We start from the raw sequence: 60,948 nt of genomic DNA, 5'->3' as shown, positions 1-60,948 counted from the left end.
AAGTCCAGTGTGACCGCAGCTTCACTATGCTAATTAAACCTTCACACTCTGATCTTATTGGTGGAATGTGCAAAAAATGAAGAATGGCCACCAGCTGCTCAAATTTAGCCATGAAACAATGAATTGGCTAGTGTTCCAGTTTCATTGTCCAACCCTTGTACTTTCACAATCCATATCAATTGTGATTTGTAACCAAAAATGTAATTTCCAACCACATGCTGTCTGTTCCACCACAGAGGGCAGTATGGTGGAAATTATACAGTCTATTGTGAAAAAATGAAAGATAGCTTCACCGATTAGCTTTGAACTGATACTAGCATTTCATGTATACCAAATACTCTTATTTACCTTAATTTTGTTTGTTTTTTAAAAATACTGTATATCTAAAGGTACAACATGTTTGGAAATGACTTATAATATACCTTATCAAGCAATATTTACCTTGATTTTTCTTTATGCGTTGTTTTTAATACCCTCCGTCTTGAACATGCGGTCTTTATAGAAACCACCTAAACAATCTTTCACACAAACTTTTTACAGTGTTGGAAGTAGTGGAAATGACACTGATATTGTGTGACAGCTATATTTTGTATAAAAATTCATATTGACAATAGTCTCACATTAATAACTATAAAATATTTAACTTATTTCACAACTGCTTAATTAAGATTCATTAATAGTTACCAGATAAATAATATGTCAAAATGTTATTTTCATTGTTGAAGTTTAAAACTCTGGGTGTGCGACAAAGCCCAAAACAGTGATTTTGACACCTAAAAGGAAATTCAATAATATGAAAAAAAACATAATAGTAAGGTAGTACAGTTTTAAAAGTAAGTTTTATTGTTAGTTTGACAAAAAAAGATGAATTTGAACAAAATTATATTTTTTTGGATATAAGATCAAAGGACATAAAAGTGCCCATAGTTAAAGAAATACATAACATGATGTGTTGGAAATATTTTTAGCTCACTGCTTAATTAAACAACCTCAGGACCTAAAAATACAAACCCTGGCAATTAAAATCATTAAAATGCTAAATGTTAGGCTAATTCATATGCATTTTTTTCAGTTACTCCTATTCGACAAGCTTTTTTATTTCAATACCACCCTCCCCCATCACTCATTCGGTTGCATTCATTCATTCATTCATTCATTTTCTTTTCGGCTTAGTCCCTTTATTAATCCGGGGTCGCCACAGCGGAATGAACCGCCAACTTATCCAGCACATGTTTTACGCAGCGAATGCCCTTCCAGCCGCAGCCCATCTCTGGGAAATCATTCGGTTGCAACATGTGCTTATGTGCTTTTACTTGAAACAGTGGTTTGATTTGAGAAATGTGTTCATTAAACCAAGACTAGGAAACACATTTACTTTTGTAGTTTGATTTGTTGTGTGCAGACAATCTTAAGGGATTACAGTTTAGAATAGATCTTAAAACCAGAAGTTAAAAAAAGGTTTTTGTCATATTAGGCTATCTCAAAATACATCTGATGCCATAATTCTTTTTAGTGCAAGACGACAGTAATGTTAACTTTTCTATGTGCCAATAATTGGCAACTTATTAGAATGCGATTTAGAAGCATTTGGGTTTTAATATTATTTTGTTGTGTATTTAATTGGCAATTGAATAAACAAAAAGATATTATTACAATTCAAATGTTTATAAATCGCATTCTATAGACTAATAAGTTATAGGCCGAAAGTTTGCTCCGTGGTTTTTAAAGAAGTTGGACCTTTCCCAAATCCTGATAGGAGAGCAAACGATAACGCCCTCCTACCAGCCAATCAGATTCCATGTCAACACATGGCATATTTCCAAATAAGCGATCGAACCCCGTTCATTTAAATGACACAGGTATTTCTGTGCACAGCTTTGAAAAAGGACGGCCGGTGCTCATATCAGCAAGGTAATTGTGTTCTTTAGTCGCTGATCAGCTGTAAAAGGCAGCTGTAGTTTTAGTCAGCAATACTTAGGCAGAAAATTATGTTTTGTACAGTATATTGTGTAAATAGACTTTTAAAGTAAAAATTTTAATTGCTGCTTTGAAAAAATGCTCAGATTTTCAAACGATTGATTAGTTGATTAGTGTAAGCATAACCATTAAGCTACATTTATGCACAGCTACGATTTCTTTTTGGTCTTTCTTTTTTTAAGTAGGCTAAGCGAAATTCTATGTAACCTTTTTTGTATCACTAGCTGACTAAATCACAATAAACATAAACGTCCACTAGGTTTGTAATGTGCAGATGCATGTGGTTGCCCCGTGCTTGTTGTGCAGTTTTGGATTTATTAAGTGTTTATAGGAGTACAGTTTTATACGGAAAGTGAGTATATGTGGGATCACTGCTTGGATGATATAAAGTGAAATTTTTGCATTAAAGATTTTGCGTTTCCTAAAGCACATGGACCCAGTAAGAGCACATGGATCCACTTCCTCATACATAACAGGAGTACGTCCTAAGGTCGCCAGATATTCGTTTCAAAGACAACCCATTTCCAATGGATTTGGGAGACATTTGAGTACATGTAACATAACATGGGCTTGCTTTACAATGCAAATACACAGAAACGTGAGTTTTATGTTTGAAAGCCTCGTGAATGTCATTTAACTGCCACGTTTTTTTTGGGAATATATATATAGTCTATTTTTCCATGCTGTTCCAACCTTTTCTGATTAAGGGTTGTAATACATGAGTAATGCATAGGGCCAGACAGAATCTGCTGACATTGTTTGCTTTTTATGCTGAGAATTTTGTAAACAGTTTGCGGATTCATGCGGGATTATTTTGGGAGTATCATAACTAAAAACTTAATATATTAAATAAAAAATAATAGCTTTTTTACATTTTATGTTTACAATGCAAATCCATCTAGATCCACTTATTTGGTAAACAAAGCAAGTCTCCCAAATAATAATCGATAAAAAAACAGAAAATATTACTTTACAAACTGCATTGTAAATAAATCAAAGAAACACTTTCATATTAGTCAATATTATTACTGAAATTACTTTAAAAACTGAATAAATATAAATTTACACACATTTACACAAGTAAAGAAATAGACTCAATGATGCGTGCACAGATTCCATGTGACCCTAGTAAGGAGTTAAATTCAGCTCAGTGATTAGCACTGTCGCCTCACAGCAAGAAGGTTGCTGGTTCGAGTCCTGGCTGGACCAAGTGGCATTTCTGTGTGGAGTTTGCGTGTTCTCCCCGTGTTAGTGTGGGTTTCCTCCGTGTGCTCTGGTTTCCCCACAATCCAAAGATGTGGTAAAAGTGAATTGGGTAAACTAAAATGGCCATTGTGTGTGTGTGTGTGTGTGTGTGTGTGTGTGTGTGTGTGTGTGTGTGTGTGTGTGTGTGTGTGCGTGTGTGTGCGTGTGTGTGTGTGTGTGTGTGTGTGAGTGAATGCGAGTGTGTATGGGTATTTCCCAGTACAGGGCTGTGACTGGAAGGGCATCCATTGCGTAAAACACATGCTGTAATTGTTGGCGGTTCATTCCGCTGTGGTGACCCCTGATAATCAGGGACTAAGCCAAAGCAAAATTAATAAATAAATGAGTTAAATTCACCAGGAAAGATAAAAATGCATATTGAATGCAAATATATTTTCCTTCCATTCATGTCAGAGGTTTCCTAAACTTAAATATTTTCTTAATAGCAACAACAACATCAAAATGAAACATCTAAACTATGTTGGTCGCAGACCTTATTTTCATTAACATTTCATGTCACTTAAAAATACTTCTTTTTTTTTCCATGAAGAGAACCGGTTCACATATTCTCTGGATTGCATACTTGTTGTGGGTTTTGTCTTGGTCATTGTAGCTTATGACATAAGTATTATGTCAACAATTCTGAAAGTATGCCAGATTCAATGTCTCTCGAGTTTGGCCTTTTAACTTAATGGGTAATTGTGTAGTAAATGTAACTACTTTTAAGTAAGATTTTATAGAATTTCTCCATTATGTGTCTTAAATGTAACATTTTATTTCAGTCATGTTCCTTCAACATATGGAGATGTCAAGGTGGTCAAAATCTACAGTACAATATGTTAAATATTTTGTGAACATTACTTTGGATTTAAACTCTTTACAGGGAACTATTGAGGAATCATGTCTTCAGTCCCCTCCAACATAGAGAATGACACCTCTCCCTGCCCTTTTTTGGGCAAAAACCTCAGTGGCACATATAATGTAGATAAGAAGTTGGGTGCAGATGATGGAGACAGACCCCCACAGCTGAATAAAGAAATTGCCACTGCTGACCCTAAATGGATTCGTCCTGACCTGCCAAGCAGATGTACTTGGAAACCAGGAATGTCTCATGAAAATTCCCCTCACACATACTATCCCAGGTAATGATGCATAATTATTACTGTAGTACCACTGTAGTAAAATGGTGAATACATTAGTACATCAATACCACTGGTATAATGTAACGATGTAAAGTAATAATGCCTATTAATATTATATGCAGTATCTGCATTTTACTTGAGCATTTAATTTGACTTGAGCATTACATACTTGAGCATAATCTGGCAACTTTTACTTTTACTTGACTACATTTCTTCAATAAATTCTATACTTTTATTCTTAATACATTTCCCTGAATGACATTCGTTACTTTCTACAAAATGAAAATAACACATCATAAGGGTTTTAGTGTCTCATTTAAAATATGGCCTTTTATTTCACACCCCCCCTATATATATATATATATATATATATATATATATATATATATATATATATATATATATATATATATATATATATGTAAAGAATCACACGACAATGTTGACTTGGTGAAAAGGAAAATTCCTGGAGGCAACTTCAATAACACCCCCCACATATGGTGGTGTTTCATTTTTAATTTGTCGATTTTACTGCAGTTTGGCACTTATACTTTTATTCAGAAACATTTTATGCTTGCCCTCCGAGACAAACAAGAAATTGGATTGATACCGCATACTGAATGGGAGAAAAAAAAACTCTGTATTTCTCGGCAGATGCAGAGAATAGTGTCAAACATAGTGAAAAAATAGTGTGTGCATAGACTATCTTGTCACAAAATGCACAGAAAATCATACGCAGCGAAAATCCTACACCATGGTAATAGCTTGATTAAGGTGTTTTCATGTTTACATTTGGAGAGCAGCATTTACAGTGGATCTTTCAGTCCATAATACTGTAGTGATATTACTGTAAACATAGTAACTAAATCATTTTGACTAATGTATGTCTTTAAAAAACTGAAAGAGTACTGCTGACGATATTAACCAATTTTGCTATCTGAATAAACATAAACAAAGTACAGTGATCACACACTTAGCAAATCCGTAGAGACAGGACAATCAACATGCACTGGAACAGCGTCATTTTTTAAAAGAAGACGAGTGTCAAATCCAGATCTCACCATTTCCAGATGCGAAAAGCTCTTGGGTAAAAAAAAGTTCCTTACAGACATATTTTTGTTGCTTGTTAGCAAACCACTGTAATCCGTAAATGTGGGTCCACATGCGATCGGTGCTCTCATCACATGAAAATGGAAACAAACCCTTCATTGCAGCACACAGTGAAGGTTTATAAACGAAACACTGTCGACCCTTGTCTCCCAACAATTCTTCTTCTTTCACTTGTTTAAATTACGGTTGGCAAAACAACGTGACGTCTCTCTAAACACTGTAACAGGTAAAAAGAGTCTTCAAAGCTAGTGTTTTTAGCAATGTGGCACATATTTATGACTGTCAACATCTCAAAAAATGTGTTTCAGGGTTTCGAAAATACTTTCTGTACCCACTGTATACTGTATATAATGAATTTATTGACTTGTACCAACATACTTATTAAAAGCTCATTCAGGAAAGTCAAAACAGATGATCAAACCTTAAGCGACGTCCAGCTCTTCACCTCATACATGGCTATTCAGTCTGGTATGCTGTACTGTGTCGCGGAGCGACAGAAAAAGTCCCTGCTAGTGGTACTGAAGTTCAAGACAGCCACAGTTCTGGAGCTTGCTCACACCCATCTAATTTCTGGACACCTGGAGACCGCCAACACGATACAGGATCTGGGATAGGTTCCACTGGTTGGGGCTAGACAAAAGTAAAGAGGTACTGCCAGGCATGCCCTTTTTGTCAATGAACTACGCTCATTCCATTACCCATCATAGAAGTGCCATTTGATTATATATGCATAGACCTGGTCGGGCTGCTGTCTAAGTACGTCCAAGCTATGAACACATCCTTATTTGTGTATTGGTATTTCTTATGTGGATTCACCCTCCAGGCTAGGGCTGTTGCTCTCTCTCCATCATCGTGGGACAGGCTGGCCTCCACCAGCTCCACTACCTCCACCAGAGAAGCCAGGTCTTTAGTGTTCTTAATGTAGGTGGAAACCCAGAGCTGTGTGTGTAGAGTGTGCAGAAGACACTTTATGAAAACCTTCTTAATGACCTGCTTTGCTGTGGAGCTTCCACTGAGGAGCCACAAATGGGTGAGGAATGAGAGCTGGGCGACTTGAATGCATACTGTACAGGGGCCATTTCATCATATGGCCAGGAATTAAAAGATGATGCGGGCCCACGCTGTTTTTGCCTACTTTTGGAAATAACCCAACTCTTGTTTAGCGATCACTTGAAAAGTATGCAAATAGGCGTCAATGTCATCCAGGAGTTTTGTCTGATGTTGATGAGTGATTGCTCACGGTTCTGAGATTGGGACGTTTTCTGTGAGCTGGAGGATCTTCTTCTCCATCATCTCCTGGTGCACTGCAAGCTGTTCTGAGAACATTTGCTGCCAGGTCTAAATATCCATCAGTTTACGAATGACTTCCATGACGTCAGCTGAGGGGGAATCCCTGATTCCGGGCAAAAGTAGATGAAGTGTGAACGAGAGAGCGAGCAGCCCGCCTGTGAGAAACAAAACCGATGGTAATAATGGTGTTTCTCACAGGCTTGTGTTGAATAAGCCACATTCTCTACTAGCTGTGGTGAGAAAAAAGGAATACAACACAGCTGTCAGTTTCTCCTCTTAAAGCTGCGGTCACACTTGACTTTTCCTCCCATAGACTTCCATTCATACGCAAGCGAATGCGTCAGACTGGAAACGCAAGGTCATGAGTCAAGTTTCGCATGTTGCTGCAGTGCAAAGTTCAAGCTTGGTGAACTCTGACCTGCGAAATCGCTTCACTTGACTGCGTGAGACCATCGAGGATCAAAACATGACATCTCTGGACAGAAATTTAAAACATGGAGCAATCGCTCGCTTTTTTAATAATGTCTAATCATCTTGTTTAATCCCGCCCCTTTTCGCAGCGCCACACGACAGAATTTCGCACACACAAAGCCCAGTGTGACCGTAGCTTTAAGCTGCGGTCACAAGCTGCGGTCACACTGGGCTTTTCCTCCCATAGACTTCCATTCATACGCATGCGAATGCGTCAGACCGGAAACGCAGGGCCATGCGTTAAGTTTCGCAGTTCGCTGCGGTGCAAAGTTCAAGCTTCACAAAGTCTCAAGCAGTCAAATGATGCGATTTCGCAGGTCAGAGTTCACCAAGCTTGAAAGCTCGAACTGCGAAACTTAACGCATGAAGCTACGGTCACACTGGGCTTTGTGTGTGCGAAATTCTGTCATACGGCGCTGCGAAAAGGGACGGGATTAAACAAGATAATTAGACATTTAAAAAAGCCAGCGATTGTTCCATCACTTGACTGTGTGAGACCAATCGAGGATCAAAACAGGACCTCTCTGGACAGAAATTTAAAACATAGAGCAATCGCTCACGTTTTTTAATGTCTAATCATCTTGTTTAATCCTGCCCCTTTTCGCAGCGCCGTACGACAGAATTTCACACACACAAAGCCCAGTGTGATCGCTGCTAAATTTGGGGTGTAACCAGGTCTTGACATTAACACCCACCAACACGCCAAATGTAGTTTTGTCGTTTTTTTTAAAAGGGTTCAACAATAAGGATGGCCCAGTGTGAGAGATGCTTAGGACAGTAGACAGGATTGTCAGTGACCTGATTGGGCTAGTGCTGGCTCATCATTAACAATTACACTTTTAGTTTATGACCGCTTAACACTATGCATTCAAATGCAAATTTAGAATCGAGAAACCGCACGACTGACAAAAATACCTGTTCACATGAGCAAAAGAAAGCAGGTGAATACCAAATGAAAGGATGATCATGCGCATGGTGAGACAGTCTATCCTCACTTCTGACACCACTGACAAGGGCTATAGTGTTGCATGCACAAGTGAGCGATGTGTGCAAGTGTTTAAAACACTGCAAGTGTTTCCTTTTATGAAGCAACCATGCCTGGAAACATAATTGTTGTGTTTGATTCTCTTTGAAATAGACTGGACAAAAAGTGATGCTTGTGCACCCACAGTCCTGCTGCTTTCAAGAGCTCAAGATTTTTACGGAATTTTTTTTTTAAGAAGCAGCGGTTGCCACTTTTGCTTTAACCATTCATCATTAATGGGCCTAATGTTAACCGTGTGCATGTGATCGTCCTTTTATTATCACACACAATATGTTTTTTACCAGCTTTCTTTTGCTTACAGTAATTTTGTTAATATGGTTTAATTATTATCCTTTATAATAACATTGCTTTAATAGGAGATTAACTCTCTATTTATGTATAGTTAACTGGTGATCTGGGACCTTTAGACTGGACAGACTACTGTGCATAGTTTCATACAGTACATTACATAAATGAGAATAATTGTTTTAAATGTCAAATGTATTTTTTAAAAACATTTTTGTTAAAAAAAGTCTATGTATACAGCTATATTTAATTTGTTTTGACACAATATTTAAATGTTGCTGCTAAGAAATAGTTTGGTGTGTCCAGACAAAACTTTAGTACAAACTTAGTGTTGAGTTCTGAAAAGCCATTTGAAATAAAAACTGATTGCAATGTGACATACTGTATGAAAGCATTTGCTCATGCTCACTGAGCAATGTTAAATTCGATTCAGGTTTACTTGTATTGGGCTTTTTACAATAATTATTGTTTCAAAGCAGCCTTACAAAGGGTGCACGTTATTATATTATAATAGAAAAGGTTACAATCAAATATAAGTTATATACAGACATAGTTAACTTGCAATTTTATTGCATATAGGTAATGTCTATTTGTATATGTTTAAGAAGCGTATTTGTGTATTAAGTATAAGGTCATACACAACAAACAAAAAAGTAAAATGAATGAAGAGGCATGTGGACATAACACCAAATTGAAATTACGTATAGTTTTAGCATGCCGAAGTCAAATTTATAAAACATATTTTCCCAACATCAAAATTTTGACAATGTTAAGTGAAACTGGTCAGTGGCTTATAACTTTGGAAAACCACTAGCCACAGTGGCTGGTGATCAAAAAAGTTAATGTCATCCTTTGGTATAACGATAAATAGATGCCACGATCCCGTTCAATCAACATTATTAGGCCCACGGTATGGCTCGGTTCTGTTTGCTTAGGGGGCTATCTGTGTCTGTCTGCTATTTGATTAATAGTGGCAAAAATATCTGTTGTCTCTAAGAAATCAGCTTTCATATTGAGTATTTAACAACAGGAAAGATGAACTCCTGCTCTCTGAAAGATAAGTGGATTTTATTTGCTGGGTCTACTATGGCTGAAAAGAATCACTGAGTTACTATGGCTATATCTTTCATGAAGCTCAGCTCATATAAACAGATTTTTGTTTCATTTCTGTCAATAAATATTTGCTCTCTATGCTGTATCGGTGTTCTGTGTATCAAGGTATCATAGTAATACAGTACTATGTGTTCTGATGATACCACATTTGATACAGCACTGTAGAATAGGTTTATTATTATCATTTAGTCACAGTCTAATTGTGTATATTTTAACTGCTTTTAGCCAAATGTCATTATTTGCTGTCACAAAATAAGTCTGATGTGGGGATTTTTCTTAAGTCTTTCTTTCCTGCTTCCTTGTCTACTTTCTTCACTTTCTAGCAGGACAAAAGCTCAGTGCATTCTGCCCAACATATTAGGCAAGATTGGAGACACACCGCTTGTCCACATAAACAAGATCTCTAAGATATTTGGACTAAAGTGTGAACTTTGTAAGTGATTGATTCCTGTTTCTACCTTTTGAACAGTAATACTGTAGATATACACTAGTCATCAAAGTTCTAACTAATGAACAACACCCATTCTTGTCTTATGACAATGTTAAAAAATTCCACTTTAACTGGCCTTATAGTTACATAATTCTTTAAGCATAAGTCATTTAAATAAGTGACATCAAGATGCATGTAAGAACAGTTACATCATCTGCTATTTTTATATGTCTGCAGTGGCCAAGTGTGAGTTCTTTAATGCTGGTGGTAGTGTGAAGGACCGTATTAGTCTGCGTATGGTGGAGGATGCAGAAAGGGAAGGCATTCTCAATCCCGGAGACACCATTATAGAGCCCACCTCTGGAAATACAGGTAACACACAGTATATAGGAATATAGTGGGGCAAAATGTATTTGATTGTAAATGATACATCTATAATTGTAATGGTAGATTTATTTTAACGGCGAGAGACAGAATGGCAACAAAAAATCTAGGAAAATATACATTTAAAAAAGTTATGAACTAATTTCCATTTTAATGATGGAAATAAATTTGACCCAATCGCAAAACACAACTTCAATTTGTGTTAAAAACACAATTCTTAGTTTGCAGTAACAGAGGTCAGGCATTTCTTGTAGTTTCACATCTCAGGTTTCATGTAAGTTATGACTCAAACTTTCAGCTGACTTTACAAATTTTTTATGCGATTAAGGTCTGGAGATGGCTTGGCTGCAGCAGAACCTTAATGTGCTTCTTCTTGAGGCACTTCTTTATTGCCCCTGGCCATGTTTGGGTCATTGTAATGCAGAAAAATCCATCCCGATCCATTTTTAATGGTTCTGAGCCAAGATCTGAAAGCACATGGCCCTGTCCATTATCCCTTTGATGCAGTGCAGTTGTCCTGTCCCCTTAGCAGAAAAACACCCACAAATTTAAATGTTTCCACCTCCATGTTTGACATTTGGAAGAATCAGTCTTTTAGGTCTACAATCTTGTTCTTGACATCCTTGGACACCTCTTTGGTCTTGGCCATGGTGGGGAGTTTGAAATTTGATTGATTTATTGCTTTTGTGAACAGGTGAAAACTGAGATTATGTATGTATGTGTATATATGTGTATATATGTGTGTGAAAAATATCTAGTGAAATATTATTTACTGTCATTATGGCAAAGATAAAATAAATCTGTAATTAGAAATGAGTTATTAAAACTATTATGTTTAGAAATTTGTTGAAAAAAAAATCTGCTCTCCGATAAACAGAAATAAAACAAAAAAATAAACAGGGGGGCTAATAATTCTGACTTTAACTGTATATGTATATATATATATATATATATATATATATATATATATATATATATATATATATATATATATATATATATGTATATATATATATATATATATATATATATATATATATATAGAGAGAGAGAGAGAGAGAGAGAAAGAGAGAGAGAGAGAGAGAGAGAGAGATACTTTTGTCATCTAAATTTCATCATTCCAAATATAAATTAATTTTGAATGTTATTTCAATCATGGTGTCCATTTGTCGTGTAGTTTTTTTATTTATTTTTTCTTACATACGCTCTAAATATTCAGATCTAAAGGAGTTTGGTTGTGTTCACTTTGTGCAGGTATTGGTCTTGCACTGGCTGCAGCAGTGAAGGGTTATCGCTGTATAATTGTTATGCCTGAGAAAATGAGCATGGAAAAGGTAAAATGAATTTGATGAAGTTATACAATGAGTCTTTTCATAGGTTGATGTGTTGAGAGCTTTGGGAGCAGAGATTGTCCGAACACCGACCAGTGCTCGGTTTGACTCCCCAGAGTCCCATGTGGGAGTGGCTTGGCGCTTGAAAAATGAGATCCCTAATTCTCATATTCTGGACCAATATCGCAATCCCAGCAACCCCCTGGCTCATTATGACACAACAGCAGAGGAAATTCTGGAGCAATGTGATGGTAGTTGTTTTATTCTTTTATTGTTTCTCTGTCGTTGTTCTTGTCTTTTTATGCTTTTAAACTTTGCAGCACAAATGCAGCTCACTCTTGCTGTGTTTGTCTTCTTGTCTTAAATGATTTACTCACATGTGTCCAGGAAAAGTTGATATGCTGGTGGCAGGAGCTGGCACAGGTGGCACCATTACTGGCATCGCTCGGAAACTGAAGGAAAAATGCCCAAATATTAAGGTATACCCAGATGTTTGTGAATGTATGTTTGTAAAGCCTAAGGGTGGGTAAAAGTGTATGTATATATATATATATATATATATATATATATATATATATATATATATATATATATGTATATATATATATATATATATATATATATATATATATATATATATATATATATATATATATATATATATATATATATACATTAGGGCTGTCAAAACTAGCGCGTTAACACACGCGATTAATTTGAAATATTTAACGTGTAAAAAAAAAAATTACACAGTTGCAGTTTTTTTATTTCCTGTTGTGGCCAATGTGTGTTTAACGTGCAAAAAAAAATACGGATAAGACTAAGGGTGCGCTTTTACAAAGAAAGTTTCAGTATAAAACCATTAATGTAGCATCACCAGGCTATCTAGCGTTTCCTCCAGAGTTTCATGCAATTTTCAGTGTTTTATTATTAATCTTTAGACTTTAACTGCAGTTAAGCAGTTCACTTTCATTGAGCAACATATTGTTCATGCCTCGTGACAATTATTGGATGAAAATATGAAGTAAGGACTGCTGGAGAAGTGCTGTTTTAATGGAATTTGATACCGCATGGCGAACGGAAAGAAAAACCTCCGCATTTCGGGACTCGGGTGGTCCTTTAAGGTAATAAAAAAAAAGTAAAAAAAATCGCTGCTTACATGATAGACTCTTAATCAGTATTGTCTTAATCATAAAAGCGGAGTATGTAAATGTAAATGTACTCAGTGAAAGTGCAAGATGATGTCGCAAGCTGTCAAAGACTCTCTGCCTTTAAGTTGATTCCATGCGCCCTCAAATGTATCATTAAGTTTGACGTGTTTCCCCCCTACATGCAACTTTTGTAAAGTGTCTGCTTCATGTTGCTGTGTCGGAATCCTTGCTTGTAAAATACAGCCATACTTTAGAACGCTTAGTTTAAGCAAATTTGATGAACGCGATCGTGCGTGTTGTTGAATCTGAAGGGATCCCTTGCTCACCAGGTGCGCTTTACTGTGCACATTGTCTATCTGTCTGTCTGTCTGTCTGTCTGTCTGTCTGTGTGTGCGTGCGTGCGTGCGCGCGTGTGTGTGTGTGTGTGCGTTTCCTAGCAACAAGAGCAAACTCCTGACATCACTGACTGTCCAAAGTCTCTTTAAGGCATTCTGTATGTATTCTATAGTCTTTGCGGTGTCCGTATCCCTCAAAGCTGTTTAGAATTAAATGTTTAGAGATGGTGTGACCAAAGTCCCTGTAAGAAGTCTATAGTCTTTGGTACGTGCCTTTGATGTACCCCTTGGACACATTGTCCCCTGATAATGTCAATAGACTGGACTGTCTTTGCAACTGGCTAAATATTAAGGAGGACTAAGCTAAATTGTTTCTACTTTATAATTAATGTTCTCAACTCCCAATACAACTTTACAATGAGAACTATTGTTTGTATTCAATACTTTATTATTATAATAATTTTCCATATTTGCAATGGCTGTATTTTGGATTTTTTTGTAGTCCACTTAGAATCCAACATGGATTGTTATTGGCACTGTTTGTTATTGGCACTGATTGATTTTTTTAATCATTTGACAGCCCTAATATATATTTATACATAGTTACACACACACATATTTTTGATAGTCAAACCAACAAACCATCGTTATACAAGTACTTGCCTAATTACCCTAACCTGCCTAGTTAACCTAATTAACCTAGTGAAGCCTTTAAATGTCACTTTAAGCTGTATAGAAAGTGTCTTGAAAAATATCTAGTAAAATATTATTTCCTGTCATCATGGTAAAGATAAAATAAGTCAATTATTAGAAATGAGTTATTAAAACTTTTATCTTTAGAAATGTGTTAAAAAAAATCTACTCTCTGTTAAACAGAGATTGGGGAAAAATAAACAGGGGGGCTAATAATTCTGACATATATATATATGTGTGTGTGTGTGTGTGTGTGTGTGTGTGTGCGTGCGTGTGTGCGTGTGTGTGTGTGTGTGTGTATGTATATTAAATTCTGACTTAGTTACTTTTATTCAACCGGCAATTTTTGTTTTGTTTTTTTACCAGAAATGACACAGGCTTCTCCCAAAAGATGCTAAAATGATGCACACCATTATTGTGGAAAAAATATTTCTCAGCTTTTATTTATTTTTAGTAAAAAGTGGCATGTCCAAAATTATTCATTCCATTTGAAAGTTGTTACAGTCTCTGGGAAAATCCAAAGTTCTACAACATTACAAATAGTCCAATCTGTTCTAAAGCACCCTGATTCATTTGGAACAGCTATTTTAATCAACTCAACAGGTGAAAAACAAAACCTCTGCTTTTGGCTAAGACAAAGGAGCTCAGTGAGGACATGCGGTTGCTCATTGTGGCTGCTCACAAGTCAGGAAAGACCATAAGACCATATAAACATAACCCTAACATATGAAACATGGCTACTTCCTGCTTCGCTACTGTTCGGTAGTCTTTGCCTACTGCTCCACTCTCTGCTCACTTGCTTTTATATCTTAAACCCTAATTTTAACTTCAGTCTATCAGCACAGTGCTCAAACGACACAGCTTGAAGATCAGCATCGATTCTAAAAACTTTCTGGAATATAGCTTTACTAACAAGAGGGGAATTATCATCTAAACAATCCTCCATCAGCTGCTCACATTCCTGAGACGGGAAAACACGGCTGTGAAAATGCCTCTGGATCGGATTAATTCAGATTCTCACTGCTGTACAAACTGCCACAAACTTCAACAAAAGATTGCAGTTCTTGAAACAAAGTTACTTGCGATCCGACCAGAGCTGCAGCTTCATTGTGGACGCTCACAGCATATAGCCAGTGAGTCCCATAAATCTATTCCTACCACTGTTTTGAGCACAGAAAAACAAAATAAAACTGTTGAAAATGAGCATTGGCATAAACAAGGTGCGAAACCAAAAGGTACTCGCAGGGTCAGATCATACGCTGCCGCATTAGCGTCTTCTACCCCAAATACAGCTCGGACTCAAATACAGCTTGAGAACAGATATGAAGTATTGAGTAATATGGGTGAAAAATTCCCAAATGCAGTCAGACAGAGATCGCATGACTCAGCAGCTAACTCTGCATGGAACAGAGGCTTAAGGCCGACTAGACAGCGGTATTCTGCTCCTATTGCACCTGAGATAAGAACACTATTTGTAGGAGATTTAATAATCAGGAATTTTAGGAGCAAATCTACAATGACATACTCCTTCCCTCATGCAAGAGTTTCTGATGTAAACAAAGAACAGTCAGAACTTCTCATAAGAGATTTCTGTGAGCTCTTGGAAACAGTTGAAAGATTGAAAATTCAGCCGTTTATCAGTGGACCAATCCCTGCAAGAGGGACAAATATGTTTTCACGGCTTCTTGGTCTAAATGTATGGCTGCAGAAAATATGTATCAGGAAAGGACTGAATTTTATTGACAACTTCAATCTTTCTGGAACCAAAGACAACTGTTGACATCAGACGGCCTTCACCCAAACAAACTTGGTGCAAAGGTGCTAAAGGACAATATCTTTTTCTCCCTCTATCATTCATCAGCTGTGTGTGCCACTGACCTCAATCCAAATGGCACATACACACCTTGCAAATGTCCGGATGACCACAGGACCTCAAATCAGCTCCCGAGTGGACTTGGGGCTGATGCATCACCCAAGGACAGTGATAATGCCACACAGCCAAAACACCCACTGTTGATTGAGACACTGTCACTAGCCCTCTGCTCAACACAGACAGACTGTCAGAACAGAACAGCATCAAGTCTCATCACTCAAAAATGATCCTCAGGAAAACAGCCAGGAAAACATATTTCAGCAGCCAGAATCTCCAGAGCCACAGCCTCTGTCAGCAGACACGTTCTCATTGTCACCTTTTTCGCCTCTCTTGGGTTTCTCAAAAAAGAAGGAGGAACTGGTGTATGCTGGAACTAAACTTTCACACTCCATTGCCGCAAGCCCCCAGTTACCAACCAAAAAGCGGCCTGCTCCACAACCACCTCTGAGCCCACCTGGAAGAGCCCTCCGACCCCACCGCCAGGGCCCAAACAACAACGCACCATCTTCAGCTGTTGAACACAACAGCTCTCCATGATGTGTCTCGGGTGCCTGCTTAGATAACAGTGCCTTTATCAGATGTTTACAGAACAAGCAGGAACCCAGTGAGTTTCAATAGTCATGTCAAAGCAGTTAGTAAATCAGCATACTATCATCTCAAAAACATTGCAAGAATTAGATGCTTTGTTTCCAGTGTAGAATTAGATAAACTTGTTCATGCTTTTATCAGCAGCAGGGTGGATTACTGTAACGGCCTCCTTACTGGCCTTCCCAAAAAGACAGGCAGACAGTTACAGCTCATCCAGAACGCTGCGGCCAGAATTCTGACCAGAACCAGGAAATCAGAGCACATCACACCTGTCCTCAGGTCTTTACACTGGCTCCCAGTTACATTAAGAATAGATTTTAAAGTATTATTACTGGTCTATAAATCACTAAATGGCCTAGGACCTCAATACATTACAGATATGCTCACTGAATACAAACCTAACAGATCACTCAGATCTTTAGGATCAAATAAACTAGAAATTCCAAGAGTTCAGTCAAAGCAGGGTGATTCGGCTTTCAGCTACTACGCCCCTCACTGCTGGAATCAGCTTTCAGAAATGATCAGATGTGCTCCAACATTAGGCACATTCAAATCAAGACTGAAAACCCATCTGTTTAGCTGTGCCTTTACTGAATAAGCACTGTGCTACGTCCGACAGATTGCACTATTATGTTTTTCTCTTCTTTTTCATTCTTTTATAACACATTTTATCTGTTTTTATGCTTATTTATTTTATTTTTTTAACCATTTTTATTATTTGTTTTTATTTTTCTTATACTTGTTTCTTTTATTCCTGTTTGTGTAAAGCACTTTGAATTTCCACTGTGTATGAAATGTGCTATATAAATAAACTTGCCTTGCCTTGCCTAAATGTTTCCAAGTTTCAGAGGCTTCAGTGCAAAGTATTAATAAAACCTGTGCTGGCCAGTAGGATAGTGAGAGAGGTAAAAAGAGAATTCAAGGATCATCACTAAGGCCATCCTGATGAATCTGGGCTCTGCTGGTGGCAACATCCCAAATCAGACAGTCCAATAGACTCTGTCCACTGCTGGATTCCACGGATGCAGACCAAGGGGGAAATCACTTATCCAGACAATCTACACAAAAAAAACTTATGGTTTTCTGTTTTGTGTCAGATCAAACAACAATTGAATTGTTTTGATTTTAATTAAACAGAATTTAACCTAATCACAGTAAATGGCTGCATGAAAAAGGAGCAATGCATCAAAACATCAGACAGTCTGTACAGAAATTTGGCCTTGGGCACCAGTGGATATTTCAGCACGACAATGACACAAAGCAAAAGTAGTGAAGAAATGGTTAGCAGATGAAAACATTTTGCACTGGCCCAGTGAGAGTTCTGACTTAAATCCAATTAAGAATTATTGGAGGGTGCTAAAGATCAGGGTGATGACAAGGAGACCAGAAAAAGTTTGAGCTCGTTGCTATGGATTAATGGTCAAAAATACCAGGGGAGACATGCAAAATCTGGTCAGCAATTATAGGAAGCGTTTGATTGCTGTAATGGCCAATAAAGGCGTTTCTGTTGATTACTGAGAAGGGTATGAATAATTTTGGTCATGCCACTTTTTGTTCAAATATAAATAAATGCTGAGAAATATTTTTTTTCACAATGATGCCTTGTCAACATCGTCTTATTATCTTTTGGGAGTAGTCCGTGTCATTTCCTGTCTCCCAAAAAACTTGCTGGTTGAATAAAACGAACTAAGTCAGAATTCTCATGGCATAATTATATTTAGCATAATTATATTTATACTCAGCCTAAAAATGTAGCCATTAGCTCTATGAACTGTACAATAGTTTGCAATTACCCCATGCTCCTTTAAATTTGATGAAACGAAAATGTTGACAGATTCCGGATCATCTGACCACAGCAGTGCAGAGGGAGAGAACAAGGTGTCTGTTTATCAATCTTGTTATAATATCTGCATATTTGCAGTTCTTTGTTATAGATAGTTTACAAAATCTGTAAAGCGTTCACAGTGTTCATCCCTCATCACACAACAGCTGTTTTCTCCAGCAAAAAAGTATCCCTTAATGATGTTTCACTATTATAACTTTAAATATAAAATGAATTACAGTGTTTGTAGTATTTACTCATTTTAACTGCTTATCAGAGTGATTGACTCAGATAGTAGCATATTGTGTCATCTCGCATTAAATTTAAAATGTTCATATTTAATAATGAACCAGGCTATGAAATGTGTATTAGCCTAAAGGTATTTATTTATTTATATTTGCATTTTTAATTAGAAAAGTTAATAAATAGAAACAAACAATGTACTTGGGTGTAGAAAAAGATTTCAATTTGAACAAAGAAATGCAAACAGTAAAAGTTATCCAGCTAGATATTTTCAAAAGTTCTGAACAGTTTCCAGGTTTTTTGTTTGCCATGTCATTCTGACAGTTTGTGGCTGTGATGTCTGAGGCTGAGACTGTTCATAACAGCATCAATTAAAAAAACTATCAATAACTAACCATTGAATAATACATAAGCATCCTAATTAGTGAATTTTATAAGAGCATGTTGCTATTTTGTCATTTTACCACTTACAAGTTTGTGATTGGGCCTAAGTAATGTGAATGGGCCTGAAGTGACAGGGTAAATCTCAACACTCTGAAGTCTGTCTGTGTTTTGCCAGATTGTCGCTGTGGACCCTGAGGGCTCAATCCTTGCTGAGCCCGATGAACTGAACCGAACAGATAAAAACCAGTATGAGGTGGAGGGCATTGGATATGACTTCATACCCACTGTTCTCGATAGATCTGTGAGTGCACTTTTTCTTGTTTTTACACTAAAATATTCTTTGCAGATTTTTTTTCACTGCTAACACAGACAGCCATTTATGTAAACATCATGATTGTTTGATTAATATTACTGCATTTTTTTCATTATACTCCCTTTTCATTTTATCTGTTCTGTAAAATCTGACCCATGAAAATAAGGGCCATGTTGTATGTTTACAACAGTTGCACTTTGTTGCTATTCCGTCCATTACCAGTAGATGCAAGTAGAATTCAAGTTTTTTCTTACACCATCCTATTTTTGAGAGCCAGTCATATACAAATCATTTATACTACACTGAAACCACTGTCTTTTTTTTCAGTTGGTTGACAAATGGTACAAATCCAAGGACGAGGAATCATTTGCCATGGCCCGAATGCTTATAAGAGATGAAGGGCTATTATGCGGTAAGCACATTGCCTTTGATTACAATTTTTCTCGATTACTAAAAAACTATAACAGTGTTTTGAACTAAAATTTTAAAACTACATGCCATTTTTGAAAAAAGCGCACCCATTTCTCTAAACTTTAACCATTGCTCCCTGCATTCACACATGAGTTATATTTGGTGAACTGCAACTGCAAACTGTCTGTTATGTTTGGTGAACTGTCCACACACAAATCCAAACATTACAAAGCACTAGCATTAAATAATGTTAACTCAAGTCAGCACAGCTTGAGCTCAGTTAGCGCACAATTAACCAAGTGTAAACACAAGGAGTCAAAATTTATCACACACCAATCAGAAACTTCGATGGATAGATAAAAGGGTCAAAGTCAACTCCTTCAGGTTTGAAACAGTGGATTCAAAGTGACTTGAGGGAGGAGGTCAAGAACACCAGAGTGATGGAGGAAGAGAAGAAGATAAAGGGGTCAAGGACACCAGAGTGGAGGAGGAGGTGGAGGATGATGATCATCTTCATTTTCGAGGGATAAATGCCATCAGCCTCAATTGATCACATCTTCCAAAAGAAATTCTGGATAAAACAGGCCTACAACTCTGACAGAGTGAAAACCAACGTGTGGAATATGTTCAGGTATGAGTTTGATATTGGATGAAGCATTGTATGAAGCTTGTGCCCTCCTGAACTGTGGTATTGAAAGGTTCCTGCCATGAAAATAGCCTTGGTTGCTGACATGGCATTAAATAAAAAAATACATTATATTACATCCTGAACTGTGGTTCAGAGTAGTGATTACTCTACTGTGTTTTATGTGTTTTGCAGAGAATCTTTGAGATTAAAGTAAAGCCTGACCCCATGAAATTTTCTATGTAAATGAGGCAGGTTTTAACCTGACCAAAAGGATGAGGATGGGAGGAACTTGATTGGACATCGGGCTGTTGTAAATGTTCTGTCAGCATGAAGGGAATCTTACTATGTGCGCAGCCATCAGCCAACGAGGTCTACTCCACTGTTATGCCAATCTAAGACCCTATAGCAGTATGCCACTCTTTGCTTGACTTGATGGTCTAAGAGAATCAATGTCAGCTTGGTGATAACATCAGTTTCCATCGCACTGCTCTGGTTTGTGACTGATTTACCAATAACCCAAGGTTTTTCTTAACATATTTCTGCCTGCATAATCTCCCTTTCTAAACACGATAGAGGAGTTTTGACCATCATTACGGTGGAAAGTGTATGACAGAGAACCTTATGTCCGTGTTCACCTCCTCCAGGCCATGTGTATAAAATCTCTGTTGAACTCTTATTTTGAATTACTGTGTGACGTCACATGTGGGTGGAGGCACGGACGTGCCCAGACATGTTCAGTCCTCAGAATAGTCCAGTGGTGCAATGAGACAGACGTAGTTTGTTTATGTGTGTGCGTTCTTGAGAATGTAAGTTCATATTACTATTGATTGTTGTCTAAAAGTGTATATGTATACTTTCTGACTTGTGCTGCTTTGTTCTATCTCAGTGTTTGGAGATGCCTTAGCTAAACAAGTTTGCTTCATAGAACTGTGTAAATAGACTGTTAAATTCAATGTTTACCGCATATACTTATATTAATAATGCTAATAGAAATTATAAGAGGTTTATACAATTATAATTAGTATTCAAGATATGGAAAATAGTTTGTGATGTATAGCATGTTGTATTGATAGATTATATGTAACAATATCACATGGCTGCTATTTGTTATTACTGGTGCAAGAGCTCCGCCTAGTGGCCATTAGCGGAATTACCTTTGTATTATAATTTACCATTCAGTAATGTTTGTTTGTCATTCAAGGACATTTGTTTAAGAACGTTGTTTAATCTATTATTATTGCTTTATTTCAGAAACCACACACACAAATACACACATGCAACCCAAATACGCAAATCTAAATGCACACCTAAATGTGTAAACTGCTTGAAGATGGGATTGAATAAATCAATGTGCCAAACATACTGTCGTCAATGTTGCCTGCTCACCTCTGACCGGGTTTAAGGAATAGATGTTGACCACCCAGTGTACATACGCACATACATCTAACAAAGTGGTCCTTCGAGCCGGATTCAACATCTATCTATCCTTATGGCAGCATCAAGAGATTTCAAAAGGATTTGCAGCATATGCATGTTAGTGAGCTTATGTCTGATCCAGATGTGGAATATGGAACTTCTACCCCTTATAGACCTGGTACAGAGACTACAAGGGCTACGTAGAGTGGAAGAGTGTGTTTGGAATGTATAAGAGCAACTCAGAGAATTACAAAGCACATTGAAAATGTCTATTCAGCAGAGCAAAGGTTCACCATGTATGCATCAGGAATTAAGCTATGTTTCTGCAACAGGTGCTGGACATCACAGGTCAGTCCCTCACCCAAGTAGTCAGCAGCAGTCCATCCAGCAACGTAGTGTCAGTTTGCCTCTTCTCTGTGCAGGTCATCCAAGCTCAGAAAACATTGAAACACCAAGGTACTATTCTCCAGTTACACCAGCACGCTTACCCACCACAAACTTGCCTCAGCCACATAGACTGCCTCAAGTACAGATAACACCAGGGTTACTACCCCAGGCATTACAGCCATTGTCTCGTACAGCCTCTCTTCCGATTGAGCATCATGTACAGCAGCGTGAGCCACAACCAGGGTCTGCTCCAGCAGGTGAAATGCATCATACATATGTTTACCAACAGCCTAGTGAATTTCATCAGACATATCCGCCACAAGTACAGTCCCTTGTACATCATAGCATAACTTCGATGACACCACCTACACCCAATGTGTACCGAGCTGCACCTAGCTATCCAGCAGTTCATGTACCTTCTATGACTACTGTGCCAAGTAATGCTGTAAATACTAATTATGTGGAATCTCAGTCATTGAGTCTAGCACCACCTGTGATGCCTCGTTTCTCTGAGCCTCCTCCACTGCGATCTGTACACTATTCAGATCAATACACTGGGAGATATCTGCCTAACAGACCCCCAGAATTCATAGCTCAGCAACCGTCATATGCAGCACCATTCTCTTCTAATGTACAGCCAGCAGTTCAAGTTCCAAGTATGATGGAAATGGCTATCGCTTCCTCATATGGAATACCTAACCTAAGCTTATCAATTTCACCTCTGGAAAGGAAAGTGATTTTGCGCTACTTAAAAGGGACTTAATAGTGTACTTGGCCCCCACCTTCATCTGACCGAGGACTTCAAGTGTTACTTGATCATCTCAAATTGCCAGCTGCCTTCCAAATAGCTAAACGATATATGTATGATCCCATGCCTTATAGTCGAGCTATGCAGGCATTACAGCAGCGATATGGTCAGCCCCGACAACTGGTACAGGGAGAAATTGGTAATATCCTCCGTACACCTTCCCTGAGACCAGGCGACGCTCAAGGTTTTGAGGATTTTGCTTTATCTGTTAGCACTCTTGTTGGCCTCCTAATACACTGGAGGGGTCATCCAGAGTCGAGCTTCTCTGCGGTTCACACGTTGATAGATTACTCACCAAGCTACCACACTCTTATAGAGATAGCTTTGTCGAGTACTGTATGTCCAGAGGCATTCTCCAAATGGGTCTGACAGAACTTACACTTTTCCTCAGTTTGCAGAGTGGCTGGAGAACAAATCACAAGCACTGCAGATATCGAGGCGAGCAGCTGAGCTGTATAGTACAGATAGACCCCATATTGATACCAGAGAGCAGAAACCCGCAAAGCCACCAAAGGTGCATTCCACAATCTACTATGGCATAGATCACGCTACCGCAGGTCCCTCCACCTCCTCTACCTCATCGTTCCAGACAAACAAAGAACAGACCAAGGTTAAGAAACGTGACAGTTTTAAGCCATATTGCCCCTTCTGCAAATGTCAGGAGCATTACCTCAATTCCTGCTCTGAATTTGTCAAATTAAATGTTGCCCAAAGAATTGCATGGATAAAGGACAATAACAGATGTTGGAAGTGTGGTAGAGGGCATGAGCCTGCAAGTGTACTTTAAAAAAAACCCTGTTCCAGTTGTGGTGAGCAGCACTTACCAATTCTACATGATACTGCATCCAGCATTAACAAGAGCGTTCTTACCGTCAATACAGTACCCCGCACAATCTACCTTGATCAGATTACTCATTCTGGCAGAGTCATGTTGAAAGTGGTTCAGGTCAGATTACATAACAAAGGGAGAGTTCTGGACACATATGCTATTCTGGACGATGGATCAGAAAGGACCATCATTCTGCCCACAGCCGTACATTACCTTAATCTGGAAGAGACAGATGAATCACTTGCTCTTAGAACAATCAGACAAGAAGTTATCGAAATCCAGGGGGCATCAGTCTCTTTTGAAATGTCTACTTCTGCAAAACCAAGCATGCGCTACAAGATACACTCTGCCTTTACAGCACAAGATCTGAACATTGCCAAGCAGTCATGCCCTGTGGATGCTCTAAAGCACAAGTTTGCCCACTTAAGAGACATTCCTATTATACCTTTCAAAGAGGTACAGCCAATGCTGCTTATCGGCTCTGATTACCCACACCTTATAGCACCGATAGCTCCAGTGCTCATGGGTCCTTTGGGTGGTCCCATTGCAGTTAGTACAAGTTTGGGCTGGGCCATACAGGGTCCTACAACATTTCTTGACCAGCCATTGGAGACTACATGTCTGAACATCTCAATCATCCATCCTCCCCCACAAGACCTATTTCATCATGTTGAAAGGTTATGGCAGGTAGACATACTTCCCTTTCAGCCTGTGAAAGACATGACACGATCCAAGCAGGACAGAGATGCTATTACAATGCTGGAAACCAAAACCAAAACAGTGGAAATAGATGGAGTTTCTCGCTATGCAACCCCTCTTTTGCGCAAAGGAAATGCAAAGATCTTGCAAGTAGGTCCAGAATCAGTCATGGCTCTTCTAAGAGCCACTGAGCGCCGTTTGAAACAAAACCCAGAGCTAGCACAAGTCTACAACAAAGAAATTAACAAACTTGAACAGGCAGGATATGCAGTAAAACTCACTACAGAAGAAGCTAAAGTTACAGATGAATCATGGTATATTCCCCACCACCTTGTACACCACAACAGTAAAGCCTGTGTTGTATTTAACTGTTCTTATCAATTCCATCAAGATTCTCTGAATGACCAGTTACTCCCAGGACCTATGCTGAGCCCATCATTGCTCGGAGTTCTCCTCAGATTCCGTCAGTATCCTGTAGCTATCACTGGGGACATTCGGTCAATGTTTCATCAAGTGCGCCTGCTTCCAGAAGATCACAAGTTCGCTTCTTATGGAGAAATATGGAAAAGGAAAGGAGTCCTGACATTTATGAGTGGCGCGTTCTTCCATTTGGCACCACATGTAGCCCATGCTGTGCCATCTACGCCCTTCAGCGTCATGTCACAGACCATCGTGAGGGGAATGAAGAGGTAGTAGACTCCGTGTTAAACTCATTTTATGTGGATAACTGTCTGCAATCCTTCCTCTCTACCAACGAGGCCAAACAGCTCATAGATAAAATGAGGGCATTACTAGCAGCTGGAGGGTTCGAAATAAGACAATGGGCCAGTAACTACTCAGAAGTAATTTCTCATTTAGCAACTGAGGCTCGATCAGAGAGCTGTGATCTATGGTTGACTGCGAACAAGACAGACATACAAGAGTCTACACTTGGGCTCTCTTGGCAATGCACCTCTGACAAGCTTAGCTTTCGAAATCGCACGCTATGCGAGGGGGAGCCCACCATTGCGCAACATTATAGAGTGCTAGCCTCTCAGTATGACCCGCTTGGTTATATTCTGCCCTACACCACTAGAGCTAAATCCTTGTCCAAGCTCTGTGGATAACCAAATGTGGCTGGGATGAGTGCATCGGAGGAGATATGCAGGACAAATGGCAGCAGTGGACTAATGAACTGCAGTACCTCTCTAGGATAACCATTCCAAGATGCTATTTTCCCATCTGTCCAGAACCAAACAAAACCAAATTGGAGTTACACATATTCTGTGATGCTTCAGAGCGAGCTTATGGTTCAGTGGCATATTTGCGTCTTGATGAGGAAGACGGCAGGACCTATACTTCATTTGTGATGGCCAGATCCCGTGTTGCACCCAAAAAGCAAATATCAATGCCCCGACTGGAACTGTGTGGCGCCCTCACAGGAGCCCAACTAGCTAAACTCCTAATCACTGAGCTTACTCTACCCATCCACAACTCTATTCTTTGGACAGATTCCACCACAGTGCTTTCATGGATAAAATCGGAATCCTGTCATTACAAGGTGTTCGTTGGCACACGGATAACAGAAATACCGGAGTTAACCAGTCCCAGTAACTGGAGATATGTAGACTCTGAACTAAATCCTGCTGATGACATTACAAGAGGCAAACCCCTCTATGAGCTCTCTCAAGCATGCCAATGGAATCAAGGCCCTGATTTCCTTCAGCAGTCACCAAAACACTGGCCAGTACAACCCACCCCACAGTCAGTCGAAGAGAATGAATTAAGAAAGTCATTCTTTTGTGCTCACGTAACTGTACCTCAGTCTTCTCTACCAAATCCTGAGCAACACTCAACATGGGCAGAGTTAGTCCAAGACACCTACAAGTCTGTGCATGGAACAGAAGCACCCCCAATGTCAGCTGCACAACATATTGATACTGAACTGATACTTTTGAGACAAGCCCAGCAGGACAGCTTTCCTGATGAAATCCATGCACTTCAGAATAGCAAGGTAATACATACTAACAGTCGATTAAGTACTCTGTCACCTGAATACGATCAACCCTGGGAATAATTAGGGTTGGAGGTCGCCTTCGTAAGGCTAAGGAACTTGATGGTGATACCCTACATCCTATCGTCTTGGCACCTGATCATCCGATCACTAAACTCCTTATACAAGACTACGACAACCGTCTACTTCATCCTGGTCCTGAACGTGTCTTTGCAGAACTGAGGAGAAGTTACTGGATTATCAGAGGCAGACAAGCCATAAAGAAATATCAACACCAGTGCAGAGAATGCCAGACCTGGCGGAGTAAGCCAGTCAACCCAAAAATGGCTGATCTCCCTGCTGCTCGTCTTCGCTTATATCAACCTCCTTTCTGGTCAACTGGAGTTGATTGCTTTGGACCATTTACAATAAGATAGGCAGAAGACATGAGAAACGATGGGGGATCATTTTCAAATGTCTCACCACCAGGTGTATCCACCTAGACCTTTTTGCACAGTATGGACTCTGGACTCCTTTCTCATGGCTTTACGTCGTTTTATTGCACGACGCGGAAAACCCTTTGAATTAATATCTGATCAGGGTACAAATTTTAGAGGTGGAAGCCGAGAACTCCAAGAAGCATTCTCCGCACTTGAGCCAGCTATCAAAGAAAAACTGAATGCACAGAGCATTTCATTCCAGTTCAACCCTCCACATGCCCCTCATTTCGGAGGAGCCTGGGAGCGTGACATTCGCTCTATTAAATCCTGTCTGCGGGTGGTACTGAAAGATCAGATTGTGACTGAAGAAGTATTAACCACTGTTCTTATAGAGGTGGAGGGAATACTGAATTCGAAACCACTTGGCTATGTATCATCAGAAATATCTGACCTGGACCCAGTTACTCCAAACCTTCTGCTGATGGGGGCGGCGGGACGCCTCTCTCCCTCAAGTGGTTATGGCAAAGGAGAATTGCTGGCCCAAGAGGAAATGGCGACATAGCCAAAATGATAGCTAACCAGTTCTGGAAACAATTCATTCGGAATTACTTGCCGAATTTACAACCACGTACCAAATGGCGGCATTCTAAACCAGATCCATCAGTGGGACAAGTCGTCATGGTCATGGACCCTCAATTGCCACGAGCATTCTGGCCAATAGGCAGAATAAAACAAGTTGTACCCAGCAGTGATGGAACTGTTCGAGTAGTAGACGTAACTATTGATAACCGAGTCTACCGTCGCCCTGTTTCTAAACTATTAGTCTTACCAGAGATCCCTACTGATACCAGTGATAAGTAAAGTAAGAGAACAGTGATGTTTATTTGATTTCTAATCTCCTATGTAGATTAGGGGGCGGCTGTATAAAATCCCTGTTGAACTCTTATTTTGAATTACTGTGTGACGTCACATGTGGGTGGAGGCACGGACGTGCCCAGACATGTTCAGTCCTCAGAATAGTCCAGTGGTGCAATGAGACAGACGTAGTTTGTTATGTGTGTGCGTTCTGAGAATGTAAGTTCATATTACTATTGATTGTTGTCTAAAAGTGTATATGTATACTTTCTGACTTGTGCTGCTTTGTTCTATCTCAGTGTTTGGAGATGCCTTAGCTAAACAAGTTTGCTTCATAGAACTGTGTAAATAGACTGTTAAATTCAATGTTTACCGCATATACTTATATTAATAATGCTAATAGAAATTATAGGATGTTTATACAATTATAATTAGTATTCAAGATATGGAAAATAGTTTGTGATGTATAGCATGTTGTATTGATAGATTATATGTAACAATATCACATGGCTGCTATTTGTATTACTGCTGGCAAGAGCTCCGCCTAGTGGCCATTAGCGGAATTACCTTTGTATTATAATTTACCATTCAGTAATGTTTGTTTGTCATTCAAGGACATTTGTTTAAGAACTTTGTTTAATCTATTATTATTGCTTTATTTCAGAAACCACACACACAAATACACACATGCAACCCAAATACGCAAATCTAAATGCACACCTAAATGTGTAAACTGCTTGAAGATGGGATTGAATAAATCAATGTGCCAAACATACTGTCGTCAATGTTGCCTGCTCACCTCTGACCGGTTTAAGGAATAGATGTTGACCACCCAGTGTACATCGCACATACATCTAACACCATGGAAGAAGCCTGCCTAAAGATATAAGTAGATGCATGCAGGGGTGGATCGGGCATGCAAGAGGATTTTACCCCACTGACTGGCTAGGGCCAATATAGCCTGGATGAGATTCTCTGGCCTGACCCAGACCAAAGACAGGATGCTGAGGTGGAATAGTTTTGTGTGTGTGTTGCGCTGTAACATACACAAATAAAAATATGCCAGTGTATACATTGGTTGCATCTTTTGAGAAAAGATTTTTGAGGGGAAGAACTACAAGCAACATAACTTGCCAATTTTGATAATATTGTTTTTAATGTATTGCACCAGTGTGTAGGACTAAGTTGTAGTGTGTTTGTTTTAAGGGCCTTGTGTGTGATGTCTGGGGAAAAAGGTTCGAAGAGTTTTGAGTGTAGAGCTTCAGTTTGACCTAAAATAGGATGTTTGGGAAATTGGATGAGATGTTGTGGATTTGTTTTGAGAATACGAGGCATAGTTCAAGAAATGTATTTAAGCAACCCAGAAAAACTGTAATTATGCATTTACATATATGTTAACAAATTGTGTCATAATATTTATGAGAAGTAATATCATTATTGTAGTTTGTACTTGTAAGTATACACTGTATTGTTTGCGTTTCTGTCTCCTCTGTCAGGTGGTAGTTCAGGCACTGCCATGGCAGCTGCAGTAAAATTTGCCAAAGAACTGAAGGAAGGACAGCGATGTGTTGTGATTTTGCCAGACTCAATTCGCAACTACATGTAAGTATTATAATAATAATGATAATTCCTTACAATTATTTAGTGCTTTTCTGGAAACTCAAAACACTTTACACTTTTTTGGTGAGAATCTCATCCACCACCAGTGTGCAGCATCCACCTGGATGACGCAATGGCACCCATATTGTGCAAGACTGCACACCACACATTAGCTGATTGGTGGAGAAGAGAAAGAGTATTGGAGCCAATTTTGATATGTGGATGGTTAGGAGGCCATTATGGACAGAGGCCAGTGGGAAAATTTGGCCAGGATGTTAATCATTTTGTTGAAAATTCCCTCTTAAGGTCTAAGTTCTTGAGTGATAAGTGGATGTTCCAGAAGGGCTTTCTGAGGGTGGAAGACATCATGGTGAATAAACCCTGGTAAAAAGATTTTTTTGTCACTTAAGCATTAGATGTCATTACATCTTTATTGCCTTTGTTTTCTAGTGTTTGTGCGTGTATATATGTGTTTTGAAATGAACAGGTATTTAAAATAATAGATGTATAACATTTACTTTTAACTTTCCCTAACCTGCTATTTATGTAAGACTGTTTTGTCTTGAACACATTTAAATTGTTCATTTTTTTTTTTTTTATTATAAAACTGAAACTAACAGGTTTATTTTGGTGAAATGCAACTTTTTAAGGGGAAAATATATTAATATACTGTATAGTTGTTGAGATATTTTGCATTGGACACTGTGTGACAGCTGGTCCCACTCATCTCTATATTAAACATATTTCTATTTATGACTGTTATGCAGTCTGCTATTTAGAACCAGTACAGCCCCTCATTTAATTTGCTTTGTTATTTGTTCCTTTAATTTATTCCAGGTGGTGGAATCTCAAATTACAAAGTTTAAACCTCTCTGCTCCACTTACTGTGCTGCCTACAGTCACATGCCAAAAAACTATCAAAATCTTGAAAGATAAGGGCTTTGACCAGGCGCCTGTCGCAAATGAAGCTGGGTGAGTGGATCTGATGGACATAATTATAACTAAATAAAATCTAATATACAGTGCATAAGTATTCATAGTACTTTACTTTTTCCACATTTTTATGTTACAGCCTGTTACAAAATGGATTAAATTCATTTATTTCCTCAAAATTCTACACACAATACCCAATAATGACAATGTGAAAAAAGATTTTTTGAAATTGTTGCAAATTTATTAAAATAAAAACCTGAAAAATCTAATGTACATAAGTATTCACAGCCTTGCTTAATACTTTGTTGATGCACCTTTGGCAGCAATTACAGCCTCAAGTCTTTTGAATATGATGCCACAAGCTTGGCACGCCCTGTCTTTGGGAAATGTTTTGCCCATTCCTCTTTGCAGTACCTCTCAAGCTCTATCAGGTTGGATGGGAAGCGATGGTGTACAGCCATTTTCAGATCTCCTCAGAGATGTTCAATAGGATTTAGATCTGGGCTCTGGCTGGGGCCACTAGGACATTCACCGAGTTGTTGTGAGTCACTCATTAATATTTTGGCGATGTGCTTTGGGTCATTGTCCTGCTGGAAGATGAACCATCACCCTAGTATGAGATCAAGAGCACTCTGAAGCAGGTTTTCATGCAAATTTGCAGATGACACCACAGTGATTGGTCTAATCAGCAATAATGATGAGACTGCCTACAGGGAGGAGATACAGCATCTGGCCACTTGGTGCACCGACAATAATCTGCTCCTTAACACCAGCAAGACCAAGGAGCTCATTGTGGACTTCAGGAAGGGACGAACAGGCTCGCATGATCCCATCCACATTAATGGGATGGCCGTTGAGCCTGTCTCATCCTTCAAGTTCCTGGGGACCCACATCTCAAAGGACCTTTCCTGGACCACTAACACCTTCAGCCTGGTCAAGAAGGCTCATCAGCGCCTATTCTTCTTGAGGCAACTTAAGAAAACCAGCTTTCATCAGCCGTCCTGGTGAACTTCTACCGCTGCACAATAGAAAGCATCCTGACCAACTGCGTCACAGTCTGGTATGGAAGCTGCTCTGTTGCTGAGCGTAAGGCACTGCAGCGGGTGGTGAAAACTGCCCAACGCATCACAGGGACTACACTGCCAGCCATTGAGGACATCCAGAAGAAACACTGTCTGCGCCGAGCACGCAGTATTCTTAAGGACACCTCTCACCCTGCTCACAGACTGTTTTCTCTCCTGCCTTCCGGCAGGCGCTTCAGGCTCCCCCGGACAAAAACCAGCAGACTGAGGAACAGCTTTTTCCCCAGAGCTGTCTCCCCTTTTGAACTCTGCCCCTCACTGACTCTTTTGCCCCCCCAATACACCCCCCACACTCCTCTAACTTATACTCCTCACAATCACTGCACTATTTAACATTTGCACATTTAAAGTTTGCACATATTTCATTGCACTGATTCATTTACTTGAACTGGACATACCCACAGCACATGGACATTTGTAATTTGTAATTATGTTTATCTATCTGCCACTCCTGATTATTAATAGCATCATGTACATATATTCATTTATGCAAATTTTCAGGATGTCTCTGTACATTGCTGTATCGTGTCTTCCATTTCCATGCTGTGGTACCACCATGCTTGCAGTACCTGGTTTTCTCCAAGCGTGCACCTGGCATTCACTCCAAAGAGTTCAATGTTAGTCTATCAGACCAGAGAATTTTGCTTTCTTATGGTCTGAGAGTCCTTCAGATGCCTTTTGGCAAATTCCAGGCGGAGAGTGATTCCGACTGGCCACTCTACCATGCAGGACAGGCCAGATTGGTAGATTGCCTCACAGATGGTTCTTTTCTCTCCACAGAAGAACGCTGGAGCTCAGACAGAGTGACCATCGGGTTAGTGATCACCTCCCTAACTAAGGCCCTTCTTCCCCGATCACCCAGCTTAGATGGCCAGCTCTAGGTAGGGTCCTAGTGGTTCCAAACATCTTCCACTTACAGGTGATGGAGGCCACTGTGCTCATTGGCACTTTCAGAGCAGCAGAAATTTTTATTTAACCCTCCCCAGCCTTGTGCCTTGAGACAATCCTGTCTCAGAGGTCTACAGACAATTCCTTTGTCTTCATGCTTGGTTTGTGCTTTGGCATGCACTGTCAACCCTGGGACCTTATATAGACAGGTGTATGCCTTTTTAAATCATGTCCAGTCAACTGAATTTACCACAGGTGAACTCCAATTAAGCTGCTGAAACATCTCAAGAATGATCGGTGGAAACAGAATGTACCTGAGCTGAATTTAGAGCTTCACAGCAAAGGCTGTGAATACTTACTGTATGTACATGTGGTTTTTCAGGTTTTTTAATTTTTATATATGTGCAACAATTAAAAAAAATATTTTTCACATTGTCATTATGGGGTATTGTGTGTAGAATTTTGAGAAAATAAATGAATTTAATCAGTTTTGGAATAAGGCTGTAACATAAAAAAATGTGGAAAAAGTGAAGTGCTATAATAATAATGATTTATTAGAAACATATTAAATATAAATATATATAAAAAATATATTCCACCACATTCAAGTTAAGAATAGAACGCAATTATGTTTGGCTTCCTTACTGCAGGTTGATTCTGGGTATGGTGACTCTGGGAAACATGCTTGCTTCTGTTCTAGCAGGAAAAGTTAAGCCCTCTGACCCCGTCAGCAAAGTGCTCTATAAACAGTTTAAGCAGGTGGGTTTAGTGCAGGTGTTATAGAAAGAAAAAAATTCAACTTACTTATCTCATCTGACTTTACATCCTCCATGTTGCCTGTTTTAGATTCGTCTGACTGACAATATGGGAAAGTTGTCTCGGATATTGGAAACTGATCACTTCGCTCTGGTGGTTCATGAGCAAATTCAATGTAAGTGTTAGTTTTTCATGGCCAGACATACTGAATAGTGTTGAGTAATGATTTTTCATTGGTTGAATAAAGTGCATGAACTATTTATACCATTTAAAACTCAAACCTAAATTGTAGGAAATCTGATTTACCTCCATAAACTTTTGACTTTACATTAAATTAGTTTTATTAATTAAATGTAAGAGTTTTTTTAAACACTTAAGACTTTAATCTTAATATGTGCAGTTTTTGAAATATGGTTAAAATGTAATTCTAAATATGCTTACAGACAATTAATGTAAACGTAAGTGCAAGCATTTTTTGTTAATGTTAAATGAATGCTTAAGTGCACACACACACACACACACACACACACACACACACACACACACACACAGTAGTCAACAATTACACCCATTTCTGTCTTAGAACAATTTTGTAAAACTTTTTTGATCCATTTTAAATGTTAAGAACTGTGTGCGTGTACATGCATGTGTGTATAACATTACAATTAATTGTTTAAAGTTTCTGTATCTGTTTTAACAAAAATTAAAAAATACATCACATGCATCATGGCTTAATAGTATAAACACTACAGTATATACCCTAAACATTTTTTAAATTAATAAAAAAATGTAGTCTTGAAATAACATACAGTTAGGTCCATAAATATTGGGACATCGGCACAGTTCTAATATTTTTGGCTTTGCTCACCAACACAATGGATTTGAAATAAAACGAACAAGATGTGCTTTAACTGCAGATTGTCATCTATAATTTGAGGGTATTTACATCCAAATCAGTTTTTTTTTTAAAAAAGCCTTCCTTTTCACACACAAAAAAGTAGTCTGTTTCTCACCAAATACAACCTAAATCTCCATCAAACAACAAGCTCTGAAGGAAATTTACTCACTTGCTTTTCCATCCGTACAGAGGAAGAACTATTCTCATCTCTGCCCATCCCACAACGTACCCTCTGGACCCCATCTCCTCACAAATCTTGCAGGACATTTGCCTCGCTAGTGTATTGTGTGTTAGGGCTGGCACTGACACATTCTCAACCACTTTTAAGCAGGTCAGGGTAACCCTATTGCTCAACACTTCAATGGTTGAAAATTACAGACCGGTCCCTCCCATTGCTTTTATCGCTTAAACACCGGAAAGGATCTGAACCTTGGACCTGTCTGCTCCTTTTGATATTTTAAGCATCAGACAGTAGACATAGATTTTACTGTCCACCTTCCATGATATTGCAGCCCAAACCTTCACTGATCCACCCATGCTTCACTCCTGGTGTGCAACAGTCTGAGTGGTATACTTCTTTGGGGTTTCTCCACACGGTAACTCTCCTGGATGTGGAAAAGAAGTGAAATGGACTCATCAGAGAACAATACATGTTCCGCATTGTCCAGTCAAAGATTTTCACTGCTGGCACCTTTAAAACTGATGTTTGTCATTAGCACGATTGACCAAAGGTTAGGCTACAGCAGCCTGGCCTTGTATAATGTCCCTGTGGAGCACACAACAAACAGTTTTGGTGGAAAAATGAGAGTTGAGCTGCACATTTAATTCTGCAGGGAGTTGCGCAGCCGTGATTTTATGTTTTTTGGATACAATCCAGGTTAGCACCCAGATATCATTTTCACACAGTTTTCTTGGTTCATCCTTCTTGGTGGTATGGTGACATTGTGGATATTGTGGCTCTTGACTTGATAAGTCTTGATACTTGCTGTCTTGATCACCAATGCTCCAGAGAGACACGCACCAACAATTTGTTTTCTTTTGAACTCTTATATGTCACCCACAATGTTGTGAGCATTGCAATATTTTAAGCAAAACTGCTATTACTAATTATACCTTCACACTGTGCTCTTACTGGTGAAATCAATGCTCAGGGCACCAGGCTGCTCAAATTTGGCCAGTGTTTGTTTCATTGTCCAACCCCTGTATGTGTGTGTATGTCTGTGTATATAAATAAGACTCGATATGATTCACTTTTTTCACATTTTATTTGTTACAGCCTTTTCCAAAATGAATGGAATTAATTTCTTTCCTCAAAATTTTACACACAATACCCCATAATGACAATGTGAATTTTTTTTTTAAATTGTTGCAAATTTATTAAAAATAAACCTGAAAAATCACATGTACTGAAGTATTTATAGCCTTTGCCCTGAGCTCAGGTACATTCTGTTTCTACTATTTATTCTTGAGATGTTTCAGCAGCTTAATTGGAGTTCATCTGTGGTAAATTCAGTTGATTGGACATGATTTAAAAAGGCATACACCTGTCTATATAAGGTCCCAGGGTTGACAGTGCGTGTCAAAGCACAAACTAAGCATGAAGACAAAGGAATTGTCTGTAGACCTCTGAGACAAGATTTGTTTTTAAGTAGCAGGAACTGGAAGACTAGTCAGAATAGAGGGAAAGATGAATGCAGCAATGTACAGGGACATCCTGAATGAAAACTTGCTTCAGAGTGCTCTTGACCTCAGACTTGGGTGAAGGTTCATCTTCCAGCAGGATAATGACCAAAAGCACACCACTAAAATATCAATGAAGTGGATTCACAACAACTCTGTAAATGTCCTTGATTGGCCCAGTCAGAGCCCAGACCTAAATCTTATTGAACATCTCTGGAAAGATCTGAAAATGGCTGTACATCGTCGCTTCCCATCCAGCCTGATAGCGCTTAAGAGATACTGTAAAGAGGAATGGGCAAATATTCCCAAAAACAGGTGTGCCAAGCTAGAATTTTGAGGAAATAAATTATTCTATTTTGAATAAATGTAAATATAAGTTGTAACATTTTTTCAAAGCACCTTTTACAGTTTTAAACATGAAAGTAATAATTAATGAATTTTACAAATGTGACATATTGGAAAACTATCGTTAAGCAACTGTTGCAAGACAACAGTGTTTGTGTCAAGACATTTGCTTGAATTGCTTTTAATAATGAATGATTTTTTGTTTTTATTCAGATCTTACAGATGGCTCCTCCGCTCAAAAGCAAATGGTGTTTGGAGTGGTGACTGCCATTGATCTTCTCAACTTTGTGACTGCTCGCGAGAAAAGAGAGAGAACTATGTCAGAGACAACCGATGAATACTGAATGCTTTAGAACATCCTGCTTTTATCTGAATGTGATGCACTACCAAGATTCAGTGTTGGAGAAATAGATGTCATAAATTAATTACACTTAAATTTCAGCATTAGTTTTGCGTGCTGCCGCTTTTTACAACTGTATTTCTTGCTTATCTCTTTTCATATTAAATGATTATTCAAAAGGTTACAAAACATATGTAAACAAATCTAAAGTTACCTTGAAAATTATCAGAACACTTCACTCTCACTTAAATTCAGCTTAGTCACGTATGGTCAAGAGGCACGTATAGGCATATTTAAATCAAGACTTAAAACACATCGGTTTAGCTGTGCCTTTACTGAATGAGCACTGTGCAACCTCTGACAGATTGCACTATTATGTCTATTATCACCTGTTTTAATCGTTTTTAATTATTTGAATCATTTTTATTTTCTTGTTTCCTTTATTCATGTTTATGTAAAGCACTTTGAATTACCATTGTGTATGAAATGTGCTATATAAATAAACTTGCCTTGCCTTGACTAATCCCTGATTTAGCTAAAGTTGCCCCAGCGAATTAAACACCAACCACTCTGGCACATGGTTTATTATTAAAAATCCCTTCTAGCCCAAGCATCAAAATAGTAATTTTACTGTTCATAGTTTTTGCATATTTGTTTTGCTCATTATGACTGGCATTACTGTGCTTAGGTTTTCCTGCATAATTCTGACACGGTGCTGCCATAAGTCTTAAGTTGCACAATTTGCATTAATTAGCAAAGAAGAAAGAGGAAATTTTTGTTTTGTTTTTATTTGACTTTTTTAATGTGATTTTAAAGTGTCACTACATGTCTTCTGCAAACAATCAATCAATTAACGGCACCCTGGATTAATCATCACATTGTAAGTTCAATTTAGTTCATCTTTATTATTAATCAACTGGCAAGTTTTATTTATTCGTCAAATCCAATTATTTTTTTGCATTGGCTGCTATAATTTTGGATGCTGTTTCAGTTTTTTTAACAACTGCCTTTGCACCAAATACTTTAAAGTAGTGCTTGTGTACAATAACAAATAAAAAAATGTTTTATTATCTTTGTTGTATGTTTTGTTTTTATTTACAGGGATTACTCTAGCCTTCTTATCTCTCTATTAATAAAAAATGTTTTTAAATTGATATATAACAAAGAAATTAGTAGATACTGTTTGCTTAAAAGATGTTTTGATTAACCTTTTTGATCTAGAGGATCTATTCGAGAACACAAAGTGAATGTTTAGATTTTCAAAATGTATTATTTCTGAAGCATGTAGCAATGCAGGTGTTTTCATCCTCCCTTTTGTCTTGATATAAAGTGTATTTTTATCTCAAGCTCCTGTGTTAGTGCTATTCATGATGCTGTTCACTGAGAGAAAGCTTCAAACAAAAGCTGCTGACTGAGCTGAAACATGGCCAAAGATTAAACCATCTATCCGGTGGCCTGCCTGGTCACCCATCCTAACTCCACTGGCCGGTGCACCCCTCCCATGGCTGAGGTCTGTTTGCCAAGTCTGTTGAGTCTGTGGTGTGGAAAACGGACTTGCTGGTGGTTTACAGTTAAGCCTCACCAGCGTGCCAAGTAAAAGCCCCTAGGGATTATCCTAATGCTGCCCCACAAACCAGAGGGGAAGTCATCACATCTAGGATCGGAATTATGAGTTCAGAGCTGCATTGGTCCAACTGATAACTCCAGATGAGTTAAATGTTACACACATAAGACCTTACACCTTTGCAAAGCCATTTCACTTAACGTGTATGCGTATCAGTGCACTTACAAAACACAATACATTGACTTATTACAAGTTTAAGTGGATCTATAGAGTTTATGTAGTTTGCATTAGTTCAATATTTATTTGCCCTTCCCAAACTTGTATTAAACTTCTTTATCCATCACCTACCTCTGTTTTCTCTTGACTTTCAGCATCCCTCCCCCACCCATATTCCATACTTTTAAACCCAATTCCTACATAAATCAGAGGGAGGGTGGGGTTAGCATGTTGGAACGGGGTTATGTGCTGTGCTTGGACCTCAATCTCCCTCTCTTATATTGTCATATTCTATTCAGTCAAATATCTGTGTGTGTGAACTCGTGAAACTCAAAGTTTACAAATGCACATCGTTGAGGATAAAGTCAACAAAGAAAACATGATTGGATGTGGACATTCAGCTTTATTTTATCTTTATTTCTATAGCGCTTTTACAATGTAGATTGTCAAAGCAGCTTCACATAGAAGATTATAGTAAATTAAAACAGTGTTATCCAGTTTCCAGAGTTTAAGTTCAGTTTAGTTCAGTTCTGGACTTTCACTGCGGAAAGTCCAAACACTGAAGAGCAAATACACAATGTGCAATATTATTCAACCCCCACAAGATTTCCAATAAAGTGCTTAAAAGTCTCTGTCACCTCTACTGGAATGGTGGCCCTCACTTGAAAAAACTTCAGATTTCTATGTTGTTCATATTGTCATTTATTTCATGAATTAAGCATTAGTGGATTTTGATATATTCTTTGTGGTAAATGTCCTACAACAGCAAAGCGTTCATATTACACGTCTTTCCCACCTCCATATTTGACTTTTAATATTTTTTTTCTCCCATTCCCCAAGGGGTATAATGATCCATGGGTCCACAAAGCTGCAGCACGAACAAATCAATCCATAATACATTTTCTTTTTTCAAAAATATTTTGCGTATTATAGTCAGCATTTAATGTCAGTGTCCATGAAGTCCATGCTTGAATAGAGATTTTATTCACTCATTCATTCATTTTCTCTTCGGCTTAGTCACTTTATTAATCAGGGGTTGCCACAGCGGAATGAATTGCCAACTTATCCAGGATATGTTTTATACAGCAGGTGCCCTTCCAGCTGCAACCCATCACTATGAGACACCCATACACTCTCATTCACACACATACTCTACAGACAATGTAGCTTACCCAAATCACCTCAGCGCATGTTTTTGACTAGTGGGAGAAACCGGAGCACCAGGAGGAAACCCACGCCAACACTGGGAGAACATGCAAACTCCACACAGAAATGTCAACTGACCCAGCAGAGGCTCGAACCAGCGACCTTCTTCCTGTAAGGTGACAGCACTACCCATTGTGCCACCCTAGAGTTTTTGTAGCCATTGAAATATTTTTCTACTTTCATCAGTTCATCTTGTAAGCATTAAATTGAGGGGTTTTCTCTCCGTTGCTTTGATCAACTATTTTATTTCCTTTGGTGATGCTGTCCAACATCCTTAAAGTTTTTTTTCTGGTTAAACACATTTCAGTCTATTGGCAGCCATGTAAAGGAACATTTATTGTCTTACTGTTGCCATAGACTAAAAAAAAAAATTAAGAAATAAACTTGGCGACACGGTGGCACATTGGGTAGTAGTGCCAGAAGGTCACTGGTTCGAGCCTCAGCTGGGTCAGTTGGCATTTCTGTGTGGAGTTTGCATGTTCTCCCCGTGTTGCCGTGGGTTTCCTCCAGCTGCTCCGGTTTCCCCTTCAGTCGAAAGACTTGTACTATTGTACAAATTGTAAATTGTCTGTAGTGTATGTGTGTGAATGAGAGTGTTTGGGTGTTTCCCAGTAATGGGTTGTGGCCGGAAGGGCATCCGCTACGTAAAACATATGCTTGATAAGCAGTGGCGAACCCTGATAAATAAAGGGACTAAGCCAAAAAGAAAACGAATGAATGAATAAATAAACTTTTTAATAGCTTTTGTGATGCTAATTTTGATTTGGCCAGATCCCCTACTTAGCTTAAACACATGCAGGGAATGCATTTATTTAGTGTAGTGAGCTAATTAATATAATGACTTCAAAACAGCAATATTGAATATCGATTCAATAAGTATGGCAAAGCTATATTACAATAAATCTTATTACTCCTAAATTGCCCTTACATTGTTATTTTTAATATGGCAATAAACGATCTTTAGAAAGATCTTCAGAAAAACTTAATTTACTTGGTAAATTGTTTCAGCCCATGCATATGCAGTTATTCAAAATGTAATTGCTATTTTACAGTATTACATGTTTATAATAGTTTGATCCAGTAAACTCAGATTTATGTTTTTCAACATAAAATTGGGAAATGCACAGAATGTACATATACAATACATTCCCTGCATAAATGCTCTCTTTTCTATTCATAGTGTGCATGCAGTGCAGGATGTTATGTGTTTATTTTCTGTAGTGCAAACCTTTAGAATAAGTTTTCAAATAATTTTATAGTCTAAGCTTTTCAGGCAAGAAAAATTTATCTTCTGATGATCTGTTATAATAAAACATTTCAGCCCAAGAATCTGGTGAACCAAGTGGCCACAACACACTAAATACTGACGTTCTACAGCCATGCAGCTTCATCTGGTCTGGTTTGTTTTGGCAGGCACTTATTTTCCGGTGATAGTCGGCCACAAGAGTACTGCCGGAGCCATTCAGTGCTAGACTGTCATTCTCAGGTCAGAGTGCACCCCACTGATTCTGCTGACAACACTGTTCCCACCATGAGATAATGCCATTCCAGAGAGATCCACTTGTAAGCCCCTCTTTCTGCAGCACAGGTATATAACCAGGGGTCTGCTTCCACTAAGGTCGGCACACACCATTTGGGGATCTTTGTACTGTACCAGCCTCTATTAGCTTCCTACTCTCGTTCAGTCCACATCTTTTGCTCATCAGGTGCAATAAGTTACAGTAAGGAGTTATCAAGTCTGACATTATGGATATTGCCATCCAACACCCCTGGTTCAGACGCACACTGGGTTACCCCACCCGCCTCTTTGATCAGTTCTTTGGAGAAGGCCTGTTCGACTATGACCTATTCCCCTTCACCACTTCAACTGTCAGCCCTTACTATCGACACTCACTCTTCCGCAACTTCCTGGACTCCTCCAACTCAGGTGTCTCTGAGGTATTGAATTGCTTTATTGCTAATTAAGAGAATATTTCGACTAACTTAAATGTTGATGTTGAAAACCACTATGGGGGAGCGGGGTGTGTGTGTAAGTGTGTGTGTGTGTGTGTGCGGAGGTCAGAGAGAATTCATTTACTGAAAAAATATACAGTTTAAGGATCCTTAAAGTTTTTCCTTCAGAAATGAAATTGAAATTAATAAAAAAAAAAATGGAGGACAAGACAAAACAGACTCAGGCTAAGTTGTACAAGTTAGCAAAGTTGATGCATTCAGTGCTGTAAAAAATATTTAGAAATTCATTACAATCTAATGCCAAACATTTAATCAATCTAATGCCAATCTGAACCAAATCACCAGCAAGATGTCATTTTGGATTTACCTCTATTTGCTTGATCTATATGCTCTAAAATGAGCTGTGTTTAAAAGTTGATGTGTAAATAGTACACTCTTTCTTTTTATTTATTTATTTATCCAACAGTTTCATTTTTGTGTCGCTATTTCTCCAGGTGAGGTCTGACAGAGAAAAATTTACAGTTTACCTGGATGTGAAACATTTCTCTCCTGATGAGCTAAGTGTCAAGGTGACAGATGACTATGTGGAGATCCAGGGCAAGCATGGAGAAAGACAGGTGAGCTCACAGATCATTACTGCATGACAGTTAACGAATTCAGGGCGTCAAAGTGGCATAGTATGTTGCACAATCGCCTCACAGCAAGAAGGTTGCTGATTTGAGCCCTAGCTGGGTCAGTTGGCATTTCTGTGTGGAGTGTGCATTTTCTCCCTGTGTTGGCGTGGGTTTCCTCCTGGTGCTCTGGTTTCCCCCACAGTCCAAAGACATGTGCTATAGGTGAATTGGGTAAGCTAAATTGGCCGTAGTGTATGAGTGTGAATGCAGGAGTGTATGGGTGTTTCCCAGTGATGGGTTGTGGCTGGAAGGGCATAAAACATATGCTGGATAAGTTGGTGGTTCATTCCGCTGTGGTGACCCCTGATTAATAAAGGGATTAAGCTGAAAAGAAAATGAATGAACGAATGAATGAATGAGTTAACGAATTCACCTCCACTAAGAAAGATTAGCAATGAGAAACTAACAATGAATTTTATTAGCCATACAATTGTTTTGTAAAGCATGTTAACTATATAGTTTTATGTGCTTTTGTATGTGTGTGTGTGTGCAAAAGTCTGATATAATTCATTAGAAGCAAAAATCCATGTAATAAATTATATAGACTGTCAGTGGATCAGTCTGAACACTCTAAAAATTGCAATCTGCATCACATACTGTATAAAACAACAAAATACATATATAAAACAACATTGTGGAAATAATTTAGGCAAATTAGTTCTTTTTGGTCACACTTTATTTTGATGGTCCGTAGACTGTTAGGTTGACAGTTGACATGTACTTGCAAAGTTTCTTATAGTCAGTTAAATATCTGTTGAAGGAGCAGTATCAACAGATAATAAGCAGACAGTCTACTGATACTCAAGTGGACCATCAAAGTAAAAGTGTTACTGTTTTGTTTTGTTTTTTTTTATCTCTTTTATCTTATTTATTATACTCTATATTTTATACTTTGACAGAAAAATCTGAAGGTCATCCCAACTGACAGCTTAAACTGTCAAGTGGGTTGCCCTTAATGACAGTCATTTTGTTTTTTAGTCATGTGCTTATTGTAATAAAACATTTAGATCAGTTGGACAGCAAAGTTCTAAACTGAAAGCCTCTTAATGGTTTTGATATCGCAATCACGCACATGTTTACTGATGTGAAAATGTCCTGTCATGACATCTCTGCATCAGCATTCAGTTTTTTTTTTCTTTGTTTATTATTACCATTATTATTATTTTGTTTAGATTTTTAGTTTGATGAAGATCAGGCTGGAATATCAGTAAAGGCTAAATGAAATATTGCAGATGCAGAAAGATACAGTAACAAAAGCGATGTGAGTTAATCATGCTGTTGTTTATGTGGCTGAAAACATTTACAGTTTAAAAGTCACCTATCCATTATAATTTAAATTCAGAATCTTACATGATATATATTTTTTTGTTAATTTGATAAGCTTGTTGTATTTTGTAAAATTGCTTTGTTCATATTTGACTGTTCAGGCAAAGATGTAAAAACAAACATTTTTACAACTATCTGTCTGTCAAAATGGTGCAGAACACACAAACTCTAATATCCATCTCACACTAGGTCACCTGAACCGTGCATAAGTGTATTTGACCCCTCAGTTCTGGTTTGTTTGACTAGTGTGAGTGCTCTGTGTGATAATAGCACTGAAAGAATATATTGTGACAGTATTTTGAATTACTGATTATGAAATTACTTAAAATAATAAAACAGAGTGAATAAATCGGTAACACTTTACAATAACAGTACATGAATATAGATTTATTATTATGTAAACTAAACATTACTTTACTATGAACTAATGATGAGTTAAGCATGCGCTAATCATGAACTAACATCACTTACAACATGAGTCACAAGAGTTCATGAGTAAATAACGGCCACCTTAAATGACTTCTTAGTACATGTTGTTAATTAATGTATTCATTAACATTCAAGTTTAAGCTAAATTTTAAATTAAATTTGTTCTTGTATAATTATGTCATGTCTTTACTTGGAGGGGCCCATAACCATTAATTATCCTTAACTCCTCATGAACTCCTGTGTTTAAACTGTTAATGTTGACAGAACACTTTTCTTTTGTTATTCAGTGTAAGCATGCTCATCATTAGTCCATAATAAAGTAATGTTTAGTTGACATATTAACACATTATTATTCATGTACTGTTATTGTAAAGTGTTACCAATAAATTAATGTACTTCTAAGTTCAAAGTTCTAATTTCTAAATATAAAAAAGAAATAAAAATATAGCATTTTTGGTTCCTCTAGTAGCCTGAGCCCATATGCCTAGCACCCCTGATTCTAATGCAGCTGAGTTTTCTTTTGAATTGAAGCAAACTATTATGCAAATAAAACAAATAAATCACATTCTAAGGAACCTGAATGATCTGAAATATATATGAAACAAGTAGTGTGACTTTTTATGGAGAAAAAAAAAATCCTTTTTGATTATTTCATCTTTAATGAGATCATTATTTAAATTATCCAGAACAAATTAACGACAAAATGTACAACATAATAATATATAATAACACTATCACCTCACGTCTATGTCCTTTTTTCTCTCACTTTAGTTTTACTCTTCTCATTTTTTATTTATACAGTATGCCAAATCTCTACAGCCACTTTTTTATGGGTCTGGGCTAAGCATGCTGTTTTAGACTTATCTAATCAGGATCAAACCTATATAAATCTAAAATTAAACTGAACTAATTTGTGAGGTTCAGACCAATTTAGGCTTTCTTTAAAGCTACAGATTTGACAGAAAAAAATTAAATTAAGGCTACTTCTCAAGTTATTTTTACAATACTGTTTTATTTACACTTTAATACCTCATTATATTCATTTAGTAGAGTTAATCCAGAACATAATCTATTTAAGTAAAAAAACTTTACAGATAAATACCAGGTGCCTCTTGATGTCAAGTTCTTAAAGTTTCCTCAGGTAATTTCTTATAAAGTGAAGAGTTAGTAACATCTCATATGGGTTCATACTGTAAATAAGTGTTACCTTATCCATACGTTTTTAAGAGTTTCTGTTGGTTGGCTCCTCAGGATGATCATGGCTACATCTCCCGTGAGTTTCATCGCCGCTACCGCCTGCCTTCCAATGTGGACCAGTCTGCCATCACCTGCACACTGTCTGCTGATGGCCTGCTCACTCTTTGTGGACCTAAGACAAGTGGCATAGATGCTGGTCGTGGAGATCGTACCATCCCTGTTACCCGTGAGGACAAGAGCAACTCAGGCTCTTCCTCCTAGACAGGCTGAACCCACAGCCAAGTGGTGGTATGGAGGTGTGAGTGGGGCTGAAAGGGGGGTCTAGGCTTTAATTTCAGCGGGCATCTGGTGGGTTCAAGCAAATCCTCTATTTGTTTATCACTAAGCAAGTCCCTCCTCCCACCTCTGTCTTAAAGGGTGTCAGTGTATATCTGGCCCTATATTCTTTCTTTTGACTACACTAGCTAAAAATCTTCATAATCCACTATGATTGTTTTATTTTTTCATTACATGCTACTTACACAGGAAAAGGACCAGGCTGATTGAATGACAATATCATTAAATATATATATATATATATATATATATATATATATATATATATATATATATATATATATATATATATATATATATATATATATATATATATATATATATATAAGCATCTGTCCCACTTTCCAGTCAGATGTTAAGGGACAAGCAATTCTGAATTCTGACAAGCTTCTGATTTTTGACCATCCTGGTGACAGAGTGAAAGTGATCAGAGCTGAAAGTGCTGTATAGAACAAATAGCTCTGAGAAAGGTTGTCAACAGGAGTTTAAGAGCTTGATTAAATTTTTTTCAGTTTGAAAACTTTTGATCCAAAAGAGATTTTATAACTTGCACCAGTCAAACTTCCGCTTTCTCCCTAACCTGTGTCAAGACCTCTTTTGTCATCGACTCTTTCCCGTCTTGTAGGGTTAGACCTGTTCTACTGATTACTTACTCCACATGGGGTCTACTAAAATGTGATCAAAAATAATAAAGATGTAATATTAACCTTTCAGAAAGTTGTGTTTGTTTGTTTCTATATATGATACAATATCACAAGTCACAGAAATATAAAATTAAGCCACACAACACAAAATGGGATAATGTGTATGCAGTTTATTTTTTTTAAATTTTTTTCTTTAAATGTTGAAAATGTCTTATATAGCAGTGATAGCAGCGATATGTCTTATAGAACGTTTTACACCAAGTACCACAAAGTACTGTCTCTTCAAACACCCTCATGACCAGCATTTAAGCAAAGTTTATTCATAAACTAATTTCGAGAGGATCACGTGCTTATGATTGCCTGCAGCTGGTCTCGCATTATTCAATTTATGATTCACCAATCAGACGATTCCTAAGCCACTATAAATACCCTAAGTTCCATATGACAGCCATCTTCGTTTTAAAGAACCCCCTTTCCACCCCTACTCCTCCATCTTTCCTAGATGGGTGGCACGGTGGCCCAGTGGTTAGCACTGTTGCCTCACAGCAAAAACATCACTGGTTCTAGTCCTTACCAAGCCAGCCAACGTTTCTGTGCTGAGTTACACAGAGTTTCTCACATGGATTTCCCCTGGGTTCCCTGGTTTCCTCCCACCGCCCAAAAACATGCAACTTAAGTTAATAGACTAATCCAAATCGGCACCATAGACATGCTCCTAGTAAGTGGTTATCTCAATCACAAGTTCATTAGCTATTACAGCAGGGGAGTTCTCGAGATCTACCTAAGCTCAAACTCCCCTCTCGCATTGCAAAGGGAGGGAGCCCAGGGCTCAAGGGTTTTATGAGCTCAGGGCTCTCTCCTGGGACTGCATGTCAAAAAGCTTTATAATCAATCATCAGCTTAGTGTGAACTCTTGAAATACAATAGGCTATATATCATGGCATTATTCAGCTACAGCTCTGCACAGTTCAAAAAGAGGATTAATTCTGAAATAAATAATGATTTTTATAGAATATGTAATATTATCTGCTCCTTTAATCATTGTGACTGTGTTTACAGTTAAAAAATGTAAATCATTTTTGAAAGTGAAAAAAATGTTAGGCTACTACCTTAAAAAAGTAAAAAAAAAAAATAAAAAAAAACCTGCTATGGTTAAATGTAAAGTATAGCAAACAGGGATGGGTTGTAACAGCGCAATACATTTTGGGTATTTAGGACAAGGGAGTTACACTAATCAGCAATAAACTGTAGGTGCTCACACTAAAATAATGAAAAAAATCATACTTTATATTTCCTGATCCACCTTCTCTGCATCTGTGGTCGGTTTCTCGAGTTACACTTCCCCTTCCTGGGAGCCCTGTACCAATATGGCAGCGGTATTGACACATGCTTATATATGATATGCAGTGTATATCTATGTTGCTTTGCTAGATTGTTCGGTAAAGTAGATTACGTGTAGTCAGTGCTGTGAGGCTTCATGCTGGAATATGTGCACAAACTATTTCATTCAACCAAAATTCCTATTAGATAATCAAATTAATATAGATAATACCGATAGAACATGGTTGTATAATTTGTGTTGCGTTTAACCATTACAGATTATGGGAAAGTCTTGTAGAGGGTATTTTGAAAACTATGGCCTAAAAAAATATTAGGCAAATAAAAAAAAAAACTTTAAATTTTCTTTAAAATTGATGACTAAATAACTAAGTTATCCATTGCTGGAGAGATCATAAGTGCTCAGAGAAGTCTGTGCTGCTCATCTCTCTTAGCATTCTGATCAGTTACTGTTCTTGATGAAAAAATATTTATCAAGTGGGAATGCATGATTTTGCATTAAATATAAACCAGGGCTTCACCTAAAATGTTTCCATGTTTACATCAAATAAGCGGGCCAAGTTGTAACAAGTGTCTTACGTTTACAAAAACTAGATAGAAAGAAATTGCTATTTTGACAGTTTTTCTTAAATGTATATTCCACAAAATTGAGATGCTGCTGCTATCACTAATTTAGAGATGCAACCTTTTCAGTCACAAACTGCTCTCTGCACATCAGCATTTTAAGCTTGTTTTACAGCTGTGCACTTGTTTTACATTGTCACAATTCTACAAAGCATGCTGTTAATAAACGAAATGCATCATATTACATTTTTAACATTTACAAAAATGATGATATATCATGGATGGTTTTCTAGTGATATATGAATATATCACTGATATCGTGATAGATCAATATCAAAATCAAAATGTTATGGCAACATTAAGGATGCTAATGTTGCTAAAGCCAACCCCCCACCCCCAACCCCCCTTGGTGACCATAACATTAGCCATCCCTATGTATCGGTCTGTGTACTACACAAGTAAACAAACTACTAAGGTTGTGTAGACATGGTGAAAAAGGTATACGTATATAGAGGAGCTCAAAAGATGCTTCCTCTGCTGGGACATGTTTTATCAGGATGCAAATATAAATACTGTTATAGAAACTATCACAGCACATTCACACACACACGCACGCACGCACGCACGCACACACACACACACACACACACACACACACCACACACACACACACCACACACACACACACAGCTTATCTTTAAATTTAGTGCTAATCTCAGTTTATCTTCTTCCATTGCTTCAGATTCTGGAATCATCTATTATGAAAATGTATGGTGTGCTCCGTCATTGTTATCTTCATTCCATCTTTCATCTGTAAATCAATGAAATATACCGTAAACCTGAATTACTCACCTGCTTTGTCCATTTTGCAACCTGTCAATAACGTATTGTGTAATATTACGTAATAACATTGTATCATTGTATCCGAGTCGAATATCATGTTTACACCCACCAACCTCCAGTCTGTTGTATTAAAGCTGGATTGATCCATGTTTTTACATGTTTTTAATGCCAAGTTCTGACATTAAAATCTGAATGTCACTGCAGAAATTGAGACTTTTTAGAACAGGCAACGTTTACCAATCTTCTATTGTCTAATTCTGGTGATTCCCTGTGAACTGTAGACTGAGGCTCTTGCTTTTTAATAGAAAGAAATGCCACCTTGACTTTTTTTTGACCCTTTCATGCATACAGTCTCACCATTGTTATGAGGCTTGGCTGCTCCTTGAAGCGTACGATCACACCAGTGTGATTAGACTGATCAAGCGCTTGTCATCAACTGCTCAAATTTAGATCTAATGGCTTGTTGTTGAGGCACAGAATTTAAACTGGGTCATAAATCACAATTTTTCTGTGTAATCATTTTCTTTCTGCTTAGTCCCTTATTTATCAGGAGCCCAAGATTCATGCGCGCTGATAATGGCAGGACGCTTTTAAAAGAAAAGTTTATTTTACGTTGATATGTAACACATGTATAAAACAAAAGGAGTATGAAATATCTTACTTAAGAGTGATTTTTATAGACAGTTTACATGTTTATGTGCATATGTATAGATCAAGGACATATACATCAGCTTTAAACCTTATTTTGCCTTTAGATTGCTTACAATAAGTTTTTAAATCACTTTGAAAAAGAATTACAAATTTTATTACCGCTTATCAACAGCAGCTGTTACGGTTGCTAGGTGACGAGATCTGTCCTCTGTAGGCTAGATCGTCCCATGTCAAACGCTCGGTTCGACCTGTGTGGACTTCGAAGTACTCACCTTTAAAGGCTGCATCCTCTAAAGGATGCAGCCTCTCAAATGAGGCACAGCTAGGGTCTAGGCGTGCTCAGGATGCACGCTCTGGTCCTCCTGGTGTCTGTTTCGTCTGCCACGCTGTTCTGTTCTCAGTGCCTTGGTCTAGTTGGTTTCGGATGGCACTGGAATGGAACATGCGTGTCTTCATTTATCATGCGCTCGTGTCTTGTGTTGTGTTGGTGTCGTTTAGCATGTGGTTTCATGTTTACATTGTAGCCACATGCTTTAGTGTATTGTTTAATGTGAGCTTGTGGTCAATGAGTTCTCCCATTGGCTGCATGCTCTAGTTCTGTTTGTATGTAAGCACTTGTGTAGTTTTGTTTGCACTATGTGCTCTTGTCTATCGTCTTGTCCCCACCCACCTAGTTATCCTGTTTTCAATCATTATGTTCACCTGTCCTCTTGTCTATTCATTGTTTTGTCTTTCCTATTTGTTCTCCTAGTATGTTCTGTCCTGTGCTGGTCCATCGTCGTTGATACAGATGTCATTGAGGTCCTCGTCATTGAGGACATGGTTGAGTTTGTTGTCGATGTCGTGTTTATCGGGCCAAATCCTGTCAAGTCTAGTATAGTGTGTATTAATATTTTTCCCCCATGGGGATGTTTAAGTTGTTTTGTTTACTTTTTGTTAAATAAAGTCATTCATTTACTGCAACTGGGTCCTCGCTTCATCTTCTCTAACCCTATACCCTGACAGCGTAAAAAGGTTAAATTTGAACCAAGATGCTAATATGCATTTGGTGGTTATTTTGGTGGCATCAATAATGTGTATTTTTGCACACATTTTCTGTAACCTTGGAGATGGTTGTATATGAAAATCCAGTAGATTACAGCTGCATTTCCCAAAACCATCTTAACGCTTCATTCTTAAGTTGTATCTTAAGCTTAACCTTATCATTAATCTGTGGTTTCTGATACGTTCTTAGTTAAGTATGGCCAAATACTGTATACTCTTTGTCATACTTTTATAGGTGTCAAATAAGTCTTCTCAGTCCAATTCTATGGTTAAGTTCTTATTTATTAACATCCACAAGTTCTGGTCCTTTCTCAATACATGACCCCAAAGTACACACACACTCTCTTGTTCCCCCCCGCCCCCTTTTATCCTATTAGTTAATTCGAATATCAATCATACAATCTCTATGACAATAGGGTTAGTCTTGACCACTTTTAGCTATACCTTAGCACTACTTTTTTACATCATAGTCTAGGAATATAACTGTAAATTGCAATACACCCAGTGTTTAATGAGGCTACATTAAACATTTGTGCTGTAGAGATTAAACTCTATTTAAAGTTAATTATTTTGATACTTAGATCTGAGATTTGGTGACAGCCGTAAAATCTAAATCAAAAAAAATCACTGGCATGGACCAATGTAAATGTGCAAATTTAATTAGAGAAAACATTTGTTTTTTACACGAAACTCACTTAATAGCTTTAGTAAAGTGTTTGAAATAAGTTCCTCTGTGAACTTATGTCTTATTACACAGTATAAAGCATATACCATTTCATAAAGCATTACACTAGTAAGCAATGGAAAAGGAGTTGTATCACTAAATACTTCATTATGAGGAAAATTATAAAACAAGAAACTCAGATAAATAATGTTTTTATTAATCCTGTTGAATCAAATGAAAACAGTCTAATCTTGTTATACTTTGCTATAAGGATTTTCCATAGATTGGTATTTCCTGGGTTTTTTTGTGGCCTATTTGCTTGATCTGAGCAAATCATGAGAGCACCCTCTGACCTTGGAGGTAGATTTACTGCTGATCACATCACTCTACTTTCCTCACATGATGGGAAAGACAATCACAGCTTTTGTTAAACCGTAAATGCAAATTTATGTCTATTTATTGATCAGCCCTTGTGCCCATCAGTGTCGGCTTTAGCCCCAGAATGCCCCTTAGTGTCAGTTCCAGCCTCTGAAGATTAGCTAGTGCCTGCGCTGCCTAAACTCCGTACCCCGCCTGCCCCAGTCTGTCTTCTTGCCATGCCTGCACCACCCAGGATCTTTGCCCTACTGGCTCCATGCCCTGTCTGCACCACCCAGCCATCTTGTCCTGCTGACCCCATCCAGCTCCTTGCTTTGCCTGTGCCACACAGGCTCCTTGCCCTGCTGGTTCCAGTCAGTTCTCCAGCTCATTTATTCTGTACCCTGCCTGCCCGTGTCAAGCTCCCTACACTGCCTGGCCCTTTAGTTTGCCCTCCTGCCCCTCCCTAGACTAAATTGGATGTCATCTTTTGTATGAATCTATCCTTCATTCAAGCTGTCAAGTTAAGCATGCTTTGCACAGTACAGTATGCATCGTGTGTTGCTATTAGTGGGCTGCCAATGGGAACACAGCAAACCTTGTGGACTTAATCCTGGGGTGCCCAAACTCAGTACTGGAGGCCTGGTGTGCTGAAGAGTTTAGCTCCAACTTGCTTTAACACTTTATTAACAAATTCATGTGTGTCTAATTGTGTTTGGAGCTCAACTTTGCAGGACATCGGCCCACCAGAACAGAGTTTTGACACCGCTGCCTTAAACACAAGCACATAAGCATGTTTATTGTTTTTCATATGGAGGCTGCACTTTGGGTGGCTCTTTGCCTTCATGTTGTGCATTTAAAATCCTTTAACACACAGCAAGAAATTGATTAGCTTTTACTTGAACTAGAGATCTGCATTAGAGATCTGCATGGGACAAATTTTTTAGTCCCACTCCCGCAAGATTTTATTCCGCACCCGACCGCTCCTGCCGTATATTCAGCTTTTGTTCATCCACTGCCCGACCTGTCCTGTCTTCTACCCGACCCGAGCGTTTCTGCTAAATTAAGATGTGGTTTCCAAAATCTCACATTTAAATTAGGTACTACCAAAAGAGAGAGATAACAGATAAAACTTTATGTTGTGCAAGAATTGTAGGCTAAATGTAAGTTTTGTTTGGCCCTTTGTGATAAACAAGCGTGTGCTCCACTCTTGTGACTGCTAAAAAGTAAAACTGAGGTACTATCACATTACGCAAAGGGTATTTTTTTTCCATTTGCATCTATGATGCATGAAAAAGTCTCCCATACATCAGACTTGCCTGATGTGGTTTTCCTAACAGTAAACTAACCATTTTCTAATGCAAGCTGAAGGACAGCACATCTTCACTTTGCTCTACCATGCTGGTAAAGCCAGCTCAGAGGACCGTTATGCAGGTGATGCACACACAGACTATGCGAAAAAATGCATATGCAGAAAGCAATGGTCCATGCTTTCATCATGTGTAAAAGTTGTGAGCACTGGCTGTAGCGGTGCTCAATAATTTATCCATCAAGATAATAATCATATTTACGCTTTATCAATTATGGGCCGTAGGTTTTCATGTAGACTGAGAATCCCAATGAAAGTCTATGAAACGCAGGCCTGGATTAAGAATTCAGAGGCCCCTGGGCACAATGTCTTGTAGGCCATCTTCCTGGCCGCACCCCTATAGTTGAATTTAAAAATAAGATTATTAAATATTTTTTAATAAAATTATCTATAATGTATTGCCCCACATTTTTTAAATAAATGATATACAGTACATATATTTTAGTCTACAAAAATGTAACTTATTTTTTAAAGCATTTAAAGCATGCTTTGAAATAAAATACTAATACACCTAGTGAAAATTAATAGATTTTAATTTACTTAATCAAGTTCACAGCTAAAATTTATATTTAAGGATATTTTTAGTGTATAACTTCTACAAACTTATAATGCATGTGATTTGGATTTAACACATCTCCAATTCAGTTCTATGTATCTGAGTCTTCTATAATAGACACACTTATTAATGATTCCTACTTGCCTTCATTGTGATGAAGAGTAGGAAAAATCTGATATGTAGTGGGGTATACGGTGAGGTGCCGAGAATCACTCAAGTAGCTTATTCCAACGAGGTTAGCTATTTGCACTTAGCCTAAACAGGGTTGCATTTCTCGGCACAACACCTGTTGTAAACGCATGAGCGGCACCTATTTTCATACCGGGAGCGGCAACGCGAGCAGCGCATCAACGTCAAGCAGGGCGGGTTTTTGATTACCTTGCTTTCATCAGCGTTGGATCGGTTGCACATAGAGAAAAATATCTTTAGAAAACGATAAAAGTCTTTAACACCGTCTTTATTTTACAAAAAAAAATAATAATAATTCACAAGCATGATTTTTCTGTGTGACAAAAATGGATGTGTGGCGTGAGAATACGGTCAATTGCGTGACTCTCACGCCGAATGCATGAGAGTTGACAGACCTGATATACTATTCATGTAGCCTGTTAGCTCAATAGCTAGCTCATGTAACTCAATAGCTTGTTCAGGAGCTTAGATTTACACTGATATTTTTAACCACCCAACACTATTTGATTTGTTGGTATGTTCACTCTGAATTGTATGTTAAAATTGAACAAATAACTTACATTGTAATATTGAACAGTAGTGATCAGCCAAAAGGGTGGACGAACAACAGTGATCTTGAGCAACAGGATCTTAGTCCCCCCACCCAATGCTTTTGGTCTCAGTATAACTAGTAGTTATATGTGAATGTCTATCGTGTTGCTATATGGAGCTTCAAATAAAGTGAGGTGGGCTTCAGGATCTATCTTTTCACGGTGGTAGCCTGAAGTGTGTATGTGAGTGTGTAAAAACTCAAAAAAAAAACACCCTCCCAGATCTAACAGGATAGATGAGACGGCCCCACTCCTTAGCATAAAGAACTTCAGTTCACTCAATGTAACTAAACAAAAAATTGATATTTATTTTAACAAAAAGTATTAGTCTTGTGAGACTAATTGAAGGAACTTTCTTTTGTTTCTTCACATGAAAAGTTAAAGTGTTTTAAATTCAATCAGCTCAGAATGAATTCAAATATAGACAATCATAAAGAAAATTCAGTTACACCTCTAACAATGAAAAGTTTCACATTCACAATCAGTATTGATCAAATAAGTTCACTTCAAATTAGAAAGAGTTCACTTTCAAAATTCTGAAAAAATATACTCAGTCCATTCACGAGTCAAAATGTCCATAGACTGGCAAACAAATAAGTCTCTTTGTGGAAAATGCACAATTCAGTTTCTCAAACGAAAGTTTCCTTAAAGCACAGTTTTATACTTGTTGAAAGAGAAAGATGTCTTACCAATATTCAAGGAAAAGTTAACAAAATATTGTACATCACCACCCTTGGGTCCAGGACGGAGCACTGAAAGGAGTCTGAAAAGGCAGGGTAATGTTCCTTTTACTCTTTGATCCCCAACGATTGACCTCGTGATCACAGCACGATCCAACAAGGCCACAATCCAGTTCAACAGCGATCAACCAGAGAACACAACGAACACACAATGCTTTCCAACGCAAAAATCCACGCAAAAATAAGCCACACATCCACTACGTTTTGAGTTCGTTTGAACTAACAAAAATCTGGATGTAAATCTCAAAAATGCACGGGAGTATTCAACTTCAGCACTGAATAACCCGAATGACTTCAACAGCAGGCCTGTTATTCCGCTTCACTCACGAGCACGGCGAAAAACTTGCTGCGTCACTACTAATAACTGGCTCGTTAAACTATACGGAGATTTAAAATCAACGAGACTTAGAAGCAATGTGATCTAGCTTTGATTCATGTCATCAGTTAACTTTTTAAGTTGATCAAAAAGTTTTTTCTTCTTCTTCTTCTCATGAGTTTTATTGGCGGTTGGCATACAACTTCTAGGTGCATTACCGCCACCTGCTGGTTAGGAGTGTGGGCCATGATCGCGCTTTCTATCCATCTTTACAAAATTTGAAAAACAAAACAATAATTTCCACCTACACCACTTATATTTAAATTCTTTTATCTAATTTAGTCATTTTTAAAAAAAGAATTAAAAATTCTATACAGTCCTTATCTGACTTGTTTTTTTAAAATTTTAACCAAATTAAAATTCATATGAACTCTTTTCAAATTGAAAATAAATACTTTCCTTTACCTATTGTACTTTGGACATATCATAATAACGTGTTGCACGGTTTCTTCTTGCCCACAATAATCACATTTTCCAGTCTTATGTTGTTTCATTTTGTACAATGTACTGTTGAGTCCTGTATGTCCAAATCTAATTCTCATTCCCTGTTATTCCACTGTGAGCTGGAACCCAACAGAACTTAACTTCTAATCCCATCATCTGAATGCGATATAGTGTTTGCAATATCTCAATCAATATATCCTTTTCTGCTTTCAGAATGTCCACTCTCTAATGTCATCAATGAGGAATTTGAGTCTGAACATACCAATGCTCCTAATGGTCTGTGTTCCTCAACCCATTGAAGTGCCATTAGTATTGCCACCATTTCTCCAGTATAAACTGATAGATCATCTGAGATACTTTTAATAACTTTTATTTAAAAATCTATTACTGTCTATGCTACCCCCACTCTGTTTCCACTATCTTTAGATGCATCTGTATATATTAAAACATGATTAAAATATTTGTCTTTAAGATATGTTTGCACCATTTGAATATTAAAATTGCCCTCTGCACTCTTATCTCTTCTCTTTACCGTGATGTATAAACAATGGGTTTTGGAAGTACCATTCAGGAGAATTGACCATGGTACTGTTGGACTAATGGACATCTTGTTTAGTTCCATTTCTTCGGCCTCTTTTGGTACAATCCACCCAAAAACTCTTGATATCTGACTTTCCTTTTTCCCAACAAGGTTTTAACACTTCCTAACTGGATGATATCAAGGGTATGTCCCTGTATATTGACCCCTAGTAATTTATAGTGGCATTTCCCCAGTTTCAATCTGAAGAGCTGCTGTAGGGGTAGACCTTATAGCCCCTGTATTAATCGCAATGCGCCTTATACTGAATTTTATCTAGTTCCCTTAATAACTTACATTAGCAGATTGAAATTACTATACAAAACTATAATCCAGGACTGATTCTATTAAACCATTATACATTTTTTTTCATTGCAACCCCTTTCAGCTCCCCAGTCTTACCCAGCAAACATTTTGATAACTGACAATATATCCTTTTAGTTTCCATATAATATGTAACCTTTTATTAATCATTTTCTCCATAACTTTACATATATGAGAGGTTAATGCAATTGGTCTATAATCAATGGTTATTACCTCCTTCCCTGCTTTATGTATTGGAATGATTACTGCTTCTTTCCATATTCTAGGTAATTTTACCACTCTCCCATACCTTATTATAAAAATCCAAGTAAATATCTTTAGATATCTCACTTAAAATTAGACATCATAGTATAGCAAACCTGATCTTTACCTGTGCAGACACCTCTATTGTTCCTTTAAAGAGCCCATATTAAGGTGTTTTTGAAAATGCTCTTCCATATAGTGTGTAACACAGCTCTAATAGCAGTGAAATGTCCAGCTAAGGCTAAATCTGTAAGTGTCAGTGTTTAAAACTATTGATTCATTTATAAAAGAGTCGACTCATAGTGCTTCAAACGAGTCGTCTTGATAACGAGTCATTAGGTGTTTCGTGATGACGCGGCTACGAAACACAAGTAGTTGCGCTCGCAAACCCGGGAGATTTGAAACCTGCGGCCCCGCCCACTAACAGAAAAAAAGCAACACACACACACACACACAGAGACACACACAGAGACACACACAGACACCGGTCGAATGAAATCACGCTGTGCAGATGGATATTATTGACAGTCTAATCAAAGATGAAACCTCAGCAATATAGCCCTGGCTTGAGCAGTTCGAGTGCTTCTGGAAACTACATGCTTACAAAGAAGACTTCATCAGTTTGTTAAAGGAAGGATCAGTAAAGACTGTCAGAACATGGATCAGTGCATCATGAATCAGTTTCTTCCCCCATTTCACAAGTGTAAGTACGTGCGATTAAAATTATTGCCTCGTTTACTCTAGTTTGCAAATTATGTATTTAGTTGTGTTTTTTTGCTTGTAATCGCGTGTACTGTATCAGGTTATCTCTTTTTTCTCATATTGCGTGTAAAGCCACGTTGAAATCGCGACGCGTGCCGCTTTGTTTACGGATCGTCAGCTGTTTCTACACACATGTAATGGTCAAGTTTCAAAATAGTTCAGCTCAGGTTCGAGGTGAGGTGTCTAAATTGCACCCAGCTAGCTGAACTGGCGGATATTCGCGGATATAACTGAGGACGCGGGTGGTGAGGGAGGTGTCGCCGACGCCGCTATGCGCCGGCCCTGTGTGTATGTGTGTGTGAAAAGAGCAGGTAGACTGTGATGGGCTAGGAGATCTCCTCGCCAGTTCTTGGACTTTTTGCTTGATAAAATAGTTAGTCGTCGGTATTTTCTAGTCCATCTTCTGTATTTACATTCACCCACTGGCAGCCAAAATCTACTATGAAGCGTGTATGCACTGTGACTACTTTTATATTGTTGATTAGCAGCTGGCCATTTCACTCTGTCTCGCGCTGAAGCCTGTCAGTGTCGTCGACCAATCGCAGCAGGCTGTCATCGGTCCAATCAGCGCAAATCAGCTTCGCGCTGAGGAGAAGTTTGGGAACAAATGAATCGCTGAACGATTCATATGGGAGTCGCTGGGTTAATAAGGTAAAAATAAATGCAGATTATAAGACCATGAAAGTGTTTTTTGACCTTGCATGCATATTAGACTGTTGTTGGAGACACTTACAACCGAAATATGACCCTATTTCATGTATAATATGGGCTCTTTAATACATAATTTAACTCATCAATATTAAAAGGTAAATTCAATACCTCATTCACATTTTCATGATCATTACAATCTCTGTATTTTGATGTTTCCTCACGTCCTCTTTTTTTCCTTTTCAGTAAGGTTTTCTGTACTATGAATTCTAACAAACGATTGCACTAGCATTTCTGCTTTTTCTTTTTCTGTTACAGCTGTTTTTCCACAATCAGTTAATGTTGGGAAATTATACTCTCTCCTAACACCATTCATTTTCCTTACCATACCCCAAACCCTGCGAATATCAAATTCTCTACCCACAGTATTGCAAAACAGTCTCCAATAGTCTCTTTTCGCTGTCTTAATTGTTCTTCTCACCAATGCTTGTGCCTTTCTATAACTTATTAATTCCTCAAAATTAAGGGTTCTTTTAAGTCTTTTAAATGCTTTGTTTCTTTCTTTAACTGCTTTTCCACATTCATCTGTCCACCACGGAACAATTCTTCTTTTCTTATTTCCTACTCTCTTTGGAATTGATTGAATCGCAGCTTCTATTATAGCTTCACTTATACACTGATTAACTTCTTCTATTTCTTGACTACTATTGATTTCCACCATCAAATCCTCACTAATTTCTCTAAATTTAATCCAATCTGCTTTATTAATTATCCACCCTCCAGGTTTAATTATTTCATCCGACTTCATTTTCACTGCTACTTCCACAAAAATTGGGTAATGATCACTCCCTACAGTGCTTTCTTTTTTAACTTCCCACCAACAATCCCCAGCTATTGATTCAGAAACAAGAGTAATATCCACTGCAGATTATTTCCCATTTCTAACATTTATTCTGGGACCATCTCCGTTATTAACACATACTAAATTTTTTCTATCCATTAATTCCTCTATTACCTCTCCGTTTATATCATTATAATTATCCCATAGTGTATTATGATCATTAAAGTCTCCACAACAAATAACTTTAACTTCCAGTTGGGCTGTAAATTCCTGTAGATTTTCTTAAGTTAATTTCTGACAAAAATAAAAATTTGCTATTTTGAAATTACCTTCCTCCGTCCAAACCTCCAGTAAAATAAATTCTAGTTCTTTACCTCTTTCCAATATCCTATATTGTATATTTTGTTTAATAAAAATTGCACAACCTCCTCCACTACCAATGTCTCTATCTCTACGTATGCTCTCATATCCTGCTATTACATAATCTAATGATGGTTTCAGCCAAGTTTCCTGAATGCAAATTAAATCCGGTTTAATGTTTAATTTATTGATGAATCCTTTGAATTCTTGACCATTAGCTATTAAGCTTCTGGCATTCCATTGGATAATCAGCATGTCCCTTGCCCACCCTGACTGGCAGCTTTACTGTCCATCTCGAGTCTTTTATTGATATGCTCCCATCCGATGTGTTTGACTGATAAAAATTTCTCAGCACCTTTCACTACCACTTTAATTTTCTCAGTTTTATGCCTCACCTGATCAGCACAATTGATGACATATGCTATGAAAAAAATTTAATTCTCCACACTCACAGAGATGTCGCTCGGCTGTATTTGTTCACCCATCATATTTCCTTCACTCACCCTTTCAATATTTCTACCTTGTCCCTGACTTTTTTTAATTGCCTCTGCATAGCTAATGTTGTTCTTTATTTAGATTTTTTTGAACTTCCACTGCTCTTTTCCTTACCTCACATCCCCCATACGCTACATTGTGCTCTCCTCCACAGTTACAGCATTTTGGTTTAACATTGTCTCCACACTCTTCATATCTATGTTCTCCACCACATTTTGGGCATCTTTGTTTGCTTTTACACATCGCCGCTATATGCCCATATCTTTGGCATTTGTAACACCTCAGTGGTGGCTGAACATACTCTCTAACTGGGTAACTGACATAACCCACCTTGACCCTTTCCGGAAGTTTATCTTCTTCAAACTCAATTAACACAGACAAACTCGCAACTCTTTCTCCGTTTACTGTTTTATTTAGTCTTCTTAAATTCTTTACTTTTCCTCCTTGAATGTTCTTTTTAAAGCTTTCCAAATCCTCTTCCTGTGGAATACCCCATACCACTCCCGAAGTTCCTTTCCTTCCATTCAATATTTTTTTATCCACTACCTTCTTTTTGCAGATGTTTCCCAAGAGAAGTGCCTTTTTTCTTTGTTCTTCAGATTTACATTTTATCATAATGTTTCCATCTCGATGTAGTTTTGCCATTCCTATTTCACCAAGCTTCTTCTTTAGTTCTTGTGTGAGAGCAACTGGGCTTACACGAATGTGTTCGTCTTCGTTCCTAAACATAATGAATCTTCCTCATTCATTTTCCTTCTAACCATGCGCTCATTTTCCTCACTACTATTTTCTTCCAGACCCCTCTTTTGGCTTATATTAGTCCTTTCATTGCCCCCATCTCTATGTTTTCTTCCTCTACCTTTGCCTTTCCCACTTCCAGCTGCCATCCAATCATCACTATCCCCATAGACCTTTTTCACAGCGGAATTGAATACCGGAAGCGATGCCTAGATAATTCCGGTTTCGCTGGCAGTCGCAGAAACATGACAGCCTCAGGACATCGGATGACATTTTCACTGTCAACTTTGCCTTAATTTGGACAAGAACAGGTTGTTCGCTTGGTTAATGAACTGATGTAGCCTAAATAAATCAGCATTTAAAAGGAATTTGTGCAGAAAATGTGTCTTACACAAAGCGTTTGCAACGTTAGGTTACATTAAGGCGCTCAGCCAACAGCATAAGATCTGCTAACTCAAGCCATTCGTTAGCAAAAATAACTATTTAACATCCAGCAGGA

At 38.0% G+C, this 60,948-nt stretch overlaps 2 protein-coding genes and 1 long non-coding RNA gene across 4 annotated transcripts; all 3 read left to right on the top strand.

Moving 5' to 3' along the window:
- The first annotated feature begins 1,823 nt into the window (after nucleotides 1-1,823).
- On the top strand, nucleotides 1,824-37,261 carry cbsa (cystathionine beta-synthase a). 2 transcript variants are annotated; one of them, XM_056458913.1, is made up of 15 exons: nucleotides 1,824-1,911; nucleotides 4,106-4,364; nucleotides 10,005-10,111; nucleotides 10,346-10,480; nucleotides 11,747-11,826; nucleotides 11,870-12,074; nucleotides 12,211-12,302; nucleotides 19,088-19,213; nucleotides 19,553-19,637; nucleotides 29,167-29,272; nucleotides 29,576-29,653; nucleotides 30,107-30,241; nucleotides 32,823-32,931; nucleotides 33,019-33,103; nucleotides 36,065-37,261. In XM_056458913.1, the coding sequence occupies exons 2-15, from the start codon at nucleotides 4,123-4,125 to the stop codon at nucleotides 36,193-36,195; spliced, it is 1,716 nt and encodes a 571-aa protein (XP_056314888.1). In that variant the 5' UTR covers nucleotides 1,824-1,911; nucleotides 4,106-4,122; the 3' UTR covers nucleotides 36,196-37,261. The 2 variants fall into 2 exon arrangements, with proteins under 2 accessions (XP_056314888.1, XP_056314881.1); XM_056458906.1 differs by having other exon boundaries at nucleotides 10,002-10,111.
- LOC130229900 (uncharacterized) lies at nucleotides 19,733-21,624 on the top strand. The gene is made up of 3 exons (XR_008837877.1): nucleotides 19,733-20,267; nucleotides 20,457-21,070; nucleotides 21,516-21,624. It is a non-coding gene; the product is annotated as an uncharacterized LOC130229900 (long non-coding RNA).
- Nucleotides 37,262-40,923: 3,662 nt separating the features above from the next.
- Nucleotides 40,924-45,017, top strand: cryaa (crystallin, alpha A). The gene is made up of 3 exons (XM_056476900.1): nucleotides 40,924-41,115; nucleotides 41,625-41,747; nucleotides 44,811-45,017. Exons 1-3 carry the CDS (start codon nucleotides 40,924-40,926, stop codon nucleotides 45,015-45,017), a joined length of 522 nt encoding a protein of 173 aa, XP_056332875.1.
- The last annotated feature ends 15,931 nt before the right edge of the window (nucleotides 45,018-60,948 follow it).

Source organism: Danio aesculapii, chromosome 1 (assembly GCF_903798145.1).
Source record: "Danio aesculapii chromosome 1, fDanAes4.1, whole genome shotgun sequence".
Classification (NCBI taxonomy): domain Eukaryota; kingdom Metazoa; phylum Chordata; class Actinopteri; order Cypriniformes; family Danionidae; genus Danio; species Danio aesculapii.
Note: the sequence above shows the minus strand (reverse complement) of the source record. Positions and strands in the feature narration are given on the sequence as shown.

Excerpts from the sequence above, each read along its gene's own strand:
- cbsa (XM_056458906.1), top strand. The coding sequence starts at position 4,123 with ATGTCTTCAGTCCCCTCCAACATAGAGAATGACACCTCTCCCTGCCCT. Across the intron at positions 19,214-19,552 it reads CCACTGTTCTCGATAGATCT|TTGGTTGACAAATGGTACAA; the intron begins GTGAGTGCACTT and ends CTTTTTTTTCAG. Across the intron at positions 19,638-29,166 it reads AGATGAAGGGCTATTATGCG|GTGGTAGTTCAGGCACTGCC; the intron begins GTAAGCACATTG and ends CTCCTCTGTCAG.
- cryaa (XM_056476900.1), top strand. The coding sequence starts at position 40,924 with ATGGATATTGCCATCCAACACCCCTGGTTCAGACGCACACTGGGTTAC. Across the intron at positions 41,116-41,624 it reads CCAACTCAGGTGTCTCTGAG|GTGAGGTCTGACAGAGAAAA; the intron begins GTATTGAATTGC and ends CTATTTCTCCAG. Across the intron at positions 41,748-44,810 it reads GCAAGCATGGAGAAAGACAG|GATGATCATGGCTACATCTC; the intron begins GTGAGCTCACAG and ends TTGGCTCCTCAG.